Consider the following 72,089-nt stretch of genomic DNA (forward strand, 5'->3'; position numbering starts at 1 on the left):
TGAACAATCTTTTCTTCTCCCATTATTAAGTGTTAACCGGCCGCGGTGGCTCAGTTGCTAAGGCGTTGTGCTGCTGAGCACGAGGATGCGGGTTCGATTCACGGCGGTAGCAGCCGCTTTTCTCATGGAGGTGATTTCTCGTATGTAGGAGATTTCGGTGCACGATAACAATTCCCGGGGGGTTAAAATTAATCCAGACCCTCCACTACGACACGCCTCATCGACTGCGTTGCGTGTGTGCGTTAACGCTACAATCAATCAATCAATAATTATTTGGTGATAAGAGCTAATGGGGTGGGAATACTTACGTAAGGTATTGTGGGGCTGTGATTCTCGGGGAGGGTCTTTTCAGCTTTTCTGGGGTATGGATAAATGGACCAACTTCCTTTCCCTGCGCCGAAGATAGGAAAGGTGGGATGTTCATCTCTTTATCAGATGTCCGGTGGGTGCCCGAAGTAGCAGGCTCCCTGGACTTAGCAATCTTTCGAGCGCCCTTCGGGGCTGCCATCACCTCCATGGGCGTTGGGATTGCCACGGGGGAGAATGGGGCACAGGCGGTGGGGCATGGATGGGAGTAACTGCTCGCTTTCTGGTGGCAATCTCAGTGCCCTCAGGTGTACTGTGGGCTGACGGAGTGACAACGGGAGAAGCGGCACTGCTCCCAACAGCGTTTGTGGCCACCGTAACCACTGTATGCCCTACAAGTGGTGCGGTGTCGGGTTGGGCTGCCAGAGACACAGCACAGTGGATGGCGGAGGTGGACCAGGTTGGTCTCGCTGACCTGGGTCGCCGAAAAAACCAGACACCCCTCCACCCCCCGGCGAGCTGCATGTGCGTGCCATTCCAAAGGAAAAGAGAAAAACACGAGAAAAGAAAATGTTCTGAGGTGCTTTCAGATTGATTATTTTCTTTTCCAATTTGAACGTTTCCCTTGGCATTGGGGAGGCCGCGTGTGGGTCGCGACAGCTCAGGCGAACGAAGTGCTGCTTTGTTGGTGTTATCTGCTGGGTGATTATGTTGGGTGCACCTACCACAGGTTAGTTCGCTCCGACACGAGTTAGCACCATGCCCGAATCGCTGGCACTTAAAACAGCGCCACGGACTCGGGATGTACGCTCGGACGGAGCACCGGATGAAGCCGGCATTGATGTGCGCTCTAAAAGCGGAACGGTCAAACTTCAGGATAATGTGTCCCGTGAGTAATATGTTATCGCCTCTTCTGATGGTGATGCACCTCACTGCCTTCGCACCCTGACTTCTCAAGCCTCCAAGACGGCCTGTCTCCGCCTCGTCTGTGAGATCTGGGATCAGGCTGTCAGATCAGACCCTGATAGCTGTTAACGCTTCGATAGGGTGTGAACGTTATCTCCAGATCTTACATGCGGACTTGAGTGACGAGTTTACTGGCATGTTGCTTAGTATTGACGTGAACCAAGATCTCGCCAGTTCTTTGTACTTTAGCTTTATATGATTCACCTAAGATACTTTCTTGAAACCTTGAGATAAAAAGAAACAGACTACGGCGCAATTGGTTTTGCTTGTTCAAGATATTATATTATCAAGAAGTGGGGGTAGTTTTGCGAATTTCGGAAGATCATGGTTGGAAGGGGTGTAAAAAGGGGATCCATAATTAGGTTCGAAAAGTTAAAACCATACAGCATGGAAAAAAGCAGAACACGTGGGTACGTTCTCCTCTAACCGTGGCATGATAGTTATAGAGGTCCCGTAGCTCCCTGCCTGGTAAACAGACAAGAAGCCTATCCGCCGCAGGTCGACCATGGCTCATACGGCCATCGTTTGTGGTTTCCGCCCTTCATCTTAAGTCTCATGACCACGGTTGGTTACTGGGTGAGTATGGGGGCTCGGGGTCCGCGGTGTCGTCAATACCGTCACCTTATTTACAAAAAAGGTCCCGTGCGGGGAAGTTAGCAGACGTGACCAGTTCTTTACCAAAATTGAGATGCGCAATGTCCCGTTTTTTTGCGATGAAAATACTGTTGAAGTGACTCTACCAATATCAAGATCAAGATCGTATTCTTATCATCGTCATTGCCGTGTTTATCTATACATCAGGATGAAAGCCTCTCCAGAGAGCTTTTGACTGCTTCAGTCCAGTGCTGCCAACATTAATCTTTTGCCCACGAAGTTCCTGGCCTCAGTCATCACAAGACTTATCTGGCTTTCTTTACTTCTTCTCCCGCCTCTACGGTGTCACTTTGGTACCTTTGTCGCCTGTTGTTTGGCACCATGGATTGGTACCCTGCGGTTTTCCTGATATATTCCAGGAAGAACTTATGAATACTCAAGTCCGAGATAGGACTTTTTTGATCCTGGTTCGCTCCCTAATTTCGTACCACTGTTTTATTCCTCTACGAACAAACGAACGACGCCGCTCGTTTCTACGACCCAGTGGGACCATGCACGCTGTGGGTCAAGTAAATGAGTAAGCCGAAAACGAATGGCATGGCTCTGTATTGTGGCTGAGGATACTCCTGGACTTCGCTGTATAGCAGGAGGTTTCTCACCAGGCACGTATTGGAGGGACATTGTTGCGGGGAATGCGCAAAGCACTAGGTGCACCATCGAGCTTAGTGATGACAAAACCCACGTGGAAGGTGCCGGCTGCATGTATGAAGTGGCGTCTGACAGAAAAAATCACCAAGACAGGTCAAGCGTATGTAGACTTTGCGGGCTACACCTGATTGCATTCAAACACCCCACAGTCTCTGTAACGTGCTTATTTCCGAACATTGGAAGCGGAGTTTTAAAGAGGACGAACTAGTTTTTACACATATAAATATTAGGGTAGTAAAACTAAACAACGTTTATATGTATAGAATTATGGCTCCTGAATATAACAGGGCCAATATTGCCCCCCTCCAGTATTACTCGCCATAATCATACTCTCCAAATTTAGAAACTATTTTTGTATATGAGCTGATTTATACACCCCGCTTGAAGGCTTGAGCCACTGAGGTATGGTATCCCTTAAAAAAAGAGTAACCCTGAACCACTGTTGTCGGCAGCAGGCTACACGCCATTAGGTTTAACACGAACTACCTCAACAGAAGGAAATGGATTCACTGTCGACGCCACGAGCTGGATGAAGCCTTTTACTTTTGAGGTAATTATAAAATATGTGATGTTTATCCTGGCTCAACCATTCATCCACCTCAAGTGAAGCTTTGTTGTGGTGTAGCGAAGGCCATCACTGGTGTTGATCTATACCTGCAAAATGGACTGCCCGAGTCACCGGCTGACTGAGTGATTCATTGTTCAATGCTCATCCGAAGCTACTGGACCTATAAACGACATTTGTGTCCATATCTCAGAAGCTGTAGGGAGCACAGTCGCCACATCGAAGCAATTGGTCAGGCATCCGTGAGCTAATCGGAAAGCCTGGGTTTAGTTTAAGCCGAACCCCCCCCCCCCACCCCGCCCCCCTTATGAACGCGTGATTTTCTCCAGACCCTTTTCGCTGGCGTCAAAACTTACCTACCCATGGAAGGCGTGTTTGGAGCAGAATAAAGGCTTTTTACCAAAAAATCTCCTAGATGTGATAGGGAATTTCTGCAATTGAATCTGGTAGAAATATCATGCATACTATACCTTCCAATATCAAATGCGTGCTACACATAAAGGGCATTACCCATATTATTCCTGTTTTGATGTCAAATCTAAGCGCGTCCGACTTGCAAGCAAAGAAGATGTCAACCGACATTTTGCGCCTTAGCTATTTCCACTGGATCTGTAAAAAAACAAATATATAAAAGGTGGCTTTATGCAGCATGTAATGAAGTTTGACGAGTTTTTGTAACCCGAAGAAAATTGTTGTCCGCATAGCAAAAGCGGACGAATTAGTTATTGTCTAGTTTCTTCTACAACATTTATAACATGCCAATACATAAAAAAACTTTGGGTTCAAACCATTCAGTTTTCTGGAGTACCGGTCTAATGTAAAAGCTCCGTTTAGTTTAGGTGCTTTTAGTAAGTTGGATTGATTGCTTTAAAAAGAATGTATTTTTTGTGCCGCGAAGAACCCCGATATCTGCAGCCTGCGGCACTAAGCGGATCTCCGGACGCCCTCGCCGAACATAACACCTTTTAATAACAGTTCTGTTCTCATTTCGATAATATTTTAGCAGTCGATTGAAATATAAAGGAAAAACAGAGCTGTTTAGGCTTGAGCTTCATCCGGTGTCATTAGCAAAAAAAAAAAAAATCTCCGGCGCCACGCGCCCGGCGCGACCTTCCGGCAGCTGCGTAGGGCGAGCTAAGCTTCGCCTAGCTTTGACGTCGTTGCCCCGATACGGCAGCACGAAGTCGCTGCGGCATCGTTCTGCACTATATTTGCTCCCCTTAAAATACTTCCTCCAAATCAACATGGCCGGCAGATGAAGACTAACAGAAATGGCATCTTTATCGCAAAACACACGGGCGGAAAAACTATCCCTCACCATACTCTGCTTTTCAATTAGAGCTACAATTTGTTAGCACGCACATACAAATACTAAAAGTATCCTAGCAGGCTATTTTGATGGAATCGTATTTACACATGTTTTTTATAATAACTTTAGGCAGGCGAATGTGTTGATTAGAAGTATGCGAACATAATTTTAGCTGTCCGAATAATCTAATTTTCGAAAGTAAAGTGTCAGAAATTTCTTGTTCATAACTTAATTTGCTGCTCATACTTTACTAACAAGTTCGCCTCGTTGCGTCAAGAAAACGTTCGGACCATACTTATTTTGTGGGTTTTGCGCATTTTTTAAGTGGGTGAAATCGTTAAGGCCATAAGGTCATTTCTACTATATCTGCTGGGCAATTCTCTAATATGATTCTGCCGGCATCCCAAGAGGGAGATTAAGTGTAAACCACATTAAACAAGACGCAAGGAAGTACAGAGGAAAACTGTAAGCTAAAAAGCCGTTCAAACGCGGCTGTTCGTCGTGCATTCCTCGGATAGATAGGTGAAACTTTATTAGGAAGGGGCTGGCTCAGAGGCCTAGATGATGGTGGGTGTTTCATTTGTAATACAAAATACGTATTTCAAAATGTGACATACGTGATAAAAACAGCAGTCCGCTAGGGAAAACATAAATTGGGCTTATTCCAACAATATATTTCGAATCGAGGTTGAGGAACACTCATGGTCTGACAACTTAACTGGACCATCTTAAAGAGGTTTCTATGGAACGTCAAACAATAAAATATAGCCACCAACAATCAAGAGGCTCCGATGTTAATAATGTAGGTGTAGGTGTACACGCAACTTTTACTGCACAAGCTTACTAACTGGCTTTTTTAGAGAGCCCGTAAGTAATTCTGGTGAGATGGCACCTGTTCGACATCCTCGAATGCAGTAGCTTTCACCTTTATGTAGAGATGCCCTGACCATTAATCCTTTCTGTACGCAACTATATTTCTGTACGCAACTATTCTGTACGCACGGAAATATATTTCATTTTTTTTGTGTCTCAGCGGTTTATATCAACAATTTGTACACAATTCCAAATGCCAGGACATGTCAAATAAACCACAGTCCTTCATTCAGGCCGCGTTGCAACCGTTTCCAGCTACGGCTTGCAGAATACTTACAATCGGGAGTATTTTGAACTGCTGACAATTACAACACACCTAAACAATTTATGAAGTACAATCTTACTAGCTGTAAACGTTTTATTAAGCGATATATTTTCTAGGGTAACGCTTTTCTTGGCAACTCTAACTACATTTTCCCTGACACGAGCGGGATGATAAGTCTGGTCTTAACAAAAACGTCATTACCAAATTTCAAGCATTGAAAGGACGTTGAGAACAAAGTATTCCCATAGATTGGCATACTCGCAGCGTAGGCGTTCTTTCCGCAGAATAACATCTGGTTTCTGTGTGTTGGGCTTTTTATTACAGTGAAACCTCGATATATCGAACTGCGCGGTGCCCGCGAAATAGTTCAATATAACCATAATTCGATATATACAATCACGTAAAAAACGAGTCATAAACTGGTGCAAATCAATAAATGAACGAATTTTGCCGTAAATACTTATTTGATGCTTCAAAGTATTTATTCTTTTGGCTTAAGGTACTACAGCAGGGTAGCCTGGCGTGTTATACACGACTTCCTCAACGTAGTCCAAACGTTCCACTAGCGACAGGCCGGTGCCTTCTATAGCGCTGCAGTAGCGATGCGGTAGGGCCAAAACCGCTGAAGCCTCGGTCGAAGTCGGAAGCGGGGCACTAGCAGCGCTTGCGCGTACAACCTCGGCTGCGTCTTCGTTTGTGCGCTCAGTAGTAACCTCCGCTAGGATCCCTACATCCGTCAACTCCGCCGTCGTTCCGGTGCTGTCGTGACCGCCAAGCGCCAACAAAGTCATCAATGCACATGCTTCGTGGCTCAGCCCCCAACAAAGCGCTCCAGCTGGCCCCAGGTTTCTTCAATATCGCATTCTTCTTTTGCATCGTCCAATTCTGCTTCGGTGGAACCGATGCGCAGCAGTTGGGAAGGCCCATGGCACCACCACTATCCTCGAGGGTACTGCGGGATAGCTCGCCGCCTGTCAACAGAGCGCGAGCGTTTTGGGCAGTCTGGGGTGGCGGAGTTCGATATGCCCATTTCATGTCCGTCCCAGTTCGAAATAAAAAATTAAAAATGAATGTGATTTTCCCCGTGATATAGAAAGTGTTCGATACAGGCAATAATTCGATATACCCGTGTTCGATATATCGAGGTTTGACTGTACGATTATTCGTTTCCGAACTCTAACATCACGGGAGGCATCCGCGTATGCAATGCATACAAAAGGTTCTCTCAAACTGTTCCTTCCGCCAAAATACAAATACTTGCTCCGTATCACTAGAAGAAAAGTGCGCACGCTGCGTTTTAGTTGGTGATGCTCGATAAAGAAAATATTTCGTCAAAAAAGCATGCGCGCACTGTCTCTTTCGACAGAAAAGTAGTGTTTTCTGCCGCTACAGATTATATAAATTAAAGTGCTGGGGTTCAATTGCACTTTGCTGCTATTCTGACACAGCTAGCCGAAACAACGCAGGAACTGAATTGTCTGGCTATCGCAAGTGTGACGAAATGTATTAAAAACTCACTCAATTTCTCGTCGCAAAACTAATTGGCGGCGAATCAAAAGCAACATGTCAGCATGACCGCTGATTGTAAAAAGCTGCTCAGCTTGGACTTGTGAGACACTTAAAAATATGAGCGGACGAAAAAATGCGGCGTAACACATTTCACCTTGGCTGACAGTCAACTAGGTGTCCGTTAAATTCAAGGAACGTTTTAAGCGCGTTCAACAAAGATGTGCGGCGGCCTAGTATCAATGCATAGCGCTCCTTTGCTTTTCATGTGAGGGTAGTGGCTACGCTTTAATCGGGAGAAATGGAATTCGTGGCCCGCCGACCAATATTCATGGCCTATGCAGAGTCCATTCGCTCGGATCCGCCCAAACATTTTTTAATCTCTTGCCCGGTAATCAGTTTGCATGTATGTATTTATGTGTGTGTATGTACGCATGTATGTACATATATGCATGTATATACGTATGTATTTGATTAGGCGGTTGTATAAAAAGGTCTCGAGACGCACTCAGAGAAGTATGATTATAGCAAATATCTTCGGTGCACGCAAGCCTGCTTTCGGACTTTGAAAGCCAGAGCCTTATCGTTTCCCCTGGCAATCCTTATCGATGAATTTTTACTGCTACGCGGTGGTTGCATGTGTTTTTATGCATAAGTTTCTTTGTTTCCTAACACAAAACTTTTAGACAGGTAAGTGGCGCCACCGCATGCCAGAGCTTGTTCTGAATAGCCGTTTTGCCTGGCTCGTGGGCACCTGTTTTCCCAATATGCTGTCGCGGTCACGCGTCATGCGATTTGTGTCACCACCACACGCAAAAGGCTAGACCTTCTTCCACCACTGACCACTTGCTTAGGCAGCAGCGCAACGCTAACACACTCGGATCCTCACTGTAAACGCAAACTAGCCGGAAATGGAGTTTTAATCAAGTAATGTGCCCTGAAAAGTACCTATAGCAAAAAATGTACTCCCTAGGCATGATTTAAAGAAGTGGACGAACCTCCACGGTAGTACCGTTGCCCATCCGGGTAGCAAAAGGGAGGATTTAGAACGACTTAACACCATTTGTGAGATGGCGTTCGGTTTCTTGTATACTACCACGTCCACAATAAACGCCCTATCTGAGGTAATCATCTCAAGCGGGCGGTCGCCATGTTAGTCTTCTGTTGTCTCCGTGCACCAGCACTTCAACAGTGGCCTAATGCTAATTAGAACGAGTAAGCAGGACGCGACGGTTGCACGCAGCTACAAAACCAATACCGTACGTATACCCGTATAGATGCTTCAACCAGCGCGATCACAGGCAGAGAGCGCGGCCGTGTTGTCTCAATCTGTTTATTTTGGCGATAGGTGGTGTCAAACTCTGCTGCTAACGAAGAGGCAGTTCTCGCCGTTGCAAACAATTGCAACGTTCATCTGCTTCGCTTGCTTGCGCATACATAGACGATTTAAATTCCCGTGCCAGCGCGCCAACGCACCCGACTGCAGCGACTCAACTTGCCCTGGCGGCACGACTGGCTGCCCGGATGTATACAACCGCTGTGCTATCAACGCAGCGCGGCCGGTGACTCGGCGCGGCCGGAGCTTTAAGCCTCGCCTTGGGCCGTCGTTTTTTCTTATTTGTGAAGGACTAGTAGTGCCATTTGGTGGAAAGATTTTCATGTGCCCCTGTCACACGAGGAACGGCCGCAAACAGCATTTGGATACGGCGACAGGTGTGGACAGCTCGCTGGTAAGTGGTCTTTCATCAGTCGATGCGTTTGTCAAACGTTTGGATAGGGTTTACAGCGAAGTACCCGGGTCCCGTGCCGCTCACCGCTCGTACGCGCACGGGCAAAGAAAAAAGCGCACACTCGTATTATTTTACTTGTTTGTGGGTTTTGGGGTATGCGTTCGCATTCTTTTGTTGGCTGGTTTGTAACAGGGCATTCGAGGTAAAATCCTTTGTCGCGCGCGGCGTCGTTTCAAAGCAACGTGACGGTTACTTCGTGCTGGCGAAAATCAGCGCAGTCAGACGGAAGCGGTAAGGAAGGTAGAGAGGTCGGGGAAGAGGGCGCTAATATATAAAAGAAAGCGTAATGCAAGACGAGAAATATAACACAACCCGCCTGCATTTCTCCGAACTTCAGGACAGAGCCGCACACGGGTACGTTGTCACAAACTCGAGCGTACGACGTCTAAAAGTACCGTATATTTTTTTTTTCATTTTTCAACGTGACCTGAGCCACTTATCTTCTCATTGCCGCGCATGCAGACCTGATTGTGTCCCTGTGTTTGAGCGCACAGCCATCCTTTTGCGACATAAGAACCAGCAAACGCGAGAAATTGTAGAAGCCAGCCACATCAGAAAAGCTGGTTCCGAATGTGTCAGTCATCCCTCTATCGCCCTGCTTAATTAATCCAGAAGTCGCATATTTAGACGCACATTGAGCGCTATTTCGGTGCTTCTGGGAATGCGTGTTGGGGGTGGGAGGGGGGTCTTAATCCATGTATGATGCGGTTATCTTTGCTGATTTTTCGCCTTTCGTGCGCCTCAAAGTTCGTTTTGTGGTTTTGTTGTTACGGTTTTTTAGTATTTTCGGCTGAGTGCGCCGAGAACTGTGACGCATTGGGGGCGCGGCAATTGGGCGCTTGGGCATATAAAGCTTTGAATTGTGCAATAATAAACTAGTTGCGAGTGTGCGCTTGTGCCGGCTTCATGTGTTCTTGTCCTCGTTAATTTGCGCGCAGTTTATTTTTCGCAATGCATAATTACCAACTCGCCCAACTCGCAACCCTTTTACAGATCCTATACTCCGTAAAAATGAGTTGCCTGTCCTTTTAGGTACGGCAAAATCTCGCGCAGCGCATCATTCTGCCAGGGGGCCATATCCTAATGTCAATGCACACACTATGAAAGCAGCTTGCACTTAATGCGTCACATTGTCTGCTGATAAGCATTTTAGATTCGCCCCTCTCATCATCATTCACTTCGTGGAGATGGCGGGATTTTCTTTCATAGCTTGTTGTCACTGCAGTAATTAATAGCAGAATCAGTCCTACAAATCACAGAAACGGTTCGTTTCACGTTACACACTAACACACTTTGCACCACACGGAGGAACAATCGGTTGCAGTGATGAGGCATAAGGGTAACTTGTTGTTAAAGGGTCATTGAAGACAACCAGCAAGTTGATTTCAAACGGAAGTCGGACCTCCGCATAGCCATTTCAGCATTGATTTAGTGCCAAGATCCCTTACGTGCTGAGAAATCGCTGTTCAACTGCTCATCAAGCGTGACGCAAACACGACTGCAGTCGCTGTTTGCATCAGGATAAACCGGAAGCAAGTGAAGCAGCGGTGATTAATAGCAGTATACAAGCAACTGAATACAACATTACCACGTACCAAGCAGTTTGGTCAGTTCCGGTCAAATCGCTCATGCTTCCCCAAACTCCCCTGTCATTTGCCGTTCGAGACCACTAAGCAAAATGTTTCTCCATTGGACCTGTGATCAGTATTTACGCTTCACTGAAGAAGAACATTGGCCTTTTGAGGCCTCGCAAGTTTTGGCGTCGAACGATTTTCTCATGCGTAGCTCGCAAGCTCCCTTGGAAAGCGGTACTGCCACCCCAAGTATGGACGAGTAGCACCGTCCAGCGGCAGCCAAGAAAGTTGTGCGCGTCAGGCCACTTAAGCCCTTCCGGTGAAAACGTGTTTTTGCTAGTTTCAACCTCATTTTAAAAAAATGCCAGGTGTAAGAGGGGTATAATAGTGTTCCCCGTGAGCTAATCTATCAACCTAGAGAGACTTGCATTTTAACTTCACTGTCATTTAAAGTTGTGCTCGAGTATATTGTGCGGAAGTAATATCTTTTTTATTGCTGCAAAAGCCACGATGGTTAATGTACTGGCACTTGGTTTTATGAAGCCTTTGCATTCCTAATTTAAGTACTGAAATTCGCAGGGAACCTGGCATAACAATTTTATTACTGTGTCGAATTATTAAGTTCGTTTAACCATAGTGTCTGTTTTGAATTTTACATGTGGGGCATTTTTTTTTTCTTTTTTGCTTTTTCAGGTAGATGTTCCTTTGACTCCCTGCCTGCATTCCGCGAAAGGGGAAATTAGCCTCCGCATCGATGGCCAGAGTGTCTTGACTGCATCATCTTTACTGGGAGGACTGTGTAGTCTGTTTGCATCGTTCTGGGTTTTCAACATTCAATATCCCAAGAAGGCACACAGAGCTCTAACGTTTGTGGAACATGCCTTTTTGGACCTTGCCAGCACCAAACCACGTGTGAAGGATTTAGAACTAATTAACTTTTATCGCATCAATATCCCTCACCAATATTTTATTTGTTTTCAATCCTGTAATCATTGGAAAGTAGTTTAAAGAATTTCGTATTATGTTTCTGACGTTTTCTTTTTTTTTTACTGAACAGGGGATATTTGATGGGCCCTTCTGTATGCTGATAATACAGCTATCTTTTAGTGAAGCAATAATATTAACCAACTAATATAACTTGAAACAATTATCTAAATAATGTTGGTAACTGGTGCCAAATGAATCAACTCAAAATTATCGGAAAAACACGAATTACATGGCTTTTTCTTCTCACTCTCAAGAAGCTGTCGCGATACCACCCATTCTGTTCTATATCCTTGCAATTAACCCCTCAGACTGGGTCACGTTTCTTGCCGCATTTGTGTCTTTATCAAAACGCACTGGTATTTTCCGCAGCATATTTCTCGTTCTTTATATTACTCATTTATCCATAGCCATCTCATTGCTGTCTGTCTCCTACATCATTTATATCTTGTGCCTTTACCATCCACAAAATGCTCGTTACCTTTCAATATCAAATCGTTACACAGCTCTCGCACATTTCACCACCGATTGAAAAAAAATTTTGTTGTTGTAAACCACTGCAACCATTTTTTTTCACTTTGTGTACTGAGTACTGATGCGTACTGATAAGTACTCACGCGTTCTCAATCCTCTAGTATTATATAATGATGTCACTTACCATGCCATTGTGTTTGCATGTGCCTATATGTTTTTCGCGTATTTCCAGTTCTTGCAGTAATATTGTTTCTACAGTTTGTTCAACTAGCACACAGATCGCTCATTTCACCACCAACTGAAATTTTTTTGTTGTTGTAAACCACTGCAACCATTTTTTTCACTTTGTGTACTGAGTGCTGATGTGTTCTGATAAGTTCTGATAAGTACTGACGCGTTCTTGATCCGCTATTATTATATAATGATTTCACTTACCATGTGGTTGTGTTTGCGCCTATCTTTGTTTTTCGCGTATTTCCAGTTCTTGTAGTAACATTAATTCTACGGTTTGTTCAACTAGCATTCTATTGCTGTCTTCCATTCCTAACTGGCGTGTTTTTAGCAATTTACCATTTTTGCTTTCTTATAGGAGGTCGCCCTAAGTTTTTATTTCGGAGCCTCCTTGTGTACACCATGTACCATGTAAACTTGTATGCGAAAGTTCGTTTGAAATAAACCTGAAACCGAGCAAAACCGTGTGAAATCAGTACTCCCGCAGGGAACTAGAAACTCTCCCTTGTGGCCTTGAAAAAACTCCTTTCGGAAGGCCTACAAAACCGCCTCAACTTTGCAAAACTCCATTCAAAAGAAATATATGCTTCCCTTGAACCTCCTAAAAACTCCCCTCGCGAGGCCTACAAAACGTAAAACTCCATGCAAAAGAAGTAAATGCTTCCCTTGAACCTCCTCAAAACGCCCCTAAAATAACATAAGTACTTCCAAGGGAGCCATAATAAGCTCCTATTCAACCGTCTAAAAAGTCCATAAACATCACTTAAAAACGCCTTGAGGAAGTAAAGAATACTCCATTTTGATCTCCTTAAATTCTCCCTAACATTTCTTAACACTCCCTAACTACCTCCTTTCTATCACCTAAAAACACCGTTTTGAGGAGGTAAACATAACCTCCCTGTTCCATGTAGTAAAAAAACTCCTACAAGGAGGATCACTAGAGGACAGGCGAAAAAGAACCTCTAGGGAGTATATGGGTGGAAAAAAAGTTTAGAGTGAGGGCTGTATTCACTTATGAACTCGAGTGCTTTTTACTTTTTGGACCACAGCGGCCAGTTCTAGATTCGGGCGAAAACAACGCCGGTTTTTTGTAAAAGTGGATATGTAAAGCCTTTGCCCTCATTTTAAAGACGAAAAGGGAAGGCTGCTCTGGTTTCGTACCGTTGCGTCAGCCTTTCAGTCAGGCCAAATCCGTGTTTAAAGAGTCGCTGCTTCTTTGGTTTCTGGCCAATGCATTGAATCCTGAAAGCCGTGAAAACCACGGTAATGGGTTCATTTGCAGTCTCATGTTATGCTCGTCTGCAGAGTGCCGTTATAGCGTATTGTTTCACTTTGATATAAGGTAGTTAATCCAGCCAAAAACGTATATAACAAGACATATATCTGCGGGAAGGTACTTGGACCCACATTACTGAAAGAGGAAAGACACAACATCAGGGGTAATTCATATTTGGCAAAAACTGCTAACTACCAATGTTACGATGTCACGCGCTAGGCGTACTCATAGACACAATGAAGCAACACTCGTCCTTAACCTCTCATAAAGCGACCGGAGATGAGATTGTAAGTATAGACTCCCTGAACAGACATCGTGGAATTCCTTAGGTTGTGCACGCTTGTAATTTCTAACGATTACAGTGCTCTACTCGAGTGCGACAAGGGTGCATTAGGGTACCTAGGAAATATCGTTTCTCAGGCGACTCCGCGCTCATCAGCTTTATTCTCCTACGACGCATCTTCCGAGACCCACGGCGTATGAGTGCGATGCGTTGAGATTAGGTACAGGATTTACGCGTCACTTGGTATAAAGGTTATGTAGCCGCGCCGCTGCCTCTTTTCACGAGGCCTCCTGTGCGAGGAGCAGGTGCGGTGCATAGGGTTTAAGCGGGTGGCGTTCCGTCACAGCATTGATGTGCTTATAAGCAAGGCACTACTACGGAATTTAATGGGTTCAACAGAAGAAAAATAAATTTAAAATAAAAGGGCAGCCCTTGTACTAAATGTTTAAAGCGTTTCTCGCAGGGTTCAGGCTTGCTGATGTGAATGAGCATGTGGCAAAAAGTACCATACACCACAAAAAATCCCGAAGCTGGGAATTCGGAATACGAATCAGATAAATCTGGCCAGAAGCAGATAAATCAGGCCCAACTACGCGAATAGCTTTATGGGATGTCTAGAGTCAAACTTCCTCGCAACCCGAAATCTGAAGCCACTGTATTACAAAAGGCATATAGACGATATATTCATGATATAGCAGCATGGTGAAATAGAACTTCTTTTGATTATTGAGGCGTTTAGCCTTGCGCATCCTACTATCTCCTTCTCTTATTGCTACTCTACGCACAGCAGAAATTTCCTGGATGATACAGTCACAGTTTCTTAGGGCGGCCTTGAGACTAATCTCCATAGGAAACCTACGGACACGCGCCAGTATTTGCACTGCCACAACAGCCATGTCAGGCACTGCAAGACCGCAGTACCCTATAGACAATCTTACCGTTTTAGGTGAATCTGCGCAAGCGAAGTGGATTTCAATTTTCACTGCAGAGAACTTAAAACCGCGCTCTTGAATCACAAGTACCCAGAGCAGGCGCTCGACGACGCGATTATACGATCATACCAGTTGAACCGCACTGAAAGTTTCCGTAAAAAAGCTCCGAAATCCAATCCACAAACAAACCTCGTTTTGACCCATTCGGCCTCTTCCCCGAAAGTTGCACCCTCACTAAGGGAACGTTACAATATCCTTGTTCAAAGCGAACGCCTAAAAAGAATATTTCCCGAGCCGCCACGCGTTGTTTATAGACGCACCAAAAATTCGGGCGACGTTTTTTATTTATTTATTTATTTAACGATACTGTTAGCCCCAGTGGGGCCGTTACAGGGTGGTAGACAACAAAACAAACAACACTAACAAAGCTTCTCAGCCCGATACAAAGACGCATTTTTATACACAAAACCAAGACCAAATTTGAGCACAGATACCATTTGCACGCAGTGGCAAGCTATAGCGACAATGAAAACAAGCAACACGTGTTCAACAAACGGGGTCTCATCGGCCAAGCAACATCCCCGCATACAAGCGGCGCAGCAAGTGTTCTGCAATGGAATGCGCAGGAACTACACCAAGAAACATGTGTACAGCGCGTGCGCAAGACAGAAGCACACGGAAATGCAAGAACACAAGAATAAAACGTTACAGCAGCTATCAATCAGTTATAAGTGACTAATTACGAAGCAGGTACGACTCAAACTGATTAACCGTGACTGCGGAAATTGCAGCCTGTGGAAGTGCATTCCAGTCTTCTATTGTTCTCGGTAGGAACGAATATTTAAAACTGTCAACCCTGGCATTATTTGCGAGAAACTGGCCCGCATGGCTATCCCTGACGGCGCGAGTGTTCCTAGGTTTTAAATACGGACTAGTGTCTAAGTTTAGGGAATTGTTTTTTAGCATAAAAAAACTTCAACCTAGCTATTCTCCGTCGGTCTGAAAGGCTAGGTAGGTTGAGATGGCTTAGCATGTCACTAACCGAATCAGTGCTTCTAAATCTCGACGGAATAAACCTATTTGCTCGCCTTTGTATTTTTTCTATCTTATCAATCTGGTATTTCCTATACGGATCCCATATAATACTCGCATATTCTAGCGTAGGCCGCACAAGCGTCAAATATGCCTTAAGCTTTGGTTTGGTTGATGCCAGTTTTATTTTTCTTCTTAAAAACCACAGCTTCTTTTCTGTAACGCTGCACAAATGATCAATGTGAGTTTTCCAACTTAAGTCTTGAGATAGGGTGACACCCAAGTATTTAAAATGCGTTACTCGCTCTAGCTCATGCCCGTCTAATCGGTAGGAAAACGCCAACACATTTTTTACGTTTTTTGTGACTGTCATGTACGAGGTTTTGCAATAGTTACTTTCATTTTACATTTATTGCACCAGTCGCCCAGATTATTCAGTGCAACGTTTAAAGCGAGCTGATCTTTACGATGAGTTATTCTTGAATATATAAGGCAATCGTCTGCGAACAGGCGAAGCTTAATATTAGGTGAAACTGTTTCTGCAATGTCGTTGATATAGCACAAGAAGAGCACCGGGCCGAGCACGGAGCCCTGGGGCACACTAGAAGTCACACCTAAAATACGGGATTTCACACCATTAATTTCAACAAATTGTGTCCTGTTAGAAAGGTACGATTTAAGCCACTCTATCAACTTCTTATTTACACCGAGGCGTACTAGTTTCTCTGTAAGCTGCGCGTGGGGAACCCGATCAAAAGCCTTTGACATATCAAGCCAAACTGCATCAATTTGACCCTTTTCATTTAGAGATTGTGCAAAATCGTGGGTGGTTTCTACCAGCTGAGTAATAGTTGATAAATTCCGCCGAAAACCATGTTGGCTAGGGACCAGAATATTCGAATCCTCAAGGTACTTGTACATGCATTTTGAAACGACATGTTCCAGTATTTTACAGTATATGCATGTAATTGAGATTGTTCTGTAATTGTCGACGCTGCATTTTGCTCCAGACTTATGAACAGGAACTACCTTGGCAGTTAACCAGTCACTGGGTAATGCATTTTGCTCTAGGGATGCTTTGAAAATAACCGATAGGTACTTCGCAACCCACTCTGCGTAACGCTTCAGGAATTCACTCGGTATACAATCGGGCCAATAGATTTTTTTGTATCCATCTCGAGAAGATGGATACAAGATAGATGGATGAGAAGACGTTCTCATCAAATCCAGCATTATCCGTCCACAGACTACTGATTGCATGCCCTGTAACAAACCACGGTGTAAGGTATGCCCACAAATGACCACCACACAGCCCGCCACCAGCACACCATCAAACTATTAGGGTAATGTAAAAGGGAACTTTAACTGTGATTCCGGCAACGTCGTATACCTGTTGGAATGCACCCTCTGCGGCAAACAATACATTGGAGTGAAACACCCTTTCGTTTCAGGTTTAACAATCACCGCTCTCATGCAAAATACTGCGCTTCTTTGCCTCTATCAAAGCATGTTAACACTCCCGGTAATTGTTTTGAACAGCTGCCGCAATTCTCGAATCTAGTTTTAAAACACATCAGGATCGTGAGGTTCGTAAGTCCTACCTCATCTATAAGTTTAAGTGAGCGTCGTTTGGCATCAATGAAAGTTATGGAAAATTGACGTGTCATTCCTCCGAATAAAAGTTCGGCTTTCACCTTCTCCTCCCCCTCTCTCCTTCTTATTCATATGATGGAATTCTGCATTCCTCAGGATAGTGTTATGCCTCTTCATTGCTTTCCCTCGATAATATTCTCCCATTAGTTGGCGACCCGCTGCAGACAGTTATAGTTTCGTGCTAGCACCGCGTTTTTTAGCACAGTCGCTTCACTAAACCAAATTTGACCAGCATGTCTGGACATTGTGTTCTGGGTAGAAGGCTGTGGTACCATTGATAGCATTGATACTCTCATCCTGTAATCGATTTATGCACGCGAGCTTGTGTGATTGATTTCCTCTCCCTTTCCTTTTTTGTATTGCTGTTTTTTAATATTCGTTGCTGGCCGCCTCGGCGTTCCCTGAAGTGGTACCACGTGGCGAGCAGATGTGTACCTCCATGTGCGCGTCATGCGCGTGCACCTGTCTTCTGTTATCTTTCTTGTGACGACCTGTTTGACCCTGTCTTTTTTTTTCTCCTTTTCTTTTTTCCTGCTTTTTTCTGCTCTTTGTATATGAATGTACACTCATTTCCAGTCGAAACTGCCTGTCTGACTGCTTTTGGGCGCGACCCTTACCTTCCACCAACAGAAGCCAACCATAGTACTCTTATGTTTTATTCACCTGACTCTGATTCTTAGAACGGTGGTGTATGGCCAGATGTGCGCCTTATGCGTGCATGGGCATATCTTCTTTTGACCCTTCTCTTGCCCCCAGTTGCCACAGGACACTGAAAATACCAATTACATTGTCAATTTCTTTTTCTTCGTACTTCTTTCTCATGTTCGTACCAGGCGACGGTGATTTCTTTGTTATCCGTTTTTATGCCCATGCCAAATGCGTGCAAAGGCATATCTTGTTTTTACCCCTCTCTTTCCCCCCATTGCAAAGGGGGAAAGGGTTATTACATTAAAATGTTTTACGTTGTTTCTTTTTCCAGTTCTTGTTTTCTCATGTTCGTTCCGCGTGACGGTAATTTTTTGCCGATGTGAAATGAGTGCATGGGCATATCTTGTTTGGCCCCTTTTTCACCCCTGTTGCCACGGGGAAAGGAGAAATTGCCTTGTTAAAAATTTTTTTCTTTTAATGTTTATTGTCTTTTTTGGTTCTTTTTGTCATGTTAGTGCCGCGTGACTGTGATTTATGGTTATATTTTTGTTCCCTATTCCACTTCTCTCATTTTTTCGCTGCCCACCAACCATAATTTCCTTCTACAGACTTTCCCTTCCTTTGCCTTCTCCTCGTCCTTGCTACATTTTTTATATATATAACCCTGATACCAACTTATTCTGTACTCGGACGAAAGGAAGTCCTCGTCCTGAAACGTCAGTAAACTTTTATTTCGTAATGTTTTTCTCTTGTGTCTTTATCGCTACTTGCCTTATTTTCGTGTGAGTTTTTATGTTTCCAGACTATACACACACACACACACACACAAACATATATATATATATATATATAAGTGCAAGAACAAATGTTTCTTGGACACCGGCAAATATCAAGAAAAAGAAAGACACACGTCGAAAGAGGAATGGTATAACGTTTCGGCCGAGGGACCGGCCGTAACGTTATACCATTCCTCTTTCGACGTGTGTCTTTCTTTTTCTATATATATATATACATATATATATATATATATATGCGTGTCTCTATGCATATACTTGAATAGATGGTTGTATGAAAAAGGTTGTGAGACATACCGAGTGACGTTTGACTGGTACAAAGTTCCCCCGAGCACTCAAGCTTGTGTCCTATTTTTACAAGTAAAACCATGATGGATTCTCGTAGAAATCATTATGAATGAATTTTAGACTGCTACTTGGCGATTACACCTGTTCGTATGCATACGCGTTTTTTTGTTTTCTGGGGCTAAATATTTCCATAGGTGGAGTGGCGCTGTGGCAAGCTACACCTTCTTCGGAACCAGAATTCCGCCTGGCGGGCGTTTAGGTCATTAATCACGTCCTTTCGCGTCCTTGCGGCTAGCAATATGTGTAACCGACAAACACACAGGACTACGCCTTGTCCAAGCAATGGCAACGTGATTAGGGAGGGCAGTTCTTACGCACTCAGATACTACCTTTATGACCCTGGTAATGTTCACATGTGAACTAGATTTTAATATAGTGTTTTCCGCAGCGGCAAATTCAGTGTACTTGGCAGAAACAACGCGGCTTTTTGTAATAGGTGGAATGTAAAGCTGTTCTCTTGATAACATAGCTCAAAAACCACAGGTGATCTGGTTTTGTACAGCTAGGTACGAGTTTCAGTGAAATGAAATAAGTGCTGCAAAACTAGCCGTTTAGGTGGTTTGCTGGAAATTTATTAAATCCCGTGATTCCCGAAAAGATCGGTGTAGTATTCTGTTGCAGCCTCATGTTATGCTCGGCTGCACAGTGCTTCTAAACGTTATCGTTTCATCCTGAAACTAGGTCTTTAATCCAGCCAATTCCATATATAATCAAACGGATATCAGTGGAAAGGTACTTGGATCCGCATCGCTGAAAGACAAAAAGTAAAAAAATTAGGGCAATTCATATTTGAAAAACATATGTGCTAATAATTGATGTTACTACGGCCGGTGCAAGGCGTATTCGTAGACACAGTGAACCATACAACCCTCCCGCTCTCCTTTAAGGCGGCGGGAGCATGGCGTACAATACCCCCTGAACTGACATCATGGCACCCGTCAGTATGTGGGCAATTTTCATTTCTAACAATTATGGTGCCGTACCCGAGTGCGACATGGATGAATCAGTTTACTAGGAAATATTGTCTCGCATGAAAATTATTCTTTTGATAGACGATATCATCATTTCCGCCGCTCTAACAGTACGGTGAGTATCATCGACCTCAAATAAGTAGAGGGAATATCAGAATTGCGAATGTGCTCCTAGTGTGTAGCAAGCGCGGGACACATGATGGTTATAACATATTTTTGATCTACGGGCGCAATGACGTCGAATATTTCTTGACACTGTATTGCATTGCATTGGCGAAGCTTGATTTACTCAAGTGTCATCTTGTTTTTTTAAACGTATTTATTAAATGCGACTGGATCTCATTCACTCGCCTTGTCCATGCAGGGTCGGCGTTGTTGTCGTTCGCTCCTCCCTCATTCTCCTCGCCGCGCGAGCTGCGCTCTCCGCCGCTCACCCCCTCTCCTCTCCGATGCCGCTCTCTCGTCCACACCCCTCCCCCTACACTATAAAAAATAATAGTTAACGGGGCCCGGTTTCTATCCCACGACCCTGTGGGCGGAACGCGAGGTACATGGTGCACTTCCCACTCCGCCACAAAACCGAGACAGAATCAAATGCTACGAACGCGCCTTATATCCTTGACTCATTCAAACTACATCAAGAGGCTACTGATACAACGCATGATGGGGCAATGATTAACACTTGCTATAAAAGAAAAGAAGCTCCCACTTACAGCAACAATGATGGAGTAAAGGTCGTTGCGACAGCGAAGCCTCAACCATACCACTTAGAGAGATTAACCAAGATTGGCCAATAAAACATAATAATAATCATAAAACATAATAATCATACGCGTTCCCGACACGTTTCACGCGATTTCAGAATGAATCCAGCGGAAATCCCACGATGCGTCGCATCTACACAGGGTTCCCCTCGCGGGGAGGTGTGCGCAGTTTTTTCTGCGTTGTACAGGTTATAAACCTTGCGACAGAAATGGGGGGATTTATGGTGGAGGGGGCGGGGCCGCTGTCCACGTCTTCGAGGTGGGGTGGTCCCGAGGTCGGCTCTGCAAAGAAACGGCGGGGTCCTCTTTCGTCCTTAAAATATTGAAGAAAAGCCCGTCAGAGCCGGAGTGCGTCCGATGTTGATGTTGTTACAGGAAGTATTTTTGCGACCACTGCGCGCTATCAGGTATTTTTTTGTAGAGAAAAAAATTTGGGTCGTCCTTTAAAAATTGGAAATCATGCCAGAACGATTTCCAGCATGCAAGAAAAACAATGCCCTTTTCTTCATCTGTAATGTAAATTAGGGCGAATATCGGGGCCTCGTTTAACGAGGAATATCTCGGGTGCCTGCCCAATTCGTTAAAAGTCTAGTCTCCGTCTTTCCTTAGCTTTTAAGTGCGAATGCACTTCTTAAGCGAGCCTGAATCGTCCGCCGCCGTCCGCATAGCAACAGCTGCGGGTGCGCGCGCTCCTCGTCTTCCTCGTGTTCCCCAGCAACGGGGGGAGATGGGCGCGCGCTGCCTGGCCGCTGACATGGCACATACCCACGTGGGGGATCGTCCGCCGCCGTAGTCCGCATACCAACAGCTGCGGGTGCGCGCGCTCCTCGTCTTCCCTAGCAACGGAGGGAGATGGGCGCGCGCTGCCTGGCCGCTGACATGGCACATACCCACGTGGGGGATTGGCCAGGAATCGGGCGTGAGAAGGGCTAATGCACCCGCTTAAAGGAGTACTGACACGAAATTTCAAAGCTGAGATCCGCTCTAGCAACAAGTACAACGACAACACAAATAGGTGTCTGTGAATAAATGCATCTTTCTTTCTTTGTAGTTGTGTGTGTGTGTGTGTGTGATCTCTCTTTCGCGAACATTACCGAACCGCGCGAATTCAACTCGTGCATTCGCACTTTCACATTCTTCCCCTCGGGGAAATGCGGGGAATTTTTTGAGGAGGAGTGGAGAATACCGTTTTCCTGGAACGCTTAGTTCCCCGCAATGGGTTTGCACGAAGCATAGCACCCCAGAGTCACTTTTTTCTATTCTATCAAAATGTGTTTGAAGCTGTGGTCATTAATCATTGTGCTCTTAGCGCACAGGTGGCAATACATTAGCTCACCGTTGAATTGTAGAAATAAAATCCACGCCATTGCGAGGATTTGAGGTATAGCCCAGGCATTTCATACTAGTGTCTAATACTGGGGAACACGCATCTGTTCTAGCGTACCCGCTCATAAATTATCTAATTTAAGGGGCCATGCAGATAATCTACAAGTTTGTTTCGTACGAAAGATCTGGTGCTCCATGGTACCTTCAGCACTTGTCCGGAAGACAATGGTGCCTTATTCACGGCGAAAAAAAACGACTTTAGCTCAAATTTCAATTTTCGCGCCGCATCGTATCAATGTCGTATCAAGGGCAGGATTAAGGCAGATACAGACCAGTTCACTCCCCGCCGCAGCAGTGCTACACGTCACAGAACTCAATCCGAGTGGTATGTGCAGTGTTTGTGCAGTGGATTTGGCGGATCAATGGGACATCATGTGCGACTGCGCCAGGTTCCCGACCGAATCTACCTGCAGTACATACCCGCCCGAACTTCAAAGTGCAGTGCAGTCCAAAGACTAGGACACTCATCTATGGACTGTCCAGCAGGCCTGGGGTGCGCTCGAAAAGCACAAGCCTCACGACCCGCCACAAACTGGCCGAACTGGGGTATTGCACAGTAGGGCATAACCCCGGGTCAACGCTTGGCCAACGTCAAGACGCGTTAAACCGTCGGTTGCCGGCATTAATAAAGTTATTCCTACCTACCTACCTGTCATAAAAAGACAAGTTAGCAAGTTCACTACGGCGGCTTCCCTCGTCAAGAAGCTATTTTTTGTTAACCATGTTATCGTTTCGCTTCCTGCATCATGGAACGATACCGCTGAGGGCCACTCTCCGCTTGCGTTATTTTTCTGTGCGGACTTGTACCCGGCTCATTAATAGGGTTGATAGTAATTTCCTGTTCTAATATTGAGTGCGATTCGACAAGAAGGCCAGTATCACCTATGCCTCTTGACCAGTGACAAGCGTCGCCCGGCATATTGCGCACCGTACGAATTACGGCTTGCATGTTTAGGTGGTCGTTTGTAAATTCTATTAGCCCAACATTGTTATGGCTGTAAAAGAATGTGCATTAACAGTAGGCGCTAACAGCTTATTCTGCAAGCGTATAATCTCTGAATATCCTGCTTTATTTACGTTGGATTTCGTCGGCTTAAGTAAATCGCAACAAAATTCCGTAATATGTCACAGGTTCAGAGCGGAAAACTTTCTCGTGAGTGGCATGGCTATTTTCGGTTTTCCCCGTTATGGAGCTTATTTCAGGGAAAGTTGCGTTAAAAACGGCATCAGTGCTATTCCAATGACAAAATATTTCGAATGAACCAAACCTGCATCGCTTTGTCTTCATGCGCTAATTCTTCAGCTGCCAAACGCGGAACTTTCAAAGCGAATCACGTCCGTAGCTGAACTGTTTCAGACACCGCACCACGCAGCAGAGCCTTAAAATACAAGCGTAAGCACTGCACGGAAACTTGGGACGCTTCCTAGCCACATAAGCAAATCCCAGCAACATGAGCGTCGCCACCTGCCAATCATATGGGTCTAAGCCGGGAAGCCTGGTTTGCGCCACGAAAAATCAGCTTCCATTTTTTGGGATGTTACTTTACGTTCGGAGCTGATTAGCCATATGATTCGGCTAATACATGAACGCTTTAGCATTTTAAGACTGTTGCCAGTGATAGCGTGCCGCTTTCCTCATAGATTAACTTAAAATTACATCCACGCTGGGAGCGGCGTATTCCAGGAACACATGTTTATGAACCTTATAATGGCGTGTCGGACAAAAAGACATCATGATGGTAAGCTGAGGCAGTTTCACAACAAAAGCGCCATAGATATTTCTTAGCACAGCGTAAAAGAGTTTGACCCTACAAAGGGAAATTATGGCAGCGTCTCCCTGTGCCAGGGTAGACTAAGGCTTCTCCACTAGACCAAAATGCAGGCACAGTGCTCACGACGCGCGTGAACAAGGCCCCAAACGCAGAGAATAGCCCATGCAGTTTTCCTCCTGTACTCTGGCACTGGCTGGTTCAAATCCTAATCCTTTCTACATGTTATACACACTGTGCCTGATATGACAGTAGGTAAAGAGGAGAACAGGTCCCTATTGCTAAATTTTCCTATGTCAGAATTCCTGCGCTCTGAACTAGCGACAATGTTTCCGGTGGTAGTGCCTACTTCGCCCGCAGATATTTTTCCCTGCTGAGGCGCAGGCATAGGCCACTGCTCTGAACCGGAAGACAGCGCCTCTTCCCAGATGTCTTGTTTAAACAATGCAGAGTTTGTGCAAACTAAAAAAAGGATTCCGCCACGGTAAGTGGTGCCGGGTACTGGATCGTACACGGCACGCACCTGTTGAGGGGTGTAGCAGGCTGCAGGTACGTGTAATGTGATTTCTCCTGTACAATAGCACATAAAGATCGCCTCCTGGCACTACAAAAACCAACGCTTATTAGATAAGTGCAACTATTGCTTTATAGAAGGGAATGTTTATAGTGTTGGTCAATAAAATTTTAGATCATTCAGAGATGGTGTGTGGGTACTACGCGGTTCCTTCGATTGCAACGAGGAGCGCGCTATGCCGAGCCTAACCACGATAGAAAAATTGACTTGACCATTTCGTACGTCTCCTCGCTTCAGCAAGCGCGAGGGACACTACAGATCGTGGAATGTTTGCTCCAAGAAATATTTTGCAGCTGAAGCCTCCGCCCTCATCGGCTGTATTATCCTTGTGTGCATCTTGGGAGACCCATGGCACATGAGTGCGATGCAATGGAGATATATTTATTAGCCCTTGATTTAGTGGTTCTGCAGCGGCCCCGCTCCCCCTTGTCCCAAGGGGTTGTCAGCGGTGATTAGTTTAACTCTAACGCTTTGAGCAGTTTTGTTTAAAAAAAAACGGTATTTGCTTACTCTCCACACACAAAATTATGGATACGGACATAAGACCAGGGCTTGCGCATCTCTACGGCGAGCAGGCACAGTGCATGGGACCTAAACGTCTGGCCTTCAGTAAGAGGCCGGCCTTCATGATGAAGGTTGGGTGTTAATTGCGCAAGGCAGGCCGGGGTAAGGAGCGCCTAAACATTTGTTATGTGTGAGCGCTGAAGGGGTAAACACTAAAATTGGTTAGAACAACAAAGGTAAAATCTGTGAAACCCAATGAGGATGGCTGGTGCAGCAGGCCGGTTTCTTTTTCTGCGTGTTAAGAAATTAGGCCCAACAATGTCACTGCCGCTTAACAGTTTAAAACGGACTTGACAGAAAACATGGGATCGACAGACAAGAAAAGCGTTGGGTGTGGTAAGATGTGTTGTCTGCAGAGTGTGGTGAAGTGTTTCTATCGTGTTGTTTCTAGTGTTTCTATCGTGTTGTTTCTCCATTGTGTGATGAGATGGATCACGGATAGGCCGTCTCCACACATGCTACACATGGGTCTTGGAGACCCTGTGAGCAGTGTGGGAATGTGTTACATGGGTGTGGCCTATCCATAGCCTAGCCAAAGCGACTTCTGTGTATCTCTTGCGTGTGCCGGTGTTGCATGGTTTCTATCGTTTGTTTCTAGTGTTTCTATTATATTGTTTCTGCATTGTGTGATGATATGGATCACGGATAGGCCGTCTCCACACATGCTACACACGGGTCTTGGAGACCCTGTGAGCAGTGTGGGAATGTGTTACATGGGTGTGGCCTATCCATAGCCTAGCCAAAGCGACTTCTGTGTATCTCTTGCGTGTGCCGGTGGTGTGTGGTTTCAAGTGTGGTTTTATTACATGTAGTTTGTTGTCTGTCTATCTACTCCAGTCTGTCTGCCATTGTTTGCGAAGGTATTGTGTGATGTGTGGTTCCACTTCGGTATAGGGCAGTGCTGTTATGTCCAGTGCATTGATAAGTTTGCAGTAGTAACGGCCATTTGATCCGCAGCCTTATTTTGGGTGCGCTAGGACCCAGCATATGGGATTCAAAGTGGGTACGGGCACAGTCCAGCCGACATGGCTAATCGCCGTCCTTGCTTGTTGCGGGCCTTGCTTGAAATCGGCAACTGTTTACCACCGGCCTCCCTGGCTTTTGGTCTCCGGGGCGAATCCGGTACCTGCGCGATGGCCTCTTCGTTTGCTGCTCACCTCCTTCCCCGATGGATGGGCCGCTGCAGCTGTCCTGGCCGTGCGCTCCGAACTTCGTGCCGCGAGTGAAGTTCTATGCCGGACCATCTACCTCATCGACATCGACCGCCTCGGAAAAGGATATAAGAAGACTTCCTACCGCTCCAATCTTTAGTGGGCAAGGGCGATGTTTAGCCGACATAGCTAACCACCCTCCCTGCTTGTTTTAGACCTTGCTTGCAATCGTCAACTGATATATCATCCCCCTACCCCCTAGCTTTTTGTCTTCTGGACCACTCTGGCACCCGCGACATGACCTCTTCGTTTGCCGCTCGCCTACTCCCCCGCTGGATGGGCCGCAGCAGCTGTACTGGCCGTGCGCTCCGCACGTCGTGGCGCCAGTGCACTTCTATGACGTACCACCAACCTCATCGACATCAACAGCCTGGGAAAGGATATAAGAAGACTTCCCATCGCTCCAATCTTCAGTGGCCACGGGCGCAATCCGTCCGACATGGCTAATCGCCCTTGTTGCAGGTGTGTATGCCGTATTCACTATATGCTATAAAGTCCGATGACCAGTATCTATTAGTTTTCCTGTGCCCACAAGTGTTCTGTGACTCTGCGATCGCTTTTCAATGGTCTTTCTATTGCTACGCTCAGGTTATATAGAAAGCAACCACGGTCTGCCTAAACGTTCCATGGCCGTACTGGACCTAAATGCCCTACCTGATGACCCCGCAGAACAAAGAACAGTCATGTTTCACCTCCTCAAGGATTTGCACTCTCGAGCTCTGCAATGTTCCGCGTGGAAAACTGAAGTTGTCGCTGAAATAAAGGCTATTAAGGATGTACAGAAAGCCAATGAATCGCAAATGTCAAATTTCTAAATTAAACTAAACAAATTAGAAGAAAAATCGGAGCAGATTGAAAGCCAACAGCAGAAACTTTTGAGTTTGCAGAGCACAGCCCACAAACTAGCAAGTCAAAACTATAAACTTGCTTGTCGTTTGGATGAACTAGAAGACCGACCTTGTAGAACAATTTGGTTTTTACGACACGCCGGACACAAAAGAAACGTGAGAAGAAACAGAAACCAAACTAGTGGCCGCACTGACATCGGTTCTTGATGCCTTTGCACCTAACGAAATTGAGCGTGCGCACAGACTAGGTACTTTTTAAACGACAAAATCCGGCCAATCCTTGTTAGATTCAGCGATTTCAAAACAAGAGGTAAAATCCTCGCTTTGAGAAGCAAACTGAAAGAAAGACACCTCTCTGTCAGCGAGGACTTTTCATCTTCTGCCTGTCTAATACACAAAAAACTGATTGAATTCGGTAGAAAACAATCTGGACACCCAAAACTTCAGCTCAGGTACAAAAAAATGAAGGTCAACAACAAATGGTACACCAACGATCCTACCTCGGACTCCACACTATAAATGGAGGCCGAGGAAGTCGCTTCTTCGGGCCGTCAACCACAGGCCCTAACATAGGAACGCGTGAGGGGCAGTGGCTCTTCACCATCACCCACGTGTCCATCTGTCGTATCCATTTTGTTTGGCAACGTTAGAAGCACAGGTAACAAACGCGACGCACGATCATCAGTGATCGACACCTACAACGCTCATATTGTCGCCCTAACCGAAACCTGGCTATGAACTAGTATCCGCGACTCCGAAATGTTTCATTATAGCTCTATCTAACTTTTTCATTTATCGCTGCGATACAACCATGCTACGAAGCCGTGGCGTAATGTTAGCGATTTTGAAAGATCTTCCGTCACTATGCGTGCACATTAAAAACACCATCGAGGTGGTTTGGGCTTCAGTCACAATCAATCATCAAAAAAAGTAACCGGTATTTGCTACAGGTCTCCCTTTTCACCACGCTGTTTTGTTAAAGGCTTACACGGCAAAATCACTCTCTATCAGTGCCTGTTTTGTTATTCAGCGATTTTCATTTCCCTAATATAGATTCGCCCGCCGAGCAGTTTCACCTTACCTCATTTTCTAAGGAACACAGCGACTTTCTTGAAATGTGTTCTGTATTCTCTTTAACACAATTAGTTTCTGAGCCGACTAGAAATGTGCATAACTGTGCAGATAACCCCGACCTTACCTTTACTAATCGCCCTGATTTCTTTTGCCCTATCACATACCTGCCTGGAATAAGCGACTATCGACTTCTCACTCTCGATACCCTTACCGAAAAGTAATACGTTTGAAATACGTACGAGTACACTTAAAGTGCACTTCAAATATCCTTTGTATTTGTAAATGTATTTTAACTGCATTAAAAATTGCATTTTCTCAATTTTTAGTAAATATTTAAAATACATTATTAAAAATGCGGGAAAAATAGTGCTTTCAAGTACCCTCCGAATAGATTAAAAATGCACTGAACCTGACGAATGTGCGCTAAGGCATTCAGAATATATTGAAAATTTATTTCTTCCCGCCAAACGATCATGGTGTAAATGCACTGTAAATATTATAAAAATACACTTACCTCACTACATTTAGAGCATCACTCTGAGTATACATTAAAAGTGTGCTGAAGCATGGAAATATACTCCGAATATATTCGAAATAGATTTCAAATGCCTTTTACGTTTGTTGAAAGAACATGGTAGAAATACACTCTCAATGCATGAAAAATACTTATTGAAAATACATTTTAAATATATTCATAAAGCTTTGCCGAAATACATTTCGAGTACACTACAGGCGCTGCTTCAGTTGCTGAATTGTAAGATTCACGTAAAGCATATCTGAAGTGCCTGAATCTGAATAACGTACTGAGAATTTCTCCACGATGTTTACTTATAATAAAAGAAACTGAGAGAGATAATTTCACTTACTGCGCTGTCTAAAGCAGACATAACTCTGCGTATTAGAGAGAAACTCGGCGTACAAATATGTAAGCGGCGGTGTTCCAACGCAATCGGCAAAGCAAAAACATCGCATTCAACGAGTATACATATGTACGAAAACGCTTGCAATTTGCCAGCGTTGTTACGACGGTATCGCTGTAGAGGCTTTGAAAATTTTCTTTTTCTGAAAAATATTGGCCTTAGATGGACAACCCTGGATATGCTTGCGAATGCGAGCAGCTCGGTGCCTCTCACTGCCTCTCACTACCTCCTCCTCTGTGCCAGGAACTGCGGCGCGAGTTGAGCGGCGCACCCCTCCTTCACGTTTTGTCTGCCTTCGCTCCGTTTCTTTCGCCTGTCCTGTGGTGTTATAAGTTTTCGGACTCCTCAACGCGTGGTCGTCGGGTGGACGCAGTCTCTGCTTGGACGGCGCGTTGCAGCGGCGTTGGCCGTCTAGCCAAGGTAAGCAAGATATACCGGCTATTTGCGCGTACGGTGTCGCACTACAATTAATGGACGTATGTTTGCCTTGTAATCGAAGAGCGCTAATGCCCTTTATGAAATCCGCACGTGGTTGCTAAGCTTACCTCCACCTGCGAGCAAGATTTCCTACCGTAACTACGCCGTGCAAGGGAATGTACTCACAGATCAACGACAGCAAGAAGGCGTAAAAAATGGATTTTAGTGCTTTCCTTTTTGCGCGTAATTTTTAGCTCGGGCCCTGCTGAGTGGACGGGGGACTGTAGCTACGAGTTTCCTTGTAGATCGAGTTATTCCGTTCTGAACTTATTGAGGACTCACACTTGCATTAAACACATAACAGCCAGGAACGTTTTTAGAACAGCCTGTTCACAGAAAGTCCGCCGTCCATATTTACGCGCTTGAGAAATTTGCGAAGTGTATCCAGGGACGCAGATTTCTTTTGTTTTCTGTTCGCAGCAGCCGCTCACAGCTGCGCATGTTCACAGCAGCCGCCGTACGGGGAAGGAACCCAGTTATTGGCATACATGCATCCGGCTAACGCGCATGGCCGGGCCATACCGCGAGAATCCGAGCAGCCTTCACAATTTTTGTCGGTCGCATGTCGCCGCCATTCTGTCAACTAAAGCCATGAAAAAGTTTATGCCGTCTATTTCGAAGTGACCAAAAGTGTTGAAAACGACCCACGTAATCTTCGGTGCAAGTGGCAGTAGCCAAAAAACGTTGGCAGTAGCGAAAGTGCTTCATGCCCAGGGACTACAAATGATTTGTCCATCCAAGACAAACTGTATGAGTAGCGGGAACGAGCCCATTCTTCACAAGCCCACTCGTTACCGGAAAACTCGTCGTAGGCCAACTCGTCACACCGGCCTTTTGGTACAGTGCCATCTCGAGATAGGAATTCTCGTGCAAGGCGCCTTTTCGTCGCATGGATTTCGTTACACCGTTGCCGGGGGAACAAAAGCCTAGAATCCCTGACCGGAAGTTGGCGTTGAAAGCCCCTCTGAGGATGGTTTCTACAATGGTAAGTTCGTTACGGTGGTTTAGGAGGGCGTGGGGAGGTATGTGCGACCAACAGGTGTGCGTAAAGATCTGTTTTTGTTTTCTTTGGGGGGAAAGAGGGAGTGGGGGCGAGGTCAGCGCGACCTGCACTTCTTCAAGTGCTGATCGTCAGGGGTGTTGAGGTGGTGTACTTCCGTATTTTCGCGCGTACAACCTGCCCTTGCATACAACCCGCACCCACACTTTGAGTCCGCGAATAAAAAAATAAAAAAATGGCGAAGTTTGCACTTACTCCCGCAAGGCTTGAACCATAGCTAAGCTGGAGGATTTCTTTCTATGTAAACACTGAAGGACGCACCACCACGCATTGAATTAGGTTTGAAATTGCTTATTTGTTGATTTTATTGATTGTGGGGGATTAACGCGCCGGCGCTACACGTGATGAGGCGCGCCGTAGTGGAGGGCTCCGAATTGATTTTGACCACCAGGGGATCTTTTATGTGAGCGCGCCGAAATCTCGAACGCACAGGCGTTTTCGCTTTTCGCCTCCATCTGAAAAGCGGCCGCCGCGACCGGGAATCGAACCCGCTTCCTTAGGCTCAACAGCACAACGCTTATCCAATGCGCCACCGCGGCTTGTAATTGATTGTTAACATGTTCTGTTGTCGCTTTTTGCGGTGGTAGTAGTAGTCATCGTCGGACAGCACCTACCACGGCTCGCACGCGAATACCAAGATGTCAACGATCGCATGGCAAGAATCCTTGCTGATCACGACAGTGGAGCCCCAGTTAACACGATTCGGAATATTGACCGCAACATCCCGCTTCTGAACTGATGCAGTGAACAACGTTGGAACCGAGCGTTGATGACGCCTACACAACGAGACAGCGAGACAACAGTGCAATAGTACAAATGCTAAAACAGTACAAAGCGAGTGCAAAGAACATTTTTTTGTTACATGTACAACCTGTTCGCTGCGTCATTCAGAACAATTTATTTACTTTTTATGCGTGCCATGTAATACAAATTTGCATATGCGATTATCATTTTAATATCATTAACTCGCTCGCCTACATCATTTTTAAATGGGCAGGCGGAAACATCGTTTTAACGTTAAAAAAAAAAGCTCGCAATGCGAGTTTTCCGTGGGACGAATATTCCGGTGATACGAGAATTCCTCGTACGAAATGCCATGTGACGAGTTTGCATTCCTGACCACTTTACCTGTGACGAGTTGGACTATGACGAGTGGACTTGTGACGAGTGGGCCTACACCCTCCAGGGCCTCGGATGTTCTCTATATGCGTGAAGGATACGCCAAATCGTATAGGGCGAAGACGCCATGGTGCAATAAAAGTCCTTACAAAAGTTTTGATGGTGTTTAAAAAGGATGAGGCAAGATCCGACGCTTTTTCTCTAACTCCATAAGAGAAGGGAGCAGAAACAGATGGACGATTGAGCAGGAGTTGGGATATGCATGTATCGTAAAAAACTGACTAAAGAAAGATGGTGAGACATTGACGAGATTTAAAAGCATAACGCATATCTGTCTATGCTCGCTGATGTTGTAGGTTCCATTTATAACACTTCAGATAAAGGCTATCGACTGGGCTAGTGCGGAAGGCACCACATACCAGGTGAAGCCCTAGATGAAGCACTCGGCCCATTGTTTCGGGGATTTTTTACTTGGTGACCTACAGATAGCACTGCCATAGTCCAATCGTGAACCTATTTAGCGAGTAAAACCAGGTGGAAGAAGTTGTTTGTCAGCGCCATAACATGTGTGTGAAAGAACCTTGAGTATGGTCATAATCTTTAAGCATTTATGTTTAAGTAGTTTGATATGTGGGAGGAATGCGAGCTTTTCATCAACGTCTACACTTAGAAAATTGTGTACATTTTTTAATGAAATCGATACAGCATTGGGTTTGAGCTCTGGACTCTGTCGAATGCCGCGCCTCTTGGAAAACACAACACAATTACATTTTTCTGGATTAAATTTGAGACCGTTGCCATCTGCCAGCCAGCTAGCTTGTTAACACCAAGCTGTCCTTGGCGTTTGCAGACAGACAGTTTACAAGATTTAAAGGATAGGTGTACGTTGCTTACATAGATTGAACAGGAAATTGATGGTGGCAATGCCATCTTAAGGGAGTTCGTTTGCACAATAAACAGTTGCAGCTGAAAACTTCTCCTTGTGGCTCATGAACCAATTTTCCTGCCCATGAACCCAGGCGAGTGCAGTTCCAACACTTACGGGCAAGTTTCTCACAGAGATGTAATTGAAATTTATCATGCTAACCGACATACCGAAGGCCTTGAGGTTACTGAGGATGCCATACCACGAAACGGTATCATAGCCTTCTTGAAGATAGAAGAATACTTTTATACAGTACTGCTTGTGGAGGAAAGCTGATTGAATTGATTGGTTGTAGGGTTGAACGCGCCGACGCAACGCAGGCGATGAGGCGCGCCGTAGTGGAAGCCTCAGGATTAATTTTGACCACCTGGGGATCTTTATTGTGCGCCGAAATCTCGTATACACGGGCATTTTTGCTTTTTGCCTCCCTCAGAAAAACGACCGCCGCGGCCGGGAATCGAAACCCGGGACCTCGTGCTCAGTAGCGCAACGCCTTAGACACTGAGCCACCGCGGCGGGTGTGGAAGAAAGCACCTTTGATGTATGACTTCAACGCAATGTGCGGATCGTTTGTAATTCACCCTGTCCTGAAGCCTGCCCGGCAGCTCTCGAGACGACCGTTGTACTCTAGAAGTACACGAGTCCCCTGTTTATCAGCTTCTCAAAGAGCTTGCACAGGCAGCTTCTCAGGGCGATGAGTCGATAGCTGGCGGGAGAGGATTGGTCCTTCCTCTCCTTCCGGAAATCCACTACCATGGCCTCCCTCTAAGGTTTTGAATGCGCTCCGAAAGCCCCATTTTAGTGCATAGGTGTAAGAGTGTTTCTAGTGTACCTTGGTAAAGGTGTTGTATTGTGGTGTATGTAATCTCGTCTGCACCTGGAGCTGAAGGCTTACGTGTGCTCAGAGCTACCTTAAGCTGCGATATATGTAGAAAATGAGGAGGTGAAAGGAGTGTGCGACTTACTCTTGTGCCTGAGGGGCTTCTTTCCTGCAGATGTTTTGTGTTGCATGACAGTGTTTGTGTAGTGTGTAGAACTAGACACACGTTGGAAGTGTGCGAGTGTTTGAGCCTGGTCCTCAACTGTGTCCCCGGTTGTGCTAATTAGGGGAAGGCTGTCGGTGTGCTGTCCTTTGAGTTTACGTATTCGTGTCATACCTTGTGTGCGTCTGTGGATGAGTTAATGGAGGATAGGAAGCCGCGCCAACTCTCTCGTTTCGTCTGAAGGCGACACGCTCACCAAGGGCCGTCGCTCTTTTATACGACGCAGGGTTATTGGACGTTGGGTACCGACGTGGGGTACCGACCCCATGCATTTTACTGGCCCTCTCGCGCCCGTGTACAGTCCTCATTCCGCCAGGGCCTCCTTTGGTTGTACGGGGCACAGGAGATCTGGGGAACGAACTTTTCGGCGGGGTCGAGGATGTGCGCCATCAGGAATTGGGCGACTTCTTGCGTGTGTAGGTGTGGTATAGATGAGTTGTGTAGTTTGCATGTTTTTGTAAATGAACTCCAGTTCACTCTAGCTTGATTGAATCTAGTATCGGAAGGGGAACTCTTTGGGCATTTAATGTTTGGGTCCGACGACTATTCCGTCGTCAGATATATAAAAAAAGCCGACGGACCGGGCCTTTGAACCACGCACCCATCTGGGTGCTGTTTGTTTCAGCCGCCACCGACAAGGGTGTTGGGGGTGCCGCGGCTGGCACAGACGATGTAGCAGGGAGGGGAGCCGCCATGGCCCCCTCGGCCTCCCTCACCTCCATGGCCTCGCGTGTTCTTTGGGCTGGCGGAGGGGGAACGGTGAAGGCCGCGTCCCTCCCGACGGTCATAGTTGTCACCACAACCGCTAGTGACTCAAAGAGCGGTGTGGAGGCGCGTTGTGCTGCCGCAAACAACCCAAAGGGGGCGGGAATGGGACCAGGTCATACTCGCTGATCTGCGTCCCCGTGGAAACCAGACGCCGCTCCGCCTTTGGCGAGCTGCGTTGGAGTGCCTGATCAGGGGAAAGGGGCGAACCACTTTCGCGCCGCTGGAAAGGTAACGCTCTCAGTGACTTAGACTGATAATCTAAGTCTCCAGCTTGAAATTCTCGCATGTTCGAGATTAGCTCACGTGGGGTTCCCCGCAGTTGGCTTAGGTTAGCGTTTGCGATGGGCAATTTTTAGATGGGTGGTCGTACTGGGCACACTTTGCACGGGTAAGTCGACCGTGCCAGGAGTTAGTACTATGCTAAAACCTTTGGCACTTAAAACAGCTCCACGGTTTAAGGATGTATGGCCGAGCGAAATATCGAATGAATCCTGCATTGATAAATTGGGGAAATGGTGACCGGCCAAAGGTTAATATCAAGTGTTTGGTAGGGATTTCTTTGTATTCTCTGCGTATGATTTTACACCTCACTGCTGTTGCGCCCTGACTTCACAGACCCTCGATCAGATCAGTTTCGGTTTCAGTCATGATATCAGGATCAGACATCATGCCTGGTGATCTGTTAAGGCTTCGGCATGGCGTTACCCTGATATCAAGATCTGCGATGCATGTCTGGCTCAAGAAATTTCTTCCCTGCTGCTGGGTGTTGACTTCACCAACAGTTCTCGAGTTCTCTCTTTGTTTGCTTTGTAGGACTATCCAATAAATCTTTCTGTGAACTTCGTGATCAAGAACACGGGCAGTGAGGCAACCGAAGTTTCTTTAGCAATAGCTTCGATCATCAGGAAGGGGGGTAGTGTTCCCGTTTTGGGAAAGGAGTTGTTGGTAGGGACGGAAATGGTACTTCGGTGCGCTCCCTTTTCTCGGTCGGATGTGGAGAAAGGGACGAGCCGCCGAGACCCCTCCCGATGCTATCTTTAATCTAACACACTTATGAGGATGACAGTGGGGCACGAGAGAAGGATATCCACATATTTCACAGCATCCTCCCCTGCGCAACAATGAATGAATGTTCGTGGCCAAGAAATTGTACAGTCCATGGAGGGCTAATGTCATACCCGAGTGGGCCAAAAGAGTTCAACACATTTCGGCTTCCACCTCCATCGATCGTAACAATGTCTTGCTTTTGGTGGGCCCAAGAACAGAGGTATTCAATTCCATAGATGCACTTTTTTGAGATTAGTTGAGCTGCTTTTTCGGGTCCTAGTAGCAGGTATTTCTTTCCGTTTCGGCAAGGCATCATTTTTCTTCGTTGCAGCCAGATGTTGCGGATCTGCTCAAAGCGCACGATACGGTTTGTAGTGTTCGGTGCGGTTCCGGTTCTGCGCTTTCAGTAGCATTTTACTGTACGTCTTCTTGCAAGAAGGTGAAGATATTCTCAACATCAGCTGGGGACGGTAATTTTGTTTAAACTTTGGCAAGTTATGAGCACTGCTATACGTAAGGTCGTCTGTCCTTGAACGATTTCTTTTCGCAGTTACGTCTTTCTTTCGCACGTACTGCTTTCTCAGTGCCTTAGGTTTGAACAATACAGGACTACGTACGTAAGGTTGTAAAGAAGATGCCGTTTTCTTTTTGCCAGGAAAATCAGTGTCGAACATCGTTGGATACATAGTTTTGCACTCTCTATCATTGGTTACTTGGAGCGCTGCTTCACCTTTACAAGCCTTCTCCTGGGGCATCTTTGGTGTCAGGTCATCGATTTCAAAGTTTGTGGTGGTTTCCTTAGTTTGCGCAAGTCTAGTCCTGGTAGAAATAATCGCCTTTCGCTCCAAGAATGTAGTGGTAGTGGTCCCTTCCTCACGTTCAGTTTTTTCGGGAGAACTCACAAATCCTTTGGTTTCCATTCGGGTTATATTTTGAAATACTAGTTTCCTTGTATGTCGGCCTTCACAATTTTCCTTTCCATGGATGTGATTTGCATTTGAGGTTTAGTCAGTTCCCAATATCCGGTCTGAATTTCTCCGCATTCCTTATGTTCTGCCCGAATTCGGTCTTTGACGAAAGCTATGCGGTTTTCTCGAGCTCTCTTTGTTTCACCTATTTTAAGTTCAAGCTTGGATTTTGCCACACAAACTAGATCGTCGAAGTTCAAGGCATTTTAAAACTCGCCCTCCAGATTATGAATGTCTACAGAATATTCCACGTCTCAGTTATTCTTGCTTATTTCGTCATGACCTAGTGTTCACTCAGTAGCAAGGTTATTCAACTGACTAATTCAGGGTTGTGTCATTTGGAGGAGGTCTTCAAATTGGCCGATCATTGTCGTACTTTCTAGTCGCACGATGCTCCGCCTTCCGTGAAGGGCCTCCATGGTCCATTCCAGCGTCGCGTCGATTGTAAGAGCTGGCGAACGGGCTCGGAAGGCAGAGGTCGGCGTCTTCTCCACGTCGGTCTTGTCTCCTTTAGCGGAGATCTCGTGCTGTATCGGTCTGATATCTCTTTCGGCTGAGTTCGTTCAGTCTTCTTCTTAGGCTACCCGCTGTTCCCTGAATCGGCTCCTACCATGTGCGGCTTCATTCCCGATCACCAGAGGTCAGAACGCGGCCGAACAGAAGCGGAATACACTCGCTGTAGCTCACATTTGGAGGTCCTTTCTCCCGGGTTTCGTGGCACCAAAATATGTGGAGAAAGGGACCACCCGCGGTGACCCCTCCCGATGCTGTCTTTAATCGAACACACTTATGAGTATGAGAGTGGGGCACGAGAGAAGGATGTCCACTTATTTCACAAATCCGATCGTGCCTGGAGGGGGTTGCTGGTTTCCCATATGACATCGAAAGAAGCAGGGGACTGTGGTTCTTTCTTTGCTCGTTTTACCCTGATGCCGTGAGAGGTCCCGGAGTGCCCTGCATGATAGAAATACAGGGAGACCATGGCTAAAGCTTGACCATGGCTCCGAGCCCCACCATTCGTGGGTTCTTACCCTGCGCCTGTAAACACATCGCCACGGTTGGTTCCAGCTTATTTTTGGGTGCTCGGTGTCCGCGATGTCACCCAAACCGTCACTATGATTACTCAGATCCCCCATGCGGGGAACTGGGTGGCCTAACCTAACAGCGTTTATGTGCTTATAAGTAAAACACTACTGCGGGATTTAAAAGGAAAATGAAAAGCAAAAACAAATGCAAACCGAAGAGGCCAGTTGTAGTTTTTTCGTAATTTACTCAGCCTTACTTAAATCCACGAGACTGTGCGAAAGGTCACCACCACCACAAAAAGTCTTGAAGCCAGTGATTTGGAATGAAGAACTAAATAAACACGCCATCTCTATTCGGGAAGTCGTTTAGGAACGACTACTCTTGCCTGGCAAAACATGCATTGGATAGATGCTTAACGGATGCTTAAGTAAAATAATAGGCGTGCACTGCCACACGCGGGTAACATCGCAAGCGCAGGCAACGCTCGTGGCGCCCAACAAACGAAGCAAATTCTCTCTATATTTCCGTAGTGACGTGTTCGCAGAGACTGCAGAGCAGACGAAACTAAAATTATCGAAGCCTCTTATACATGGAACGAAGCGTATGAAAGCGCCGGCACACTTTCAATTTTCTTACCAAGACAAGAGATAAAGCTAATGGAAACGCCAAAATATTACAAATCTCGGTTACAAGGTTGAGTTACGTTTTCAATTCAATTGTCACACACATCCGTACTTTTGTATGTTATTTGCGCGGCTAAAAAGCTAATTTTTCTTTCTGATTTCTTTTGTTTTGTGCATATTCCTGGTACCGAGACAAAGAAGCATATGGCAAAATTTCACATATTTCCGGTGTTCTTGGGTGCACGTAACCGATTGGCACAGGCAAAACCAAATTGAAAAGGTGCCGGAGCCATTTCCAAGTACGTACCAACCTTAAATGCTGCTAGTTGGTGGCTGTGGTTGTAGTGGTACTTCTGTGCCCAATCCTGAAAGAATGGTCAGGATTGGTCAGCCTTTTTGCTGTATGAAGATCTCTTCTGCCCCTGTGAAGCTTAGTGAACGTCGGCATTTGTGTCATGTCCTGCATTTTGGGTAATGCAACGCCAGTAGTGAACGAATAGCATAAAGCATATTTGTTATGTTTGATTGGCTGTTAGCTCCATATTTTTAAATGCCTAATATACACCACTTCTTGGAGCGACTTTTAAAGGCTGCCCAGAATTAATAGTTACGGATAGGGACAGAGACGGGTGGTTAACGCGAGGAGTAAATAGAACATGCAAGTCCGGAATCTTTCATCGCGACGTGTTGCAGGATTTATTTTGCAAGTAAGCGCATATAACACCCAAGTATACGTGCCCTTGCATGCGAAACTTTTGTATTGAATATGAACATTGAATATGAAGACATGATAACTGACAGTATGAGCCGGTTGTACCATCGATTAAAAGGTGACAAGGTTGGCACCAGGGAACAGTGTATGATAATTAAGGCATTGAATGGATCGGTAACCTTCAAAGAGGTTTTTTCTCTAGCTGAAGCGTGCTACGAACCATCCGATTTTGAATACGCGCCTGAAGACGATAACTTGACAGAAACTGCGCCCCCATCACATTTTCAACCGCTGCAAGCAAAGGGAGGGGCTGCGTCACGTTCGTTGTCTACACGTGACATCCAAGGTAAAGATGCCTTGTTTTCTACGCCACTTCAAGAGTCCTCGGATAGTACCGGGAGCTACACAGTCTGCATATCAAGCAGCGTAACTTCTTCAGAAGCCACTTACAGCAAATGTCCCAAGCATCAGAACACGAGGGCGCAGCCACGGAAATCGAACGGCGCGATAGGACGCAAATATTTGTAGTGAACGGCCGGAAATCGACCATAGATTCAAAGATTGACATTGCCCGTAAGGGACCTCGCAGGCTGATGGAGACAGGACAAAGCGGGCGTTGTGCGTAGAGCAAGGATGCCTCACACATGGGCAGCAGAATTGCCAAAGCAGAACGCGCGAGGAAGAAGCGAAATGCCCTAAAGAACTCTTGTCGAGCTGCTGAAGAATTTCCATCTGAATTTAAGACCGTGGAAGATAAGCTGCAAATTTCTTCCTGGATACGTCGACGGCAGCGGTACTCTCGGCGTGTGCCCAAGAGACGAGCCCTACTGGAAGCCTGCTCATCTGGCTGACTTAGCGGTATCAACAGGAACGGAGTTATTGTGCTTTGGGGTCAAAACCTGTACAGTCTATTCCCTGACACACCAATGTTCGGAGGACCTGTGATTTGCTGTGTTGGACAGTGGCTACCTTCATTTTTTGTGCGGGGCCCGGAGGATGCTGCATTTTTTGCGCGGGACATTGGGGCAAGAATGAAAATAAAAGAAGAGAACGATTCAGGGGTCGACAGAAACGAAGAGAAGGAAGTCGAGCAGCGTTCGGACGCCATGTTTGTAGGAGATTAGGCAAGTCAGTCTGATTTATAAATAGAGATTTTCTTTCTGTATGGCGGCTTCAGACTCAGTCCTTTCTTCATCAGCCTGTATGTTCATAAAGCGTGCCTACATGCTTGTCCACCACATTGCAAACCGCAAAATATACCAGACAGGATTCCCATGACTGCCGAGATTTCACGCCGCCACTCTCCAGAAACTGCGAACAACACGTATCGCCTAAGCGCCCTTCTTCCTTCACATGTATTTAAATGAATGATTCACCATTGGCTAATTCGATCTTTCTTTTTGCCCCTGACACCAGCAGGATTGGACATGTCAAAAATCTTGAGCCAATTAAGTTTGTCAGAACCGATGACCGCAGACGCGTTTAAGCCCACATGAATAGTAGTGACGGGGGAGAGAGGTTTAGGGCAAAGGTGTGAGCGCATTTTATTTCTCCTGGTTGTCCACACAATATACAACCTAATATCTACATTAAGAACCTTGCGAGGAACTCTAGTGAACTCGAAATGGTGTCATAGACAGATAATCTGCTTGAAATGAATATCCAGTTGATGAGGCGTATCATACAAAGTTGAGATCTAAATCTTACCTTGGTCCTAAAATTGTGTCCAGTAATAACTAATCTACTCAAGATGCCTATTTAAATGGCGGGCCATGTACAGTCGCTCAAATCTTTAACTAGCGATCGCAAGTGAAGGCTTCTCTGCGCGAGAGCGCCATTTGACGGGGCCAAGTTGCAAACGGGTTGAGGATAAGCGCATGCTCCGAAGGTGCTCATACCTGCGAGGCTGGTCCTTGTTAAGAACGTCACCTCATACAACCTAGCTGCAAGCGAGCGGGCCGCGTGACTACGCCAAAAATGCTGCGCGCATTTTATGTTCCAAAGATCAATTTTGCCGAAACAAATCGGGGAAATAAAATTTAAGGATACGCCCAACACGCCAAATCATGACGCAAGCTGAAGAACAAAAGCTTCCTTTATCTGCAGAAAGGTGAGTTATCAACCCTGTTTGTGGCACCGTTGATCCTCCGAACATAGACTACAAGCAAAATATTTCGCTTGCTCACGCTTCCGGTTCGTTTGCAGAGCACTTGTATGGGGTGACGTACGTTCTTAAGAATGAACAGCCTAGCAGACGATGAGGCCGCTGAGCTCGCACTCTGAACATGCGCTTAGCCTCAACCCATTTTCCACTTCGGCCCCGTCATATGGCGCTCACGCTCAGAAGAGTCGTCGCTCGCGCACGCTAGTCAAAGATGTGGGCTGCTGTACGTGGACGATGATATTGTTTCGAGCGGCGTGCGACTTTATTCTTTTGAGCGGCGTGCGACATTGGTTTGAGTGCACGCTAATAAAACACACCGGGATGTTGGTTTTCGGCCACCTTAGCGACGTGACTTACCTTGTGTTTTAAAGCCACATTCCGCGTCAGATATTTTGTTCGCTGATATAAATATTGCATTACACTGGCGACATTACGTTCGCCTCAAACCCCTGCCGTCACATTTAATTTCACCTTATTCTACGTGTAGTGGTTGGATGCCTCATCACTTCGGACCCTAAGATCCATCAAGACATGGAGACGAGCGACCTAACAGCCCGCCGAAGACTCGGCGTTCTGCAGTAATCATTTTCTCTTCTTGGTGAGTGCCCTAACTTCTGCCCCTCCTGCTCGCCAAATAAAGATTTACCACTTTAAATCACCATATTTGTCGCCGCTTTTGCTTATTCCGCCTACGGCCTATAGCTTCCTCTTACACATGGTTTCAATTTTAGACTTGAATGAATTGTGGTTCCCGCCACACTGTACTATCCGCACGACCATGACGTTATAGCTTCATGCAAGCCATTTCTTATTGACCCCTATTAAGAATAGTTGAAGGACACTTACCGATTTAACCGTTATATTTGAAAGTGCCAACTTGTCCAAGCAATAAAACACGTAGTCAATCATGGTCTCTCTGTTCTGAAAGCGAGTAAAAAGGGCGGCATTTTTTATCTACTGTTAAACGTTTTCGCACTAAAATTGCAGTATTCCCGAAAGCAAAGCTCGCGTTTCTGGGGGGACAACGCCATTTAGGCGATTAGACAATAGGCGTTTTTAGACAAAATACAAAAGCGCTTGATTGAAAAACACTGTTAAAACATGGAAAGCAAAAGCCGGGACAAACACCCTATTTGGGGCTGTGTCGGGTGAGTCGCCCCATAGTGATTAGACTCCTCTCTCGAGGGAGTGGGAAACTGATTTACTGCAAACAAGTCGAAAACAATATCGGGCACATCGGAAAATATTGTCTCGGTTATTCGGTCAATGGACCGCGACAGAACGGCGCGAAAAGAACGAGCGCTTCCCTGAGTGGCCCTCACTTCGCACCGCTGCCGACATTGCTTGGGAGATGTCAAGTAGAAGCGCGGTTCGCCAGGTGCTTTGCCGACGTGCCTTTTGGTATTTGTTTTTCTATGCGCCGTCGCACGCCGTTTCGACAAGTTCCGGCAGATCCTTCACCACTTTTACGGGTTCTAAAATTGAGTGTGCAGCCAGTGCGGGTCACAAAAATGGGGGACAAAATAGGAATGAAGGCGAGGAAACACGAATACTGGTGAACGGCCAAACAACAAGACGGACGAGGCAAATGCTGGCGCTATGCCGATAAAATATTATCAGCGAGACGCTTAGAGAACAAAGAACTTTTTGCAGGGTGAACGAAAGCGTACGAGAAGCGCCTGGTTGATTAGTTGTTGAGGTGGACAGAGGGGTGCACTTTGTGTCTAGCCCACGGAGCAAGAATATGTAGGAAGCGAAATGGCCCATTCCGACAAGCAAGCGCGAGCGACGAGATAATGTCGCAATAAAAACCAGGGCTGACTGCCAAGCTTCGTAGCTGCGACGGCGAAGGAGAACGTAGCGGTATCTGATGGACTAAATGATAGCGGCCGCAATTCATTCCGTCGCTGCACAGTGCAATGCCGCTCGCGGTGGCTGCGCAGTTTCTCCGCCGGTGACAGATTCCGCTAGCTTAACCTCTGAGGAGCACTTGTGACATTATATGGCCACGCTAGTAAGCTTCGTTTCCCCTCCTACATTATTCTTGCTCTGTGGTCTGGCCTCAATTTCCGACGAAGACAGACGACATGCTCACGCGTTGGTAAAGATCAAAGAGTAAACCACGCACATTTTTTCTCTTCTTTTATGAAGAAATGCAAGCGCCGGAGTGGAGAAGAGACGAAACATTAAGATTTGACAGGCTGGTTGGAAGTCCTTCATGATCTGGCAGATGGCGTGTTCATTGCTAGTGTAACGCTGATGGCTGTAAAAGCGATGAGCGTCTCGTCGGCTATTTCAGGGCAGTTCATTGGACCTGTGGCTGAAGTAAATTATTTGCCCTGCAGGTTGACAACGCTGGAAAGGGATTGTACTATCTTCTGGAGTATGAGCAGGCTTCCGTACATCGGCTCTAGTCTGTGCAGAATTCCGGCTGTTATGGCATGCATGTCGGATTTCTAGAAGCCCCTTATTGTGTAGCGATACTAAGCCCACTTGGAGATTCTGGGTGGCCACTAGACATCCGGAGGTACCATATTCACCAGCCGGGATTATCAGCAGTGCTTATCAAGCGTACAAGGAAATACTACATCCGCGCAAACGTTAAACCTTGACGGGGGCAGCCAGAAGTGAGAGCGTGCCTGAATGTGAAATGGAGAGCAGCGGCAACTTTATTTTCGAAATTACGAGCAGCGCCCGTAGAGAGAAAGCGAAAGAACTTTATTTGTTAAGAACTAGAGACCTTCGGCTCTCTCTGCTGGTAGTTTTGTCAGCTATAATGTAAAGACGAACGAATGCATGGCTTCACCACACAGCGCAATAATGTTAGTAATCCCCATGTTGGTGTCATTGCCAACGAGCCAGTGTTTTCATGTGTATCTATCGCACCGGCACAGGGTAGAAGCAAAAACGTTTTTATTACATTGTGCTTGTGTAAGGTGCAATAATTTGATAAAAAATCGCGTGCTTATTGCTGCCTCCCTTGAGGAAATGAAATCTACTTATTGGTCACCACCCTGCCCGAGCTGTCGGCAGTTTCTGTTAGATGACTTTATGCCACCTATTCCTCAAAAAGCAAGCATTCATGCTAACAGTGTCGCAACCATGTTGTCAGGAAGTAATGGTATGTTTTAATGACAATTATAAAAAGACCTCACCGGCGGATTTTTATCCGCCCGTGAAAGGTGCAAACAGAAAAAAGGAAAAGGCGATGGCGAAGCAATATTGAAGTTGTTTTTTGGTGGGATTGTCCGACGACGCAACCCTTCAGTTCGCGCTCATGAAGGAAGTGGTTCCTCCACTGGGTCATATCTGGTCAATAAATGTTTACTTGTGTGTGAAAGATCTTGCAGGTTCTGCTCACAGGCTTGAAAATCAGAAATTCAGAGGGGAATCTGCGTGGTAGAGTGCATCATATATACGTGCTGCAGCTAGCCTAGCTGTCTCACGTGGTCTTCAATGCTTTGAGAGAATATATGGTGAGTACAGTAGTAGGTTCCTTCCAAAACGCTACCCTTCAACAAAGCAACGATATCGATTTTCCCATCATAAAACCTAAACTGTTATGTCCGTTTAACCGTGTAAGGTAAGTTGGATGCACATTGGCTGTGATCGGTGCACGAATGAAGGCTTGGTGTACGCCGAAGAGTATATGTTGTTTTCGGTCTCGAGCGGGAGGTAGGACATACCGCACGCTGGCAAGTGTAGCTCGCTATGGCAGGCTTACTCAAGTGTGTAAATTAAGATGTCAAATGTGCACCTTGGAGATTTCCTCGCGTTTTTTTACTCCAAGTTTGAGGAGTGTTCGGGGATCCCTTGCGACGAAGCCCCAAAGCGAAATTGTATCACAAACGTACCATGATGGAAATATACTTTATATAGTGTTTTATTCTCACAAGCTTTGCGTCGACAGGCGATTCGGTGGTTAATTGAAACGATTGGGTTTGTGTTCGTTATAATATTAGGATATATTGGACACCTAATACCTCGGGTGGAACGGTGAGCCCTAGAATTGTGAGCTGAGACACACAATTCTGAACAATCTTGACTCATTTTACGCTGTGAAGTTGGAATGAAGACGAAGCTTTTTAGCATAAGATATAGAATTGTCAATTTAGTTATAAATTACGCGTGGTTTATCCCGCTGAAACAAATCTTCTGGAGCGAAAACGCGGTTTTTATGCACAGAACACGCAGTGAACGCTCAAACAATTGCACGACAAGAAAAACACCAACACTGCCAAGTGCACTCAGCACTGTGGGCATGAGCAGGCAGTGAACGCAATTCAGGTGGCGGCTTCTTGCATCACTTTCTATGGCACGCCGACGTACACATTTCCAATATCCTCCTCCCTGCACCAATTCCTTTGGAACAAATGAGCGATTTTACGCTCTCACAATGGAGTGACTGTGCGCTAGCTTGAAGTTGGCTGAGCTTGAAGGTAAGATTAGGAGGACGTTACGAGAAATACACTGCCTGAAAGCGATCCTTTCCTTGCCTCACTGATAGAAATCCTGCGTAAATATACACTTCAGGAAAGGCAACTTTACCCAATCGGATGGGGCATGATGATGGTGCTTTTGCACAAAAGTACATGAACGCCTCAAAAGAACGTAAAATTCCAGTGCTTTTATACGAACCTGGGTACCTCGCACTATGTAGCCGACGTCTACCCGATTGCCTCATTCCGACACGGGGAAGCATTTCGGAATTTGGGCTTAAACTTCACTCATGCTACATGGGAGAAAGCTTCATGTTTTAGGCGTCTCTGGCTTAAGAAGTGAAATCGGAGTTTTCTAGTTTTTACATGGAGTAATCAGTTTCGACTGAAGTAAAATTAAGAATGCTACAATTTGCAAACCGACCCGAAAGCCAGTGAACCTGCTTGTAAGACGCCACACCTTATTTGCTTTGGCTGCTGGAAAGTGTATGAGCTGGAAAATATGGCACACGGGGCGTTTCTATTAAACATTTTACTCAGTCTGCAATGGTAGGTCATAGTGCGGTGTTGCCTTATGTCACTTTTTACCCTTCTCTTCTGCAAGAAACTAATGAGGTTTTTTTTTTCGAAATGAGCCAAATCCGCCTATAGCGAATTTGGGAAAAAGCGGAAGTTTGTCACAGGACTTAATGGAACGCTGTCAAAGATATTATATTACATGGTTTACATCTTAGCTGGGGGAAGTTTATGGCTATGGCTACAAGTAACTAAAATTATGCGAAGAATTTCAGCAGTCGTGGGGTGATAGTTTTGTATTTGACGCGTATTGAATTTAAACAGTCAAGTTGATGAGTAGTTCTTATAAAAACCTTATTTCAGTCGACTCCCAAGAATGGTGGAATGGTGTTTTGGCGGAAAAGGCATTAAACATACGCATCAGAGCTTTCTAAGCAGTAAAACTGTGCACGAAGAGCAGGTGTCTTTTTGGCAGCATTACCAGCTCTTTTGGAATTATTCGGCAGGATAATTTTCTTCGGCACGCTTAAAGAAGCTATTCATTGCGTTCCAAAACGCTCTCTGCACCTTAATGACGTGGCTCGCATCGCCAGAGGGGGAAGGTAGAGATTTGACAGGGATTCTTTTTAAGCGGCAGCAATTTAGTTAGTTACTCAAATGGTAAATATGGGAGTAGGCCATGAGGCGGTTGCGCTATGCTATGACGAAATCACCAACACGCTGCTCCAATTTCAAGTAGCGGCCGTGGCGAGGCCCATGGAAACCACTTCGGCCCGGCTCGCACATGAAAAGGCGTTCTTGTCGGAGCCGCCATCCGCGAATGATTGACTCGTTTACGTCGGGGTTTCTGGCAGCGGCTCAATTGACGATTTCTTCCGCCAATAACATGGCATGCCCCTTGAAGCGGGCGTCGTACTGTGCACGACACGCTGCCATTATAAGGGAGCCGATGGGCGACGAAACCCACGGCAACCAAAATCGCCGATTCCACCATACACGACGAACCCAACGTGCACACCATCACAGGAAAAAAGGCGGAAACATGGCGGAAACAAAGAGATATTTATTTGCTTGCAGTGGATCCGAATGGTTTTTGGCAGGCACATGTTGCCGACATAGATCGCGGGGTGCTACATGTTGCCGACATAGATCGCGGGGTGCCAAAAGCTGGTGGTGTCCATTAGAGCTGTGCGTATTGTTGCACTTTTTAGACAACTTTAATTTCGGTGTTCGATTCTAACGTGAGGGTTGACTTTAGGCTGCCATAATCTGAAAACAAACTCGCGTTCCAATCGAGTGAATACGTACTCTGTAGGGACAGAGCATAAACGATTTTTTCGCATCTCTCTATTTCATTTCGTTCGCTTGTTCCTCTGTCCACTTTGTCGCCGACGTCTGGGGCAGGACCGGCTGTATAGATAGCAACGTACCCCAGCTCGCGGATTTCGCGTGCCGAATTCGGTGTAGCTTGCTTGGCCTTTTAAATGCGGAGCATTTCTTAGGGTCGCCTGGTCGTCCGTCGTTGACGGCGGCGCCGTCCACACGCTCACTGCGCATGCGCAACTCTCCTCCTTACACCCACAGCTCCACGATACTACACTATAAAAAAAGAAATAGCTAGCGGCGCCCGGTTTCGATCCCACGACTCTCTGGCCGCAACGGGAGGTACGCGGTGCCCTTCCCGCTACGGTACAAATCCTTTTTTTTATTACATGAGAAAATACGCTCAGACGTTGCAGTACGAGGAATAGAAGCAAACAAAAGAATACCTGAAGTTATGAGAAGCAAATATACATCAAAATTCCGGCAAACACACACAAGGGTTCAAAAGAGGGAACCAGTCAGGTGGTTGGTCAAGCGAACTATACACACTATGTACAAATGCCACAGTTTCTCGGAAATAAGACTTAGTTGATCTTGGTGGCTCAGCATGCCTATCACATAAGCGGCATCGCCACAGACTGTACAAACCAATTAACACGAACATGTAATAAGGTGGCTCACCAGGATACGCTACAAATCCGGGACAGGAGCAACTGCTACGAACGCGCCTTATGTCCTTGACTCATTCAAACTACGTCAAGAAGCTACTGATACAACGAAGGCACGTGAAGCTGAACGTCAACGGAAACGACGAACTGAAAACTTTAGAGGGGGATGCTGAATTTCCCGTGGGAAAGCTGTGGCGGGAAGCTCCACGCGAATTGCAGCTCAACAGGCTCCGTCCGCAGCGCCTCTGATGCTGATTGTGGCAGGATGCCCCTAGGGATTGGCCAACCAAAGAATCCATCACGAGATAGGTTCGCGTTCAACCACCGTCGTCATCTTCCCGTAGGGGAACCGCCGAAGAAGAAGAAGAACGAGAATACAAAGATGCGAAGAGGAGGGCGTGTACATTGCTCTCAGCTGGTGCACCTATGTCAACAACCTTTACCTCACCAAAGCTGACGGAGACTACCGATTCTACCACAGAGACAACATTGACAAGAACATGATGGACGAGTTTCGGCGCCTCGAGAACCACCGCCTACTCACCGTAACACAACAGCACTTGCGTGCTTTTGCCACCGGTGTGGACCCGGACGCGGAATTCACTCTGGCGTAGTAAAAACCAGATCACTCAACATAACGGCAACACAATGGAACCACACGGAACCGCCACGATGCTTCGCATCCTCATCAGGGTTCCCCACGGGAAGATGGTGTAATTTTTGTTTTTTCCGACGCCACTGCGCCAACTGGCTCGACAATTGATCCACATTTCTCCGCTGTATACGTGTTCACGCGGCCTGTCACCATTGTTAATTCCACTTTTGCTCTGTCCGTAATACTTAGTCTTTGCCGATTCACTCTGGGTGAAGTGCGCACCTACTTCGGGCTCAACGGCCAGCTAAAATAGGAAATTTACTTTATTGCGAAATTGTTTCTCTGCTAGGCAGGGGCCCAGTTAACGCACACTCACACAGAATATTGTCCACAAAATAGTGTCGAAAAGCTGCTAACCACTTCTAAACACGTTCCATGGCATTCCACGCGTTTGATAACGCACATACAAACGACGGATTGCTACACTCAAAATAGTCAGCGCATTTTGTTCTATAGCGTGGATCGAATAAAAAACAGGAAGAAGCACTTCTCTCTCACTGTTTGAACTAGCTAGACAGGACGGCGATGTCCAAAGCCAACGCCCACGTTACGAACCCGTAGGAAACACAGTGAGCCCGGAATGCATGATACCTCATTTGACCCGGAGGCGTTGGGACATCAATGCGCGAAGAGTGAGGGTGGATTTCAGACAGGCGATGAGCGTCTCCGTGAGAGATCAAAAATATGTGTCGAATCCACCAAAATGTGTTGCAGACATGGCACCACTAGTACTCCAAAGAGCCTTTTAAACACATGACGTCACCCAAAGTCAGGTTGACTGCTTTTATCCCGCACGGAGCGCCTTGAGTAATCTTATTCACAATACTGGCGACACGGCGGATCCAGAGCCCCGAAGTAAAAGCTGTAACCAACCGTGGTGAGGTTTTTATAGTTGGATGGTAAGAAACCAGAAAAGGTGGCCGCTGGAGGCGCGGTTATCCCCGGGGCAAGGGCTCCCGGTTTGTTTACCACACAGGAAGCTCCGGGACCTCTCTCGGCGTCAGGGTAAACTGTGCGAAGAATGAACCCCCTTTTCCTGCTTTATAATATAGCGTATGGTATTTTCTAAACCCCCCGAAGACATGATCGACCCCCGAAAGAGGCCGCATTAACGTGTCTTGCCCTCCTTTGCCAACGCTACGCTTTCCTGAACCGGACAAGTACTCCGAATTTCTTGCCAGGAAATCTCTTAGTACAACCAACCCTCTTGCAGAGCAATCAGTCTTCTTGATCGCCAAATATCTTGGAGCTATAATTGGAACATCGAACAACTCTAAAAAAAACAACAAAGGACTGGTAAAGTCTTTTTCGAGGTAAACAACAAGCACCAGGCCACAAGCCTTCTAGCTCAGACTGGAATGGTTGATCTAGACATCAGAGCCACACCCCGCCGCAGCCTCCACAGCTCGCAGGGTATGATCTCGGAGGCACATCTGCTGAACGAAATGAATGAGGATCCCCTTGAGGACTTCAAGGATCACAGCGTCACGGCCGTGAGGGGCGTCACCATCCACCGAGAGAATAAGGAAATTTCTACTCAGCATATCATCCTGACCTTTGACCGCTCAGCTCTCCCAGAATATATACATGCAATCTTTATTCGGTGCTCCATCCGTCCTTAGATCCCGAACCCACGGTGCAGTTTTAAGCGCCAGCGGTTCGGGCACAGTACGAACTTCTGCTGCGGCAAGACAACCTGTGGGTAATGCGCCGCAGAAGACTACCCTACTGGTAACTCACACTATACCACCCTCGGATGTGCTCACGGCCGGTGGCTGCACGTGGTATACTGCCGGACCTGTGAGAAATTCCAACCGGAAAAAAAATTACACCATCTTCCCGCAGGGGAACCCTGAGTAGTATGCGAAGCAGCCATTGGGTCGACTCAAGTTCCCATTAGTTTTCAGTGCGATTGCGGGGTTGCGGGAGGAGATTGAGGGGAGGGGACGGGGAGCTACAGTGGCGCCCCCAGCGGAGTATGCAGCGGCTACCCTCGCGCCTCTAACCCTAAGCTGCTTCGCATTATCGCGCGCGTAGCAGCAGGTGTTGCCATTCGTTGCGCAATCCCGGAGAGGGGAGGAGCTTCAGAGAGGACAGGAGGAATGCCGGAGAGTGCAGGAGATGAGACAAGGAGAGGAGAGGAGCGGAAGGAGTATGCGCATCCGCAGTAGGGGTGTGGACGCCGCACAACGAAGGCCGCATGACGGCGGCCGCACAACGGCGGAGGTAACACGCGCGGCCATAGGTTGCTCCGCATCTAAAAATCATGAACGTCAAAATGACAGAAAACACCTGCTCACAGAGGCGCGAAAGAGGTTTGCCTGTTTCCATCTGGGTAAGAATGCTGACGCAGGTCGCCGGTGTCCCGACTTTCGTATGGTTTCGGCAGGGACGCAGTACCGCGAGTCGGACTTCGTCCCACTGCCCGCCTCCCCCCCCTTGGGCGCCTCAGGCCGCCCAATCCGTCAGCACACCGTTTGCTGAGCTACCAGCGGTTGTGGTCGCAACGGCCTCCATCGGGGCTGACACCGCTCGTGCCCCTGCTTTCCCGGCCTTTAGTACTCTGAAGGCTGCTGAGAAAAAGGACACGCGGTGCCCCTTATCGGCTTCCACCATAACGGAACCCACTGGGCCACCTGTGGCACTCCTGACGCACTCGGGGGTAGCGACTAGCATGAAGGGAACTCCAAAGAGTGCCAAGTCCAGGCATACCCATGTCATCTGACGAGGAGATGGACGTCCGGTCAAACCTGCCTGCATCGCCGCGTAAGGAACGGGCTTCCGCGTCGAAACCAACACAGAAGCCCAAAAAGCCACCTTCCACAATAACGGCCTGGAAAGGCACCCCCCCCCTCACACACACAAAGACGCACGCACATACACGGCGTTTTGCAGTGCAGTCGCAGAAGCCGCGATTCTTTCAGCTGAACCAGGCACTGTCTACTTCACCACCCAGAAAGCTGTTTCTGTGGGCAACCCACTACAATAAAGTTCATCGCACATTTCTTTCCTTACAAAACAGGGGAGCCATCGCTGTTGCCAATATTAAAATTAGGGCAGTTGAATAAGTCCTACATTCAAATTCTTTATGTTTTGTGAACATTTTCAATCTTTCCTGAGAATGGGGTTGCTTCCTCTCAAAAACAAAACCAGCGAGCAAGAGCTTTGGGAAAATACAAGGCAGACGATAAAAATGTCCTCGCCAAATACATGCACATTTTCGTTCCCCAAATGTCCACAAAAGTCCTCAAAAGTAATTATTACACATCTCGTATCATTCTTTTCTAAACTTAAAACATTAATCCGCACACTTGGCACCGGCAAAAAATGCTCTTCGCAGTCCCCGCTGCCTATGCATGCATAAATGGCATTATGTAATATACAATCAAATAAGACGACCCTAGATACTTAGTTTATTATACAAGGCTTTCTGATCTGTTAGTCATAAAACACTTCTTAAAAGTGAATTGGTATAGCGCGCGTGATGTACCGCACCTGGAAGTAGAGTACTGCATTTCTCGCCGCCTGCAAGCTGGTGTTATGCATGGGTATAAAATGAATATTCTTTTGAAATTATGCTGTATGGAGCTGACCAGGTAGCCTGCTAGGTAAATTTGTATTCCATGAGCATGTGAACAACAACACCCTATAATATTAATAAAATACCGAATTTATTTTGTAAGCCGATGATAGCCTCCCGTGTTTTAGTAGTCGTTATACTGTGCACTTTTTTTCGCGCGCATATGTTCTGTCCAAATTTCACAATTGCTCTCAATAAAAGCTTAAAAAAGGGACGTTAGAAAGTAAAAATTACATTATCGACAGCAAAGAACAAACGCATACCTTTTAGTAGGAAATTATAGCGGAGTTCATCACTCATCTATTTATTAAGAGCTCTTGGTCTTGGGAGTGGCATTCTCGCAAAGTATAACATGAAAACTCCGCATTGAATTGTTCGCCGAAATGTTTTCCTCTGTTAAGGCTGCTCTGTACCGTTGTGACATTTTACCAAGAAGATTTAAACGAAAAGTTCAAAACTCCCTTTTCATATCACACTTCAATTATTGAACTTTCTTTTGGGAAAGAATAATAAAAAGATCATTAGTACACTTCCCTTTTAAAAAAAGTCATTTTATACATTGTTATTTATTCGTGTCGGCATCCCACCAAACAGTTATTTCAACAGAACAACATCACCATCATACAGAGTCTTTATGAATCCCGCTTCTTGTATCAGCTCCGTTTTTTAAGCATTGCCCGCCGTAATGTTTTAGTAGAACAATCTCGTACCGCATTCCGAACGGCAATAACTTGAACACATGAACGAGATAAACATACTGCTAACCGAGGTCGTACCCACAACTGTTTACACTCACTTGATTACTACGTACCTGTGATGTGCAACCAAATATACACACATATTGCTGAACGTGACAGGATTGGCCGCAGGGAATTGCATTGTATAATTTTGAACTACAGATTAGAGAGATGTTGGTATCAACAATGTTTTTTGTGTTCTTCTTGGGAGTGATCTTTTCCTAATATGCGTTTCACATTTTTCAAAGTTAGTGTTCAACGCGAATGAATAGTAATGATGAATTGCCGTTCAGTATGGTAGCATTGTTTCTGTGTAACTTTTTTTGCGACAGGCGAATCTGTGTAACGTATGTTCCATCAAAGGTTCCGCAGCTGCATCAGCACCCCGCCCACGTCAAACTGTCTGTAAAGCTTTTTTGCTCGAGAAACCATCAGAATCGTCGACACTCTACCTATGTTCAAGAATCAAAATGACGTGATTTCGGTAACATTGAGACATCAAGCTGGGCGGCACATCGCCTGCGAAAAGAAGGCAATAAACTATACTATATCAGCCGTCATTACCAGGTTGAGTTAGCAAAACACACTCATAGTTGTAGTAGCCGTGTTAAGGTTGCATCTTGCACAGTTTGCCTAGAAAATCTCCAAGAAGACAGTACGGCTTGGGCCGACTGACTTCTTAATTTTCGAGCCCGCACCTTGCGTACCGTTTGGAACATTACCTTCGGAGGCCCAATGCCTGTTAGCTACTTTATGTGACACGTTGCTGTATAAAATTATTTTATGCGTTACATAAACCCAGGGAGCTTCAAGTTCAGTCTTTTCTTCACTGCAAAAATGTTAATACGGTGATGCCTGAATGATTTTCTTCAGAACAACGTTCAATAGATAATAAATTGGCTTTATGTAAAGCCTTTTACAGAAAATGTGCTGATAGACGAGCCTTCTCTTGAAAACAATATTTTGCTGCTAGAATGCTGAGTCAAACATCGCGCGGGGGTAAGCTTCGTGCAGGTTTCGTAATTTAAGTTGCACATTATCCATATACACGCCGTAATATGCAGGACCCTGCACCTTGGTGCGTTCGATCATATGGCCTTCAAAAATTACGCCGTCTCCCCGCGAGGGAACCCTGATGTGATGCGACGCATCAGTGGGGAGCGTTTGGACTGACGCTGGTATTGGATTGCGTCAGTCCACTCGCGGAAGGGACTGTCGCTTCCACCACGTCTTCATCGGAAGATCTTGCACGGAGGTATTGTCAAGCAAAGTCAAATAAAGTGCGAGAACGAGCGCTAGACTCATCCGGCGCCCTGCGCTCCCCGCTTATATTCCCGCTTTTCAAGGGAGAGGAGCCGGAGTGGGGGGGGGGGGGTGGGGGAGAGTCGCGCGTATGCGCACACATGCGCGCACCCAGAGCAGCGAAGCGCACACGCGCAACTGTTGTTATGATAATGAGACGGAGTGAGAGTTGCGCACAGCTGTCGGAGAGAGGAACGGAGGAGAGTTGCGCGTGTGCAGTGAGCGTGCGGACAACGCCGCGACAACGACAACAACGGAAGGACATACCCGAGAGCAAGAGATGCGTCGCATCTAAAACGAAAATCGAACTCGTAGCGTTCCCGGTGAAGGTTTTGTAGCTGTATAACGAGTATAGAATGTTGATGAGGTTGGGTGCAAGGAGTTTGTAAAGTATCAACCCACCACGCCAAGGTGAAAAGGCATTCGAATCGAAATAAGCGAGGAAAAACAGTAGTTAATAGTACTTCTAAAGAAAACTATTTCGACATAAAAATATCCGTGTTTCTTGTATTTTACCGGTGTCACCTCCTCACTCATATACGTGGGCCTGCGTGTGGTTAGTTGAGACGGAAGAAAAGACAAAATAAAAAAGCCAGGGGCAAGGAGTGGACTCCGCGAGCGGAGTACCGGAGTGGCGGAAATCTGTAGCAGACGATCTTCTCTTATAATGGAAACAATAGGATAATGAAGGTGGTGATTACCACATTGAATACGATTGCGATGATCAGGGAGACAACGCGGACACTTAGTTTCTATCTGGTTTATTTAAATGTTTTCCTATTTTTTTCACCCTTTCCATATCGTGGCTCCCTTTAAAGGCTTGCAGTAGGAAAGTTTTTGTACCTATACAGGTAAACCTAAAAGTCACTTTGGTGAAAGTTTTGAAATGTTGAAAACAAAGTCGTTGTGTGAAATGAATTTGGATTAGATTACAAAGAAGTGCAGAAGCAACTTCCGAAGGTAAGGAATGAGTGCGTAACCGAACTCTGTAGACACAGTGTCCGGAGAGCGCCGTCCAACGGCACTTCAGCTCAAAGCTGCCACCATGGCCAGTTCACCGTCTGACGATAATGAGATTTTTAAAGCTGGAATGGCATGAAGCGTACTGTCTATGGCAAGGTTGCAAATCGTGCCGTCTTAGCTCAGAGTCATTTGATATAGGAGTTGCGAAACTCCCCATAGCCCCCATTGTATCAAAAAGTGGTCCTACGATTGGCCCACTGCTTTGGATCTTGTTTTATAGTGGCGCCATCTTTTGGTGACAAAAGAAACTATACAACTTGCTTCGCCGCTCGACGACCTGGGCGAAAAATGGTATTTGAGTGCTTACGTAAATTGGTATGCCAAAGGGGCCCAATGTGTTGAACTGTGCAAGTGTTTTATACGCATACCGAGCAAAAGTAGTAAAAAGAAATGCGACCATGGGGCCAACCGTCGCGGACGCACTGTCGTCTGCTGCGCGTCCTCTTCGGTCTTCTGGCGGCAAAAAATAAATAAGTAACTTCGACGGCTTTATGCCAGCCAAAACTGACTATTTAGAGCCGCTTGATCGGCTACTAGATAAGTTTTGCATACAATGAGCTGTAGGCCAAACGATAACTCCAAAGTTGGTGCTTCAGTTCGGACCTATGTTGTGCTGGAGTGCCCGCACAAGCGCCAATTGGTCGAGGAAGATCCGCGGACGCAGAAACAATCGCCACCTAACAATCGGAGTTAAGATAGCAATGAATAATTTATAAAAGCACAAAAATGAGCAATTATGCACTTTAAAACAAAATTTAACGTTAAATTGTCAGTTTAAATAATTAGTTTTTTTTATATTGCATGCGGTGGCCGCAGTGGCGCCACGGTACGAACGATCCAAAGCAGGGGGGCCCAGATGCGGGCCGTTTTTTGAGGCGGAGTTTCGCAACTGCCTACATCGAAGAGCTCTGGTCTTAGCTGACTGATATCAAAGACAGTGGTTATAATCAGGCTACTACATCCCTGATTTGTTATATTTTCTTTGGTTGTAATTATAAATTTTATGCCTTAGGTTTTTGGATAAGAAACGACTGCTTTATCAAGTGCGAATGCACTTTATAAGCGACCCTGAATTCCGGCGACCGCCGTCCGTCCACATAGCAACAGCTGCAGGTGCGCGCGCTTCTCGTCTTCCTTGGCAACGGGGGGGAGATGGGCGCGCGCTGCCTGGCCGCTGACATGGCACATACCCACGTGGGGGATTGGCCAGGAATCTCCTCGTCTTCCTTGGCAACGGGGGGAGATGGGCGCGCTCTGCCTGGCCGCTGACATGGCACATACCCACGTGGGGGATTGGCCAGGAATCGGGCGTGAGAAGGGCTAATGCACCCGCTTAAAGGAGTACTGACACGAAATTTCAAAGCTGAGATCCGCTCTAGCAATCAAGTACAACGACAACACAAATAGGTGTCTGTGCATGGCACATACCCACGTGGGGGATTGGCCAGGAATCGGGCGTGAGAAGGGCTAATGCACCCGCTTAAAGGAGTACTGACAAAAAATTTCAAAGCTGAGATCCGCTCTAGCAATCAAGTACAACGACAACACAAATAGGTGTCTGTGAATAAATGCATCTTTCTTTCTTTGTAGTTGTGTGTGTGTGTGTGTGTGTGATCTCTCTTTCGCGAACATTACCGAACCGCGCAACAAATTCAACTCGTGCATTGGCACTTTCACATTCTTCCCCTCGGGGAAATGCGGGGAATTTTTTTTGTTAAGTCATGTTGGGTGATGTTAGATTACGTTACATATGGGTGAGTGATCTAGTCCACATGTGCCCCGCAGATGAACCTTGTGTACTCAAGGTGTTGTGTACAGCACCTTGTGTACAGCAGAACGCCCAACTCATAGCCCGATTAAAGGCTTTTGAGGCTTCCAGCACAGCCACACCACCCTTGTTTACCCCAAGCCCCTCGCCTATGCAGGACCAGGTAGAGGCGGCAGTGGAGGCTAAACTCACCGCCAAAGATATCTCCTACGTGGCGCAACAAGTACAGCAATCTTCACGGCAAATTTCCAAGTTAATCACCCAGACGGCAGAACAAATCTTTAACATCCTTACTGAACTACTATCGGCCTTAGAACAAGCCATCGTTCCTGACCTCTCGCAAGCAAAGAGAATCCGAACGCCGCATGACCCACCACCACCGCAATAATGGTTCTCCACCCTTGGTCATCCACAAGTGGAATTTCCGCTAATTCAAAAGTAAATAAGCAGCCATTCATCTCCTCACTACGACATGCTTCCCCTACATCGTTGCTTTACACGAGAGCCATACCCAAACCGTTACTCTAAGGACCTGTGGCACGTTCATCAACCCCAACAACAACCGCACTGCAGTTCTAGTGAATCACAACCTTGCTGCCCAAGCGATACCGTTGGATTCTCAGCTGGACCATATCTTCGTAGAAATACTCCCAAGGCAAACTGGCCGGCCCAGCCTATTTACTATGAGTGTGTACTGCCCACCGCCGCTACCATTAACAGCCATAAAAACCTACTCCGACAAGCAGTGAAGCGAGCTGGCAACAACCCACTACTACTACTAGGAGACTTCAATGCACCGCATATAACGTGGGCATACTCTCATGCTTTTAGAAAGGGCACAGGTCTTCTATATGTTACGCAACTCTATAGCTTTATGCTATGCAACAACCTTTCGTTACCGACGCCCATGGGCACTAGCGTAACTAGGGATACCATTCCCGACCTCACCATTGCCCGAAACGCGCCACAACTTAACTGGGAGACCCTACCTGATACTCTTGGCAGCGACCACTTCATCATCAAACTCACGCTCTCACATCCAGTAGGCTGGCGCCTATCGGAACAGCCAATCCCACCAACTGGCCTAACCTCCGACAGGACTCAACAACCCGACCATCACCAACAGAGAGCATTGAGTTGTGGTCGCAGCGCCTATAAGAGCTATAGCAAGCCCACACTAAGCACATGGCCCTCACCCCTGATACCCCAACGGTTGACAACCACGTCAACCACCTCTGGGCAGCCTGCTGAACAGGGGGCGGCGCCAAAAGCACAACCGGTCTCTGAAACAGAAGATGGCTCGCTTTACTCAGCAAGCGCTTCTTTACGCCCAACAACTGCACTTCCAAAAAATTACGCCCACCTCCCCTCGCAGGAACCCTGCTGTGGTGCGATGCTGAGGGGGGTTCAAGCGCAAGCGGAGAGCAACCGTCGACCGACAGGCCGCCGGAGAGCGGCACACCGGTTATATGCGCAGTGCGCCCGAAGGAGACGAGACCGCGGAAGAGCGAGTACTGCACATGCGCCGGCGCCAGTGTGTCTGCCGCGGTTATGACGCAACACAATCCAAAACAATCCACTTTAATCCAATCCAATTCAATCCAAGCCAAGCCAAGCCAAGTCAAGCTAATCCATTCGAATCCAATCCAATGCCCCTCGCGAGAAAGGGACATCGGAGAGGAGAGGGGGTGAGCGGCGCAGAGCGCAGCTCGCGCGGCGAGGCGAATGGGGGAGGGGCGGACGACAACAACACCGACGACGCTGCATGGACAAGGCGAGTGAATGGGATGCAGTCGCATCTAAAATTGTCGCACGTTTTGCGATCAATTAGGGGGCACTCGTATGACCAAACGGAATTGGTGCATACTGAGGCACCTTATGGGCTCGTCACCATCAAAGATATCTATGGCCCAACATGTCACCCGCCTCCTGCACAACCATCCGTCCACACCGGACCTACTGTTGGACCAAGTGCGCACCAAGACTTTTGGGGATGATAGGACAGTAATCAGCCACTCAGATTACACGGGAGCACCCAAACCCTCTCTTGACGCCCCGTTCACTAAGACCGAACAGGATCAAGCTTTAGTCAAGTTAACCCGCAATTTCTGCACCAGGCCATGACCAGATAACCTACGGCCTCCTCAGGAACCTGAACGAAGAACATTACGAGTCACTACTGGAGTGCTACAATCATCACTTGGCTCAGGGGACGGTACTGGTGCACTGGCGACATGCCGAAATAACGCTTTACCATGAGCATAACAAGCACATCGCCGTCGATATCCTGCGCCCTATCTCTCTAGCATCGTGCGTGGGAAAGTTGTTCGAGCACCTCGTTACACGCCGGCTCACCGACTACTTAGAGGACAGACATTTGCTCCCACACACAATGTTCGGTTTCAGACCCCATTTGTCGACCCAAGATGTCCATTTACAACTAAAAGAGGGCATTATCGAGAGCCTGAGTAAGACTCAACCCAGCTCCATCATAGCACAGGATGTACAGGGTGCGCTTGATAATGTCACCCATGCAGTTATTCTCAACCGGTAGCAAACACTCAATTGTGGAGTCGCAGCATACAACAATGTGCGTGCCTTTGTAACAGATCGCGCCACCACCCACCAATTGGGACCCCATGTCTCTGGCAAGTTCAGTACACCAGCGAAAGATACCTCCCAAGGGTCGGTGATTTAACCTATGCTTTTTAACATCGCTCTATCGGGGTTACCGGCCCAGCCTAATTCTATAGAGGATGTCTCCCACGCGCTGTACGCAGACGACGTAACACTTTGGATCACCAAAAAAAGGGTCATCAGGCCACCAGCAAGATCAGCTACAGCGAGCCGTCGACACCACATTAGCATGCCTGCGAACGTACGGCCTGACGTGCGCACCTTCCAAATCTGCCCTACTTACCATACGCTCGCGGGCACGAAGATGACCGCTTCCACCAACTACAGATCCGATTGTGACCATAAAGGGTACTACTGTCATTCCCACAGTGCATACGCTCCGAATCCTGGGAATTCCCTACCACCATGATGAAAGCGGAGCAGCAATGCTTCCTAGGCTTCAACAGACTGTAGCCCAGCTGGCTCATCTTATTCAACGTGTGTACTCCCGCCATCATGGACTCAAAGAAGCCGACACATGCAGAATTCTTCAGGCTATGCTGAGCAGCAGAATCACTTATGGGACACCATACGTGGCTCTCAAGAACAAAGAGACCCACAAAATCGATATAATGATTCGCAAAGCCTAAAAAACAGCTCTTGGCCTACCAGTCTTCACATCAAATAACCGCCTACTCTAGCTGGGCTAACATAACACCCTGGCTGAACTAATTGAAGCCCACACCAACAGTCAGCATCAACGGCTTCGACTAACTGGTACAGGGCGATATGCCCTAAACACTTTGGGCTCCTCTCTTCCACCAACAATCGACACCCTGCAGCGCATGACAGCGATGCGACGAGCTGTTATACGGGTGCTTCTAGTTCCAACGCACATGCCCCGACTTACAATGCTGGTCGCAGGCGACACCGCGCACGGCTTCTCAAAGCGAGATATGCCACAGACCCCGAAGCATGCTACACGGACGCCGCGAGCTATCGCTTCCGACATGCACATGCGGCTGCGGCAGTCAGGGCAACAGGAAACAGGAACATTTCATACCGGCTCTACTAGTACAGCTAAAGAAGCGGTGGTGCACGCCTCGACGTCCAGTATTACAGTGCTCACCGACTCATAAACAGCCTGCCGACGGTTCGCAACGGGGAACATCACCGGCCTTGCAGCTGCCATCCTCAGAAAACAACAAGAACTGCCAGAGACCCGCATTGTATGGATTCCAGCCCATACGTCCCTCACTGGGAATGAGGTGGCGCATGCCACTGCCCATGACCTTACCCACCGGGCATTCACAGAAGGGGAAGAAGACGACCCACTTAGCGTCCCTCTGGTCCTGCACCCCCTCTCGGAGAACTACTGCGGCATCCTTAATCACTACAGAGCTTCCCACAGGGGTCTACCGGCCCCACATCCATCCGTAGGTGTGGCCAACACACACATTTGGCGATGACTCCAAACCGAGACTTACCACAACCACACCTTCCTACATGGGATTTCTCCAACCGCAACACCCTCCCCTGCCACCCCCAAATGCCCGTACTGCCCCGGAACGACAAATACAACACCTCATTTGGTTTGGATGTGCCCTGCCAGCGCCCCCCCCCCACAACCACACACCCTTGAGCAGTGGGAGAGCTTGCTGCGCAGTGGCCAGCTCGCGGATCAAGAGTTTCTTGTGACGCGCGCCCGGGCCGCCGCAGCACAGCGTGGACTACTGGCCTAGGATGTCCACCCACCGCCTACGGTAGCACTCAATGCAATAATAAAAAAAAAGTTTTCCACTCCACATGGGGCGCACGTTCTGTCTCAGCTTCCTGATACCAATCCCGAAGGTTAGAATGCGGTGCTTGCTTTCGTAATTGTTAGAATCTTTTTTTTAAATTGTTTGTGGGTTAGTATATGGTCGGTGTAATAAATCATTGCTCTGTGCTCGTTAGATTACATTCGGGTATATAACACTACATTTGGGAGAGGGCAGTGTAAAATACAGCAGTCTCCGAATTGTCGGGGACGTCTCTGTTGTGGTGTGCTTATAGTATTCTTGGACGATAATTTAGACAGACCCTTTTTGCTAGTTAGCACTTCTGCGCAAAACCAAGCTCCTGAGAACGCAACTGAGAATAATGGCTTGAGCTGATCGGTGACAACCAAAGCAAACAACAAAGGTGCGCTGTACCGAGAAAAGGATGGTTTAAATCATGGATAAACAAACGATTCGTGAACCCTTTTCTCGCTAAAGTGAAACACGATAAAGGTATTGCTAATAAAAAATGTAGCTTCGGAGGGTGCTTAGGTTACCCTCATTTATTTTCTGAGGGGGCAGTGAGAGGGGTTACAACTTATTACGTTGCCTGGAAGGGACGGAGGTAATTCGGATTTTCAAGCGTGATGTCTGCGAAGGTAGGCCACAATATGGCGGCATTGTGACCACCTGTTTTAAATGGTTCCTTATTGTATGCAACTTCGACGACCTGGAATACTGCAGAGTAGCTCGAACTATTTCTGTAATTCGTGTATTAATAGAAAATTACTTTCGTTGTCGCTTTATTCACCATTCACGGGCCCCCAGAAACGGCATTCCAACTTCCCCGCTTTTATATGTAGACACTGGGTCCCCACTCCAATGAATAAAGAATCGTGCTCGCATTTACACTGCTTTGTATCAATCGCTATGGACGCCGCTTAGTGTATAAGAGGGAAATATGTTTACTCACATTACTTCTTTCCTCGGCAATGTTCCAGCAGAACCGAAACGATATACAAAATCTGTCCGCTTCCTGAAAAAAGGTGGCGGTTTATGAGTATAGGCTATATAAATACCTTACCATATTCATGCAAGAAGCATTGCTTTATACAATGCTATCAAAGCACACAACGTATAGAATTTTTACCCTGGTAGTTTCACGAATATTGTCTTGTTTTAGTGATTTTTTTTTCGCCAAATCCTATATGCACATTTTCTATACTAACAGTGGAAAAGGGATCATGGAAACTAAGAAAAACAACCGCTTCCTCCCACATAAAAACGTACATCCTGCTGAATGCCAAATGACATGCTTATGGCCAGGATTGCTGCACTGGTAAAATATTTGTATACTCTTGTTTAAATGCCTGTTTACATTAAATACCCGTTGACTTTAATATGACATCCTACATTTTTCGGCACTTCCGACAATCAACCATGGTGATGACGGTAAATTGTTAAAGGTGCAAGAACAACTGGGACAAAGAGCGCCAAAGCCGTGGGTATATTGAAAGTTAAGATGCAAACACTGAAATCGATGAGCAAGAACAGAAACAAAATGAGTCAAAGTAATGAGGATGGCTGCTGTAGAAGTCCAGGTTATGATTATGCGTGGTATGCACTTACGTCTAAAAGTTTGACTACTGAAAATAGTTCAAAACGCGCTTTACGGAAAACATGGGATAGCGAGACAGGCATTAACGCTGCGTGGGGTGGGATGTGTTGCCTGTAGAGTTCAGTGAAGTGTTTTTGTCGTGTTCTGTGGAGTGCTTTGCATTGAAGTAGTAGGTGGATCACGGATAGGCTGTCTCCACACGCGACACAGGGGCCTTGGATATCCAGTGAGCAGGCGTGGGTGTGTTACATGTGTGTAGAATATCCGTAATCTAGCCAGGGTGCATTCAGTGTTTCTGTTGCGTGTGTGAGTGTTGTATGGACCCAAGAGTGGATTAATTACGTGGAGTTTGTTGTCAGTCTGTTCCTTTTCCTGTGCGTCCCATGTTTTGCGAATTTGTCTGGTGTGTGGCGAGTTGGGTGTAGGGTACTGTTGTTATCTCAACTGTGGTTGTCAGTTCAGCAGCAGCACCCATTTCATCTGCTGTATCATTTCCTGCGATCACAGTGACATGGCGCCCAGCGTACCATTACTTCGAAGTCTAACGCTTATACAGACGTAACGAGAAGACTGACTACATGATTTTGGAAGATTGCTGGGATGACTATGTCTGCACAACACCTAAAGAAACAGTATAGATTATGGATTGGGAAATTTGAGTTACAAGAACATGATTTGCTACAAGAAGTCTTCCGTCATCCTCTGCCCTAAGATACTAGAATTTCTATTCATACATTTACAGACATTCGGCTCCACCATGCGCAGAAGAGGAAACAGTTGTGGCAGTATTCGAAGCATCAGTATAACATTCACCAAACATGTCTCTGTTCCAGAGACAATAACTATTGCAGGATCGTGCTCCTGCGCACCTAATGCTTCTCTACACTTATGCAAGATACATAAGAAGATATCGGGCGAAGCGGCCACATGCTAAAAAGTTTGTGATGGAGGTTTATTGGTGTCTGAAAACGAGACATCAAGTTCCGAAGCTTCTTCTCTTACTCTGGAAGGGAAGGAAGCACAGATGGATGTTAAATTAAAATTAGGTTGAGAAATGCATTCTTCATAAAAACTGACTTCGAGGGATGGTGAGAGATTGACGAGATTTTAAAAGCACACAGCATGTCCGTGTATGCTCCCTGATGTTCCGGCTCCATTTGTTACACTCTATATAGAGGCTTTCGACTGGAGTAGTGCTGTAGGCTCCACGCGCAAGCCGCAGCCCCGCATGAAACACAGGGTCCAGCATTTTCAGGAATGTTGTAGTGGCTGACTATTAGACGACACTTTCGTCATCAAATGCTGAACCTCGTAAACTAGTAAACACACGGAGAAGTTTTCGTCAGCACCAACAGACTCTTTGGAGAGAATATTCAGGATAGTCATTATTTTTAAGGATTTTGGTTTTAGTCGTTTGCTATGTGGGTATATTATGAGCTTTTTGTCAAGGATTGTACCTAGCAACTTCTGTTCTTTATTGACTGGAATCCAGACAATATTGAATGTGATGTCTGGATCCGGCCAAATGGCACAACTTTTGGGAAACAAAACAAAAAGGCCCTTTCCAGCAGCAAATTTAAAACCATTCGTATTTACCCGGCCAGCTAGCTTGATAGCACCACACTGGACTTGGCGCTTGCAGACAGACAAGTTGCATAATTTTAAGGATCATCATTATGATTAGCCTATCTATCCCCACTGCACTGCGAAGGCGTCTACTGCATATCTCTAATTACCGTGGCTCTATGCTAATTGCAACCAATTTATCCCTGCAAACCTCCGGATCTCATTTGCCCATCTAAGTTTCTGCCGTTCTCTGTTACTCGTGCCTTCTCTAGGAATCAACTCTGTTACCTCTATTGACAAATGGTTATCTTCTCTTCGCTTTACCGGCCCTGCCAACACCCATTTCTTAATTTCTAGTAATATGTCCTTAACAGGCGTTTGTTCCCTGACCAGCTGTTCTCTCGTATTGTCCCTTAATGTTACACCTATCATCTTCCGTTGGATTGCTCACTGAGTCGTCCTCAATTTGAATTGAACCCTCTTAGTGACTCTCCAAGTTTCTTCCCCTAGGTGAGTACCGGTAAGATGAAGCTGTCATACACTTTCTTCTTCAGGGACAATGGTAAGCTGTTATTCATTGTCTGAGAATGCCTGCCGAATGCACTTCACCTCATTCTTATCCTTCTAACTATCTCTGCCTCATGGTTGGGATGCGGTATCACAACTTGTCTTAAGCAGATATATTCGCTTACCACTTTCACTCCCTCGCCACGTACCTGGAACCACTGCTCTCTCCTGAAGTTATTCAGCATTACATTAGTTTTCTGCATATTAATTTTCCAGCGCAAGTTTCTACTCTGCTTGTGTAGTGCGGTAAGCGTGCTTTACAATTCGTCCCCCGAGTTACTTATCAGGCAACGTCATCAGCAAATATTAGGTTACTGACGTATTCTACGCTAACCCTTACGCCCACCTGTTCAAATCTGATCTTCTGAGTGCGTCATGTAAACATGTGTGAATAACATTGAAGAGGTTGTGTATCCTTATTTCACGCCCTTTCTTGCAGTTATTTTATTGCCCTTCTTATGGAGCACGAGGGTAGCTTTCGATCCACTGCAAATGTCAAGTAGTATTCTTACGTAATGCTCGTGTACATCCTGATTCCGAAATGACTGAATAACGGCTGAGATTTCTACCGGGTCAAATGATTTCTTACAATCTATAGACGCTATATATAGGGGTTCAGTGTATTCCGCGCATTTCTTTATTAACTGATTGATCGTGTGAATATTGACCATTATTGAATTGCGTCTAAAAACCCTGCTTCTTCATTAGGTAGACTGAAATCTAAGGTGGCCGAAATTCTGTTAGCGATTACCCTGGGAAGTAACTTGTAAACGACTGACAGTGAGCTGATCACGATTAGTCGACTCGCTCGTAGCCAGCAGCAACAGCCTGAAGCCGCATCAACTGGAGTGGCCGGAGAATAGAGAACGGCAAAAAAGGAAGCGATAACATAAAGGCAAACGTGGTCAGCGGTCATCAAAGTGGCAAGAATGACGGAGCTGCCGAGGCACAATATCAAGATTGTAATGAGATCAAGAGGTGGAGTCAGCGTGGCGAAGCTAGGCCTAGTAGACGTTGCCGCTAGTTTGCGAGTCGGCAAGATTCACCTGCCAGGCACAAACCGATGACATTCTGTGCGTCAACACGCAACAGAATATAATTGTGATTCGCACGACGCTGGATGAAGGGGCCAACCGGTACAACTACGTCAAAGAAGTTACGATAAGAGGACAGCAGTAAGAAGTGTGGACGTACCCGACACTGCTAAAGGCGCAATAAGGGAAATACCACTCAGAGAGTTCCCCAGAGGAAATTGACGCCAAGATAGTCAACCACCACAACCTTTTGCCGGTCGGTGCCAGAAGAGTTGGTACAACAACCGTGGTCACGGTCGTCATCGACGGCACAAGGGTGCCAAATTACGTCATGTACGAGTCGGTGCTACTAAAATGCTCGCTGTACTGAAAAACATCCATGTATGCAAACAATCCGGCCGCGTAGGCCACCGAAGAGACGTCTGTCCCAAGCTCAACGAGCGAAGATTCCCGGGCTGCGATAAGAAAAATCTAGCGACGGATCACCCCTGCACGCCCAAATGCAAGCTATGCGGGAGCCATCACGTGACCGGCAACAGAGCGTGCAAGAGCGGTTCAAGACTCTGTACGTGGTACGGCGGCGACAATGGGAGCGGCGCATTGCAGCCAAAGAAGAAAGGCAGAAGCAACAGCTAATACTTGCCTTAGATGCCCGACGCTGCAGCCAACAAACAACTAGATAAAAAGAACACTGTCCTAATTAAAGACGGAGTCGAGGAGCAGGTCACCTTGGAGGAAGAGTGTAGTGCGCAACAAGAGTAGGAGCCCCAGCGGCACGTGGCGGGGACGGTCGCCGTCGCGCAAGCATGTGAGCTGTCCGGACAGAGCCAAGGGATAAGCCGCGAAGAGTGGTGAGAAGCCGACCAGGAGAAACCAACGCCATGGCGGCCCTTCGCAACAAAAACGAGGAGTTGTGCAGGGCGCTGGAAGAACTACCAACAACGCTGGGAAGCATGAGACGCTCCCAGAACATGATACCGAGCCCCCACGACAATCTACCGGAGCCGCAGATGGAAGAAATAAACACCGAGCAAGAATACAAAGAACCGGCCATCAAGAAAAGAGTAACGCCGGCGCACGGTGGGATAGATATCAGCAGCAGCGAGGCCCGGACGGACGAGTAAGCAAAGGCTCTGAACAGACTGCAAGCGCGAGTAGACGAGATGTTCGAGACGATCCAGACCGCCATAACGGAACAAAGCAAAATCTACTGTGAAACGGTTCTCAAGATGGAGACAGTGCTGCAACACCTGCTGTCGCAGGGAGTGTGAAAGAAACAACAATGGATCCAGGTACCGCAATGACTGTGTGGCAATGGAACTGTCGCGGCCTCGACAGGAAATCGACAGTGTTACAACAGCATATTAAGAACAGTGATCAAGAACCAGATATACTTCTGCGACAGAAGACGTTATCGAAGACCCGGTCGCTACATGGATGGAGGGAATTAGGTCGACAAAACCGGAAAGCAGAGCCCTATGCGTCATGACCAAGAAGGAACACACCACCTTGGAAATAGAGCTTAAGAACATCGCAACCGACCACGCATTCGTGAAGGTTGAGATCAGAAAAAAGGCAAAGAAAAAGGACAGCATCTACGTGCTCAATATTTAAAGCAACCCAAGCAAACACAAACAACGCTTCTAGGCACTCTTCAGCAAGGCAAGCGTGCAAGCGAAAGGGGCTGAATTGCTCGTGTGCGGTGATTTCAGCGCGGCTGAGCAGTATTGGGGACAGACTAGCAAAAATTATGCATTGGCAAATGAAGGAAAAGGGAGCGATGGTGGTAGGGCAGCAGCTACTCCAGAAATACATCCCCGACTCACCGTAGCTAACACACAGCGATTTTTAAGGGCAGAACGAACGAAACACTAGATAGAGAAGGCGGCGTGGCGTAAGTACGAGCGCCATTGCAAGAGCTTAATAGCAGGTCGACGCCGGGACCAGACAGGGTTACCAATAGGGCGCTCCGAAACCTGGATGAAGCGTCGATAGTAGCACTGTGCAAATATTACGACTGTTGCAGGACGAAAATCGTGCCGAAATATTGGAATAGCTCACGGATGATCCTGATCCACAAGCCGGGCAAACAACCAAGCACACACAACCTCGGACTAATCTTGCTGACGTCCTGCGTGGGCAAGGTGTTCGAGCACATCCTGATGGCGCGGTGACGAGATTACCTCCTAGAAAACGACCTGTATCCGGCAAGGATTAATGAGTTTGGACGCAATATCTGCACTCAAGACGCCGTGCTGCATTTGAGACATCTAACCATCGACAGGGACACTCGACACGCCAGGGCTGTAGGCGGCTCGACCAACAAGGATCATTTCATAACGTATAACACTCGGCTATACTCGAACACGTTTTGATGTTGCACATGGGCAAAAGATCTCAAGAGTATATCCTGATGAGGTGAACGGTGGTGCTAATTACCGGAGACCTAGAGACGACAGCCAAGGAGGTGGGGTGCCGAGGTACGGCGCAATGGTCAGTGATCTCGCCGCTCCTATTCAACCTGGTGATGATCGGGGTGCCCACCTGCTTGCAGAGGAGGAGAACGTCGAGCATAGTATATAGGGCGACAATATCACCCTGTGGATGGTCAAGTGAGGCAGCGACGCCCAAGTGGAAGAGGTCCTGCAGAACGCAGTGAGGACGGTCGACGGGAGCCTCCAGTGCACTGGCCTGAAATGCGCACTGAGTAAGTGTGAGTTGATACGGTACAAATCAAAGGACAGAGATGGTGGACAAAGGAGAGAACGAGGCGAGATGAATATCTACACCCAGGATGGGTCTCCGATCCCTAGTGTGTCCGACACCCGAGTAATGGGCATGCTTCTCAATGAAAAGGGCAACAATCGGGGAACAATGACGAAGGTTCTCGGCAAAATGGTTACCGCCATTCCGCTCATAAAACGAGTTTCATATAGAAAGAGGGGGCTGCGCGAGGAGAGCCTCACACGACTAGTGCAGTTATTCGTCATGAGCCACATAACATACGTGGTGGCGTTTGACAATAGGGAAGACCAAAGAGAAGAAAATGCTGAAATCACTCATTTGAATGGCGTATAAGACGGCCATCGGACTACCTGAGTCCACGAGTACCGAGCGACTGCTAAGCCTGAGCGTTCACAACACCTAGGATGAAGTCATCGATGGACAACGGATGGCGCAGCGAGAGCGGCTGACCTTAACGAAAGCAGGCTGAAGAATCCTGGACAAGCTGGACAACAACTACCACGAACAGCAGAGCACCAAGACGCCACTACGTGATGCCACAAGGGACAAAATCCAGGTGGATGCAGTCCCGCCTAACATGCACCCAGAGTACAATGACGGCGGGAGGCGAGCACAGGCCAAGGCACTGGCTGAGCTGCATGCCGGGGACGCTCTAGCCCACAACGAACGGGCTTTGTGGTGACGGTGGCCGACACAGAAGGCAACCTCCGAGCGGCGGCCAGCGTTGCGAGGCGCAGACCCGAGGAAGCAGAGGAGGTGGCGATCGCGCTGGCCATCAAAGATCCCGGCTGCACAACGGTCCTGAGCGATTCGAGGCAATCTGTTAAAAACTTCTCCAGAGGCAGGGTTTCTCCCGTAACGGAGAAACTACTGCGAAGGCAACCAAGTCTCATGGGGAATACAAGAATCAATTGGTTTCCTGTCCATGCAGCGACGGTGCCGGAACGTGCTGAGAACCACAATGAAACCGCACACGCTCGGGCGCGCGAACTCACTAGCCGCGCCGAGCAAAGTGTCGGAGAGCATTTGTGGCGGAGCACACAAGACCGGATGACTATACACAGAAATTAATCAGGCCTATAAACTTGCCAGACGAGCTTCCGCCGATCTCCAAACTAGTGAGTAGGGAGCAAGCGGTCGTCTATATGCAACTCCAAACAAAGACAGTCCCGAGCCGCCACCTAAAGCAGATGTACCCTGAGACATAACCGGGTGCCACCTGTCGGGTGTGCCACAAAGCCCCAGCAAGACTTGACCACATCGTCTGGGATTCCTTCGCATACCCGCACGAATCAAACAAAAGAAGAATGCCGCCTACCTTCGAGGAGGATTTGTGAACTGAACAACAAAATCAACAACTTCAGGCTGTCCAGCGAGTTGCCGTGGCCTTGGCCAGGGAAGGGGACCCCGTGGACCCGGTGACGGGGAGTGGGGCAACCAAGCGGGTGGCTGCATCTGCGGTGACCACTTCGGCTAAGTCATGGAGACCTACAAATAGGACTTTATGCAATCCAATAGCACCCTTCACACCTTCGCTAGTTGCTCCGCAGCTACTGGAGACTTAGGGCTCAGGGATAATTGGTGCATTCATTGGAGGTTGTGGCCATTACTACTCCGGGGTGGCCTATCATGTTCTGAAGAGGGATTGCGTTACCGGCAACGATTGCCGGGATCAGTCTGCACCCCAAGCCTCCTTATGCAATTCCATCAACACGAGAAGTTGTGATGATACGGTGGGAGTTGTGCAGCACCAGGATTCAAACCACGGTCCTTCTGCACGCGAGGAAGACGCTCTACCTCTCCGCCACCGCTGCATCGCTGATTTTATGGATAGCTGTACGTTATCTATTGAGATTGAACATGAATTTGATCATGGCACTGCCTTCCTCACGGAATTCATTTTAACACTCAACACAGTGCAGCTGAAAGCTCCAACTAGAAGCACGCTATTTTACTGCACATGAACATAGACAGTGCTGGTTCAACTCTCACTCAACTGTTTCTCTCAGACATGTAACTGGCAAACGTGTTTGTTACCTGACACGCCAAGAGACTTCAGGTCGCTGAGGATGCCACACTGACAAGCAGTGGCAGACACTTTTTAAGATCATAGAATACCATCATACAGTACTGGTTGTGGAGGAAGGCATCTTTGACATATTGTTGCGTCTTAGTAGACGGAGGTGTAGATAGCAGGATGGCGATGTACCTATTTATTAGGCCTAGCGCTACACCCAAGAGTAGAGGCAGCACGGCGAGGCTCAGCGAAGATGGCTGTATCAGTCTGGCTCGCGAGCGGTGGACCCACACATTTATGTCGTCGTCTTCAAAAACCTGGTTGGCCAAGAAGCACGGAACGTAGCACTAACTGGGGATTGAACTTTGCACGGCGATCGCACACATCGCAAGCAGGGCATCGCGGCTTGACAAATATCCACGTGACATTTGCCCCCTCGTCGGGACAGCATCGTCCCGATGCGTGCAAAGCTCTTGGAAAAAAAGAAATGGATGCGCTTGCGGCATTGTCCCTCAACGTGTGAGATAGGGCTTCATACGCACGACATGAACGACGTCAGGGCGGCGGTTACGCCGGCGTTGAGAAACAATTCCGTCGTCCACAACCTCGTAGGTTACGTCGCTAAGTTGGCGCAAAACGCTATAAGGACCAAAGTAGCGTTTTAGGAGCTTTTCAGAGAGTCCTCGACGTCGAACAGGAGCCCATATCCAGACTCGTTCGCCGGGTTTGAAAACGGCAGTCCTGTGACGGAGGTTGTAACGGTGCGTGTCATAGCGCTGTTGCTGCCTTGTTCGTAAGCGCGCCAGTTGACGCGCCTCTTCCGCTCGTTCCGTAAACTCATTTAGCTGCATGTTGTCGTTGCTGGTGTCATGAGGCAGAATTGCGTCCAACATAGTGGTCACGGGACGGCCGTAAATGAGGAAGAACGGCGTCATCCGGGTCGTGTCTTGTTGATCCGTATTGTAAGCGAATGTCACGTATGGCAATACGGCGTCCCAGGTCTTGTGCTCGGCGTCGGTGTACATACTCAG

The sequence above is a fragment of the Haemaphysalis longicornis genome, unplaced genomic scaffold (genome assembly GCF_048455015.1).
Source record: "Haemaphysalis longicornis isolate Haplotype H1 unplaced genomic scaffold, Haemaphysalis longicornis Haplotype H1 scaffold_2, whole genome shotgun sequence".
In the NCBI taxonomy this organism is placed as follows: domain Eukaryota; kingdom Metazoa; phylum Arthropoda; class Arachnida; order Ixodida; family Ixodidae; genus Haemaphysalis; species Haemaphysalis longicornis.